Below are 72,089 nucleotides of genomic sequence, written 5' to 3'. Positions count from 1 at the left end.
ATTTACTTTGTGTATTTTGACATGTGATGTTGACAATTTGTGTTTTGACCGTTTATAAAGGTTTAACTTTTTGAATCTCAATATCTACTGTCATTAAGTAATTGTCCACCCTCCCCCACGTAACTTCCCATAACTGTGAAAACTTAAATAGCTAAAATCTAAAATAATGCTTAAAACTAAACATTGATACTTGTTGAAATTGTAAAAAAAATTCAAATTCTGCCAAACCGATAAATAAGTGACCTAATATTCAGAGGTGCTGAGCATCTTAATCTCCTATGAGCAGCTTCTAGATACCCTGAGTTATATGCACTTAGAAGCTTTGAAAATTGGATCACTTATTCAGTAACATAAGATAGGAGCCGCCTAAATTAGGCACCCCAATTTGAAAATTTTGGATTAGGCTTTTAAATCCAATTCAACATGGATCTTGGATTCAAAATCAGAGGCGAAAACATCACATTCTGACTGTTGGCTTTTTAAGTGTGAACAAGAAGAATTTCAGAGGCCACAGAATTATCCTTGTGTGTGACTGTATGGTGCCAAACTATAGTAGTCTCAGGTATGTATTGCAACTTAATTTTATTTTGTATACTGTCTTTCATACAAACTGTATCCCAGCATGATAGAGATTGTTCATTTTAAAAACTTACATTATAAATTAACAGGTGTCTTTCCATTATCAATAACAGTTGTATGTTAAAAACAAGAATTTCAAGTATCTGATTTACTGTTCACTATGCTTTTTTTTTTTTTTTTTTTACTTTTTACATTTGTTTCTGTAATATGGCCTAGTGGATAGTGCACTGAACTGGGACTCAGGAAACCTGGTTTATATTCCTGGCTCTGACGGTCCGGTGGGTGACCTTGAGCAAGTTTCTTCATCTCTCCATGCTTCATAGAATCATAGAATATCAGGGTTGGAAGGGACCTCAGGAGGTCATCTAGTCCAACCCCCTGCTCAAAGCAGGACCGATCCCCAACTAAATCATCCCAGCCAGGGCTTTGTCAAGCCTGACCTTAAAAACTTCTAAGGAAGGAGATTCCACCACCTCCCTAGGTAACGCATTCCAGTGTTTCACCACCCTCCTAGTGAAAAAGTTTTTCCTAATATCCAACCTAAACCTCCCCCACTGCAACTTGAGACCATTACTCCTTGTTCTGTCATCAGCTACCACTGAGAACAGTCTAGAGCCATCCTCTTTGGATCCACCTTTCAGGTAGTTGAAAGCAGCTATCAAATCCCCCCTCATTCTTCTCTTCCATAGACTAAACATCCCCAGTTCCCTCAGCTTCTCCTCATAAGTCATGTATTCCTGTCCCCTAATAATTTTTGTTGCCTTCCGCTGGACGTTTTCCAGTTTTTCCACATCCTTCTTGTAGTGTGGAGCCCCAAAGTGGACACAGTACTCCAGATGAGGCCTCACCAATGTCGAATAGAGGGGAACGATCACATCCCTCAGTCTGCTGGCAATGCTCCTACTTATACATCCCAAAATGCCATTGGCCTTCTTGGCAACAAGGGCACACTGTTGACTCATATCCAGCTTCTCGTCCACTGTAACCCCTAAGTCCTTTTCTGCAGAACTGCTGCCGAGCCATTCGGTCCCTAGTCTGTAGCGGTGCATGGGATTCTTCCGTCCTAAGTGCAGGACTCTGCACTTGTCCTTGTTCAACCTCATCAGATTTCTTTTGGCCCAATCCTCTAATTTGTCTAGGTCCCTCTGTATCCTATCCCTACCCTCCAGCGTATCCACCTCTCCTCCCAGTTTAGTGTCATCTGTAAATTTGCTGAGAGTGCAATCCACACCATCCTCAGATCATTTATGAAGATATTGAACAAAATCGGCCCCAGGACCAACCCTTGGGGCACTCCACTTGATACGGCTGCCAACTAGACATGGAGCCATTGATCACTACCCGTTGAGCCCGACAATGTAGCCAGCTTTCTATCCACCTTATAGTCCATTCATCCAGCCCATACTTCTTTATCTTGGTGGCAAGAATACTGTGGGAGACCATGTCAAAAACTTTGCTAAAGTCAAGGAACAACACGTCCACTGCTTTTCCCTCATCAACAGAGCCAGTTATCTCGTCATAGAAGGCAATTAGATTAATCAGGCATGACTTGCCCTTGGTGAATCCATGCTGACTGTTCCTGATCACTTTCCTCTCCTCTAAGTGCTTCAGAATTGATTCCTTGAGGACCTGCTCCATGATTTTTCCAGGGACTGAGGTGAGGCTGACTGGCCTGTAGTTCCCAGGATCCTCCTCCTTCCCTTTTTTAAAGATGGGCAGTACATTGGCCTTTTTCCAGTTGTCCAGGACTTCCCCCGATCGCCATGAGTTTTCAAAGATAATGGCCAATGGCTCTGCAGTCACATCCACCAACTCCTTTAGCACAGTTCCCCCATCTGTAAAATGTGCTTTTAAAAATGTTTTTAGATCTACAGATGAAAGTGTTATATAAAAATTAAATATTATTATTTAGTATGTTTATGGTTAGTTTGACTTTAAGGTTCTTAGTGCTGCAACGTTTGGGGGACAAACATGGAAGGGGAATGTGTATTTGTTAAGAAAACAGCTTTTTCTGTTGGAATCATGGAAAAAGTGTTATGGTCATAGGTTTTGTATATACTTGCTTTTAAAGAAGTCTAAACTGCAAATTTGGGCCCAAATTTAGTTGGCAGTGTCCCTTGAAATGCAATAGTTAGAGTTAAAAAAGCATAGCACAGCTTGAGAGAAAGGAGGTGGGGTGAACAACTTTGGGGGCCTGGTCCATGATCAGGGTTTCTAGGTGCTACTGTAATACAAATAATAAGTAACCATAATAACAGCATGTTAGATTAGATTTGAAAGATGCAGTGTTGAGGCAGAGAGCCACAAATGTTGTTTAGATGGCAAATGATGCAGAGAAGAATGCTTTCCAGCAGGGGCAAAATTGTCTGGAGGCCAGGCAAGTGTCAAGCATCTGGTGTGAGACTTATACATTTAGCAGTTCTGTCACAACTATCCGCATCTCAACTGCAAGCACTTGCATTCAGCAGTTGTGGGAAGGTAGCTGCCCCAGCTCCTCATGGCCACCAGATGCTATTGTGGTCCCAAATGTCAGGCAGCCAGGTGGCCTCTGGTTCCCTTGCTGGCTCAAGGACATGGCAGGGGGGAGGAAGGAGCAGTATGAGAGGCTATTGAGAAGGTGAAGGGAGAAATGAGGGAACTGGGAGGCGGGGTTGGTGACAGGGAGGAACAGAATGTGGGGGCAGCGACGGGGAAGCAAGGGGGAAATTTGGGAGGCTACTGGGAGACGGACAGATGAGAGGATGTCCGAGCCCCTCCCGCAGGTGCTCTCCTCCCTGCCTGCATGCACAACACCTCTTACAGAGTCTCCCATGCACCCTCACAGGTCTAGTTTAATGAGATTGGCGATCTAGGGCTAATGGTTTTTGGAGGCCCCCTTTTTATGAATGTGGTATTAATGAAGGCAAAAGAGTACCCAGCTTATGTCAATCAACAAATCATTTATAGTACTGGAAAAAACATGAAAAGAGAATTGAAGCTAATGAACAATTTATGTACTGCTTGAAGAGACCTAAAACATTGAGTCAAATGAAATGCTGCATGTTTAAACTGATATCTTGCCAGCTTTAAATGCCACAAATTCAATTATAGTTTCCTCAAATGACTGTGTCTACTGTAAATTCCATTCAACTGACATGGTAGCAAGAGCATTAAGCTTAGTTTCCATCGTAGTAGATTAAAGACTATTTAAGGCAAGCTTAGAGAAAGATTGCTCTGCTTCACAGTTGGCAATGGGTACACTCAAATACAGTCTCAACACATTGAATATATTCAAGAAGACATTACTCCAATCTTTGTCATGCAAAAACTTGATGATCCCAGTACCACTCTTGTCCTGCGTGTCCCAATACCTTATAAATAATGAAGATTGATAAATTTCAGCAAACAACTCAGGTTCTAGATCATTTGGGTAAACTTGAGTAATGCCTCAATGCATATTTTCATCTCCTGTTCACTTCATACTTGATGAAGAGACCTAAGGAAGCCAAACTTTGTGAGTAGTTAAACATATCAGTCACTTCTTTATAGTTTCAAACTTCACTTGTTGAGGATAACATAAAAACGCTCAACCTAGAATTTTTCTTCCCTGAAGTATAGTGTCACTTTTGCCACTTGGAAAGCTTTGCTTTGCAGTATGTTTGTAATGTTCACAGTAGGACTTACCAACAACAATTGCCAATTTTTTTGCTTGCACCTCAAAATCATCAAACTGAGACTGTAAACTTGTGACAAACTCTTGCAAGGAAGTCATGAAATTAACAGCAATGACGTGATCCAGATCCGGTTTTTGAAGCTTCACACTAATCTTGTCAAACTTTTCTATTATCAAATTCCATAAGATACTCATCCATATAGTTTCCAGTCAGATTTCAATAAAAATAGTTTCTTGAATGATTATGACCATCTGTGTGTGTGCCAACAAGAAAAGCTTACACACCATTTTTAATATAGTCAGTGTAGAGGATGACGGGGGAAAATAGTTCACTTTAACATAAGTATAGATTCCTCTTACCCAAAATTATTTAGCTAATACGTTTAACAAGTCATCATCAACAAAAGCACACTTTTTTCCTAAGTTACAATGGAGCCATGTATAGCCATCAGTAAGCACAGCATCTGAGTTTATAGCTAAACAAATGCTTCTAGCTCTGGACTAAATGAAATACAGTTGTTGACTTGTCGCCCAATAATGTGTGTGTAAGATCTATAATTGAAACACTGACCTCATGGCAACTGTAGGAAAAGGTACAGAGGTGCAAATTCAGAAGAATACTTTCCATACCAAATGTCTCAGAGTACTTTGCTATAATTTCTGCTGAGTAGCTATAAAAAAGACATGCACTTAAAGCCTATTCTATATGAAACAGAGGATATAGAAAATGCCCAATTAGAAGTGCCCAGATTAAAAATTAGTAATGAAGACAGCTATGCAAAATCAAAGGCAGAGACTGGCTCAGAAAGAGGTACCAGCATATCTTTCAGGTTGCTGTAACGTAAAATCTGCCTTTACGTACCACCCCAAACACTACCTGTAGAACATTGCACCACAAGAAAACAGTGAGCTATTGGAGAGCTATTTTTATTAGATTAACTTAATATCCTGAAATACGGTGTTCCGATACCAAATAATACTTATGTTACTTCAGTTATGTGTAAAGCAGTCTACAGATGTTATCTAATTTAGTTTTGACAATGATCCTGTAAAATAAAGTATTATTAATTTCCTTCTATTGCTAAAGGAACTAGGGATGAGACACAAGCCTTGCCCTGCCACTAGCTGCTTATAGACAACATCAGAACTATTTGAGGAAGATTGTGGAAACTCTCTCCAGATTCTCCTGGAAGATGTCCAAGATCCTGCCCATAAACTTCTGGATATCCTCCACACTATAGGCCCTAACAAGATAATGCTGCCTATTAACGAAACCATATTGGAGACTAGTAAAATGGCTTGGCACACCCCAGCTACCTGCACTTCCCTCCCAAAAAGGGTGGAGAAAAAGTACTTTGCTCCATACTAGGGGGCAGAACACTTGTTCTTTCATCTTAATCTGAATTCTCTATTGGACCAGATTGTCACAGAACATAACAGGCTGCATCAGCTTAGGCCTATCCTTCAGACAAAGATGCCAAGAGACTAGATCTTTGTCAGATTTTTTTCATCAGTTATGCTCTTTTCAAATATTGAATTACCATGCATTAATATCCATGTATGACTTTATTCATTACAACGAACTATTGGAATTCACTAATGAACTGCTGCAGGAGCTTAGGCCCAGTTCCACACCATCCTCGATGAAGGAAAATTGGTTACCAGATCATCCTTCAAGCATTACTTGATGTAGCAGATAGAAGTCACCATGAAGTGGGAAGCTCTGTCATCAGGAGACAGGCATCACTGTAATTCTTGGGAACTCCAAGGAGGTCCAGGCAATAGTAGAAGATCTCTTTTTCAGGTAACAGTCTATTTAGTGAGAAAACAGTCACTTCATTTCCTTAAGGACTTTCCTTAAAGACTCCTTGGGATATATACCCTGGCACCTTGGAGGAAATATTCCAAACTACCTCTCCATACATCCAGTGTAATACATCCTGCCTCTAAGCCCTTCTACCATCAAGGGGCCTATAAGCCCCCTAGGAAGTACCAGAGGGCACAATGAAGCAGGCAGAACACCCTGCCACCATCCTCTTTTTTTAGTCCCAGGCTCCCCCAAAAAGGCTTCTTGATGGGATGCCCAAGAGCCATCAACCAACCTCCACGCCTTTCGGTGGCCACCTGGCCTATTTCCTCCCAATGTGGCAGCATATCACATCGGACAAATGGGTCCTAGAGACCATCTCAACCAGTTATGCTGTAGAATTAATTTCCATCTCTTCCCCGTAACCTCCCTTACAGTCTGTCTTCAGGGACCCCTCTCTTGAGAGGACTCTCAAACAGGAGGTGGACTCCCTAATCCAGCTAGGGGCAATAGAGCTTGTGCCCCTCAGCATGAGGAAGGGGTTTTACTATAGATATTTCCTCATCCCCAAAAAGAAGGGGGGCTGGAGACTCATCCTGGACCTCAGACAAATGAATGTCTTCCTACTCCATTCCAGATTCAGGATGACCACTCTAGACTCTATAATCCCCTCCCTGAACAAAGGCAACAGGTTTGCAGCCTTCATAATACTTTTGTACAGACATTCATCCAGCACAAAGGAGATTCCTGTGCTTCTCAGTAGGCCTGCGTACTTTCAATACTGAGTTCTCTCCTTCAGCCTCTCCATGACACCGAGAGGTTTTTACAAAGGTACTCTCCATTGTAGCAGCCTATCAGAATCACCAAGGTAGCCTGGTATTTCCTTATCTCAAGGATTGGCTGCTTATGGGATGATTGTATCAGGAGGTATCAAGGTTCCTTTCCCACTCTGAACTCTAGGGTACAGATGTGAGGACCCTCATGAAAGACCCCCTAAGTTTATTTCTACCAGCTTAGGTTAAAACTTCCCCAAGCCACAAAGTCTTTGCCCTTGGGTTAGGTAAAATGCTGCCACCACCGAGTGTTTTAGACAAAGAACAGGGAAAGGACCACTTGAGTTCCTATTTCCCCAAAATATCCCCCCCAAACTCTTACACCCCCTTTCCTGGGGAGGCTTGAGAATAAACAAGATGAGCAGAAACTGCTTGGGTTTTTAAGACCCAAAAAACCCAATCAGATTCTTAAAAATCAGAGCTTTATTAGAAGAACGGGAAAAAAAAGATCAACTCTGTAAGATCAGAATGGAAGATAATCTTACAGGCAGTCAGATTCAAAACATAGAGAATCCCTCTAGGCATAACCTTAAGTTACAAAAAGACACAAACAGGGATACACATTTCCTCCAGCACAGCAAATTTACAAGCCAAAAGAAAGAAAACCTAACGCATTTTCTAGCTAGATTACTTACTAACTTTACAGGAGTTGGAGGCTTTCATCCTTGATCTGTTCTCGACAAAGGTATCCCACACACAGCCAAAAACCTTTCTCCCTTCCCCACCTCCAGATTTGAAAGTATCTTGTCCCCTCATTGGTAATTTTGGGTCAGGTGCCAGCGAGATTACCTTAGCTTCTTAACCCTTTACAGGTGAAAGGATTTTGCCTCTGGCCAGGAGGGATTTTATAGCACTGTATACAGAAAGGTGGTTACACTTCCCTTTATATTTATGACAGGAGGCATGGGCAACAGTCCTTACTAGACCTCTTTCATGATCTAGGACTTCAGGTAAATCTAGAAAAATCCAATTTGACCCCCACAAGTTACCAAATTTATCAGAGCAAACCTGAACTTGATCCCAGCCATCGCATTCTTACAACTAGACAGATTCCTCACAATGAAAAACCTCATCACCCAACTCGAACTCAGCCTCCTGATGACAGTCCAGTCCTTTCTGTTCCTGCTAGGCCATATGGCCCCCATGCTCCAAGAGATGACCCTTATCTGCTGATAGTGGGGAGCACAATTTAAAGGTTCAGCCGCACAGGGAACAGCTCAAGTCATGACCCCCACCCCCTGGCAGCCCTCCCACTCCTTAGTCTCCCTTCCCGGCACCTCCCAGCTGTTCGTTCTACCTCTCCCCATGGGATGCAGTTTGCCGGCTCTGGCAGCTGCAGGGCAGGGAGGGGACCCAGCCACACCATGTGACTGAATGTGCCTGGCAAACCCTGGGAGAAATCTGGGGGGGCATGTGACCCCCCCATGGTCACACCCTTTAAGAGACTCCACCACTGGTGCCTTCAGGCATAATTGTGGACTGACTGTGCTCCAAGAAGACACACATTAAGCAAGTGAGTCTCAATCCTTCAGAGAGACATCACATCCCTCACCCGGTGGGAAACCAAAGAGACTATGTAGTGGTTCCCTTCATTCTCCCATCACCCACAAATACACTCATTATTGATGCCTCCCTACTAGGTTGGGGAGTGCACCTGGATGACCATATAGCTCTGCATATCAACCTTCTTGAGCTTTGGCCAGTGCACAAAGCTTGCAAGAGGTTCCTGCTCTTCATCCACTCAACACATACCCAAGTTATGTTAGACAACATGGCCGCAGTATTTTATATAAACAAACAGAGGAGCAAAGTCTCACCGCCCTGTATGGAAGCAATCAAGCTCTGAAACTGGTGTCTCTGATGTCAGATCAAAGTTTCAGAAGTGCACCTACCAGGAGTAATAAACACATTAATAGACAGCCTAAGCAGGCATTTCCACCAAGATCACAAGTGGGAACTCCACACTTAATAGTGCAGAATGTATTCTGGCAGTGGGGTTTTCTATCCTGGTACCTTTTTGTGACCCAAACAAACAAGTACCCAGCCTACTGCTACTGAGCCACCCAGGACACAACTCCAGAGGTTAGAGGCCTTTCTGGTGCAGTGGTCAGATCTACTATGTTCCTCTATTACCTCATATCCCCAGGAATATCAAGCAGAACAAGGCAACAGTGATCCTGGTGGAAAGTTGGTGTCTGAGGAAATTCTAGTTCCTTACCATTCTGCAAAAGGCCTCTTGCCCATTCATGCACCTACAACTGTTCCTGAACCTACCGTCTCAGACTGAGGACAAGATTAACCATCCCAACCCAGCATCGCTCCATCTAGAGGCCTCAATTTTCGATGGACAGCAAGTTTAGAAAGATCATGTTCCAAACAGGTCTAATCCATTCTTAGAAACAGCAGAAAGCTTTCTACAGGGAAGTGCTTTGCCACCAAATAGAAATGGTTCTCCATATGGTGTCAACAGTGTAAATTGCCTCCAGTGAGTCTGAGATTCCTCTTACCTTCAACTGTTACCTGTCAGTTCACTATGTGTGCATCTGGCAGCTATCAAGCCTTCCATCTCCAGTGGAGAACTGCTTGTCTTTCACCGATCCCACAAACATGGAGTTCCTAAAAGGTATCATCAGAACCTTTCCAATAGTAGTATAGCCTGCATCTGCCTGGAACCTGAACTTGATACTTTTGGCATGAACCCACTATTAAAGCCTTTGGCGGCCTACTCTCTTTCACCTCTCTGTGAAAGTGGCCTTCCTAACAGCAATCACTTCTGCTAGAAGAGTGGGTGAGCTCTGGGCCCTCATGGCAGACCCTACCTACTGGGTGTTCCACAGGGACACAGTGTCCTTGATATTGTATCCCAGTTTCATCCTTAAGGTCACCTCTGAATTTCACCTGAATCAGACTCTTCACTTGCCCATCTTCTACCTGAAACCTCTCAATAACAGGGATGACAATCTTTGGATGTCTACAAAGCTCTAGCCTTCTACTTGCAAAAGACAAAGAAATCCCTTTAGGAAGTCTAAGACTATTTGTTTCATCACCAAGAGAATGAAAGAGAAGCAATCTTTTTGCAAAGTCTCCTGAAATGGATTTCAGGGGGCATTCTCTTCTGCTATGAGCATATGGAAATCCTTCCCCTCAGGCTGTCAGGGCAAACTCAACTAGACCACAAGCTGCCTCAGTGGCTTCCCTGCAGGGAATTGTCATCTCAGAAGCCTGTAGAGTGGTGACTTAGGGCTCCATTCATACCTTCACTAGGCATTATGCCCTTGTTGAAGCTTCATCTGCAAATGCCTCCTTCATCTGTGGAAGAGATCTGTGGTGCAGCATGCTTCCTTGCATCCTTCTCCTTAATGAGTTTGCTTCACCCAAAGCGAATACCCATAGGGACCAGTGCTCAAAGAAGAAATGGAGGTTACTTACCTTTAGTAACTGGAGTTCTTCCAGATGTGTCATCCCTATGGGTATCCCACGACCCCATCCTCCTTCCCCTCTGCTCAAATCCTCATTTGATTCATGGTTGAGAGGGAACTGGAGAGGCAGTTGTTCACATTGTCACACATACCCTTCATTCAGAGCACAAGAAGGCATAGCTCAGGCACAGACCAACGGACACAGGTACTGAAAAGTCATCCCGGGGAGCAGTGAGGCCAATAAACATAACTGGCTTAAAGACTGAGCTTGATGAGTTTATGGAGGGGATAGTATGATGAGACTGCCAACAATGGCTTTCAGCCAATCTCCAACTGCTAGCAGCAAATATCTCCCATGGCCAGTGATGGGACACTAGACAGGGAAGACTGAGTTACTACAGAGAATCCTTTCCGAGATGTCTGGCTGGTGGGTCTTGCCCACATGCTCAGGGTCTAACTGATCACCGTCTTTTGGGTCCAGAAGGAATTTCCCCCCAGGCCATATTAGCAGAAACCCTGGGGGGTTTCACCTTTCTCGGCAGCATGGAACATGGGTTTAAACTAGAGTAAATGGTGGATTCTCTGAAACTTGAAGTCTTTAAATCATGACTTGAGGACATCAGCCAAAGGTTAGGGGTCTATTACAGAAAGGAGTGGGTGAAGTTCTGTTACTTGCAAGGTGCAGGAGGTCAGGCTAGATTATGATGGTCCCTTCTGGCTTTGAAATCTGAGGTGCACGTGCACATGGACAATGAATACTCACAGGGACCTCACATCTTGAAGAACTCCAATTACTAAAGATAAGTAACTTTTTCCATTTCCATCTCTAGTGCAGATATGTCCTAAAATTCCCCTAATCCTGCTCTTGGTTACATTTTGGGAAGCCTACAGTAACTCCACTGACATCAGTACATGTACATCAGTATAAAGTCAGTGTAAATGAGAGGGGAATTGGCCCTAAGTATTTACCCCTTATGACTGTAGAGTTAATTTTCCACATATAAAATTATTACTTAGTATTTATTTGTACTACTATAGTGCCTAGGATCCCCAGTCCTGGATCCAGATCCCATCGTACTGGATGCTGAACAAACATAGAACAAAAAGATGGTACCTCCCCAAAAGCTCACAATCTAAGTGTAAGACAAGAGACAACAGATAGATACAGATAGATGGGGGAGTACAGGGAAACAAGATAATATTGGTCAGTATGACATAGCCAGTGGTATCAACATACCAGTAAACGTTGTCAAGTTTTTTTTGGAGACATCACAGCAAAGAAGAGTTTTAAGGAGCTTTGCGGGTTTACAGTGAGCTCCTCCCAACAATAAGAAAAGGAGTACTTGTGGCACCTTAGAGACTAACCAATTTATTTGAGCATAAGCTTTCGTGAGCTACAGATCACTTCATCAGATGCAGCATCCTTTTCTTTTTGCGAATACAGACTAACACGGCTGTTACTCTGAAACCTCCCAACAATTAGGAGCAACATAGGAAAAAGCAAAATGGTGCTGTTTTGAAAATTTAACAAGGGTACAATGGAGGCTGGCATTTTTGGCTGATTGGAGGTGGGAGCTGAAAGCTCAGTAATGCATGAAAGATGGTAGGTAGGGTGGGAATAGGCAATGAAGGGCCTTGAAGGTGAAGACGTGCAGCTTATGTTTAATATGATAGACAAGGAGAAGCCAGTGGAGGGATTTGAAGAGGAGGAACAAGAGCCCATGCAACAGATTAGCAGAATGTTTGTTTTTTTGCAACAGCATTCTGAATGGATATCAGTGGGGCAAAAGATGGAGAGGACTTTGCAGAAATTGAGACAGGAGATTAAAAGAGCTTGAACAAGAGTTTTAGCTGTGTGGATGGATAGGAAATGCCATATGGCAGAGATAGTATACAGAAAGAATCAACAAGTTTAGACGCATCCTGGCTGTGAGGACCTAAAGAGCAGTCTGAGTCAAAGAGGATGCCTAGGGTCCTGAGTGACTGGCAGGATGGTGGTGTTGTCCATAGTCAGCAAGAAAAGATGTGGCTGGAGGGTTTGTGGGGGAAGATTAAGAGCTCTGTTTTAGTTGTGTTGAGCTTAAGTTGACTGCTAGACATCCATGAAATGTCAGCAAGACAGGCTGGATTTTAGTTTGGACAGCAGGAGACAGGTCTGGAGTAGAAAGATGCATATGCAAGTCATCAGCACAGAGATAGTGGTTGAATTTGTATTTGCGGCTAAGATTACCCAGAGATAAAGTATAGAAGGAAACGAGAAGGGGAACAAGGACAGAGCCCTGTGGAACCCTCATAGAAAGTTGGAGGGGGGATGAGGAGCCTCTAAAGCAGTGTTTTTCAACAATTGGTCCGTGGACTGGTGCCGATCTCTGAGATCTCCCTTACACAGTTTAGGAAGGCAGCAAGCCGGTCTCTGGTATCAAAAAGGTTGTGAAACACTGGTCTAATGCAGTGGTTCTCAAAGCTGGTCCGCCGCTTGTTCAGGGAAAGCCCCTGGCGCGCCGGACTGGTTTGTTTACCTGCCAGGTCCTCACGATTGGCCGATCGTGGCTCCCACTGGCTGCGGTTCGCCACTTCAGGCCAATGGGGGCTGTGGGAAGGGCGGCCAGCACGTCCCTTGGCCTGTGCCATTTCCCGCAGCCCCCATTGGCCTGGAGCAGCAAACCGTGGCCAGTGGGAGCCGCGATCGGCCAAACCTGCGGATGTGGCAGGTAAACAAACCGGTCGGGTGCACCAGGAGCTTTCCCTGAACAGGCGGCGGATCGACTTTGAGAACCATTGGTCTAAAGGACATGCTGAAAGAGCAATTAGAGATGCATTGGTCTCCTGCTGAATCTGGAAATAGACACGTACAAGCTACATCTTAGGGGTCACTTGTGCAATATACTTTTTATTTGTTTGTTTTGGGGTTTGCAAAGAAATACATTTTGGTTTATGGTTATTTTCCTAAATCACACTCTGAGAAGAACACTTAGTTGTTTTTGCTTGAAGGCCTAATAGCCTGACATTTTACAATATCTAACAGTGCTTCATTAATGACACATCCAAATGATGCCTGTTTGCAAGCTAGACATAGTGAGAAAATGTGCTTAATATGAGCATAGGAAACCCTCAGTAATATTTGTTGTACAGGCTTTTGAACTACATATGCCTCATTTCTACTTAGGCAATGCAAAGTTTTCTACTGAATATTATAGAAGGAAAAGTGATTATTATTACAGCATCCATGTTCTCCAGGATAATAGCACTTTTGTCATTTAGCTTTATTTTCATCCAGTGTTCCAAGCTGGTTGATGAGGTTATACAGTTACTCAGTGTGAAGTGCTGAAGGCTGGAATGTCATTGCCTCGGTAACACCGGTCAGGCTGCTCAGTGCTTCTGTCCTTGGAGTTCCAGTGCTATCAGTACTAGCAAATAATGCAGTCTGCTAATTCAGCAGACCTTGATGTTACTCTTAAAGAAAGACCACACGCATGGTTCAGTGACAAAGGCACTCGGCCAGGTTTATTGTCCTCAAGGCACAGTAGTAGAATCCCAAAGGAGCTACAGGTATACTAACACATGAGTTCCCAGTGGCAAGGAATGGCTCCATCAGCAATGGGAGTTTCTGATGTCCGTTGGCCACACAAAGGAATAAGGGGAGGTATTCTGACATTTATAGACTGAAACACACAACTTATATATCACCTTATGTATTTCATCATATCTGTTTGTTACTTCCCCTTGTTCCTGATACCTCGGACACAACATTCCTATTCATGTTTCTGTCAAACCATTTTATCTTGGACTAGATAGAGGTGTACCTGTTCCAGCCTTCTGGAATGTATTTAAGTAAATATCTAGTGTGTTATTATTTTGCCAAGGCCAGGCTTACTCTGGTTCATAGCTATTGGTTCAGGCCTCAGGTCTTGCACGAGGCAGTGTTCTAGGCTCTCTCTCTACTACGCTCGTATATAGTGAGGTATAATGAATTGGGGTTATATCTGTACAATTTATGAATTCTGACTGATATTGTGAAGTTGGATTACGAACACTTGCTGTATCATTAGTGCCTATATGTATGTGGATCCACCATTGCTGACCAGTCCTGTAGGAGATGCACACAAGACAGGGACAGTGGGAAATACTTAAGGTTAGCGATGACACTTAAACCTCACAAAGTTATGCAAAACAACCAGCTACATCCTTAGAAAAAACAGTTTAGCTTTTTCCTCTGAAGAGAGGGGGGAAGGTAGGAACAGTGGAAAGTTACCAGGAGAACAAAGGAGGCCAGATAACCAGGAAGAGCTTAAATAAGGAAACCCATAGGAAGAACCAGCATGAGAAAAGAGAGTAAGGTCACAGAAGCTGGGAAAAGGGCTCTGCCATGGGGTACACTCATCACTAGGGCACCTCCTCCTGGTTGCTCTGGGGATTAGCTCCTCCCAGGTCCCATGCCCTTCTGTTGATCATTCTTGCACCTTCCCATCTCTCTCTCTCTCTCTCTCTCTCTCTCTGCAAGTCTTTCCATTCACTGCCCAGATTGTGCCACTTCCCCAGTGGCTGGTAGGGGACTCCAGGCCTGCCCTCTACTCCAGGTTCTAGTTCTGGGACCCTCTGATCAGCAGCCAAGATCTGTAATGTTCCACCTTGCTGCAATTTCCCTGCACCTTTTCCTATTGTGCCTTTCTCAGGCTTTCACTCCACCCCACCCTTCTGGATAAACCCTTCCTTCAGGGCCTGGATTTCCTGAGGTTTCTACTCTCCCTCTGGGTTTCCTTTCTTCCTTTCTAACATCCAGAAAGTGGCTTCAGGGTCCCTCATTCCAGCCCCCTTCTGCTGCTAGCTTCCTGGGTTTATACTAGCCCCATCTGTTCCTTCTCAGCAGGGCTCTATCATCACTTGGGGGTTATTTAGGCCACCTAATTCCCCTCAGCTGTGACCTATCAGGTTAATTGTCCCCTTCTCAACCTCATTAACCCCTTCTAGGTTAGTGTGGGGTGAACACCCCATCACAGGCTCCAGAAGGGATTGGTCACCCATGTAGCCCCCTTTCCTGAGCGCAGGTGACCTCAAGGATTGTGGACAACCCAAGGGAATCAAACCCCAGCCCATTGAATGCCCTGAAGTGGTGAGAAACTGAGACAGAAATATGCATGTAGTGTTTATTGTTTTATATGATCTGTAATCTCCTGTGCTTTCCATGACTAAATCGAAAAGATCATAAAGGTATTAGATTGTCCAAAGTGTTTGTGTTGACTGCTTTACAACTACTGTGTGCCCCTGAGAGGGTTAAACTGTAAACCAGAAGCTTCAGACCTTTTGGGTGGAGTTCTGGGAAAGGGGGCTGGAGTTAAACAACTGGGATAATCTCTGGGGTCAGCACTGGTCCTGGGACCGAGGGTAGTAGGCTCAGGAGCCCCATTTCCAAGAAGAGGTGTCAAGGTTCCTTCCCCACTCTGAACTCTAGGGTCCAGATGTGGGGACCTGCATGAAAACCCCCTAAGCTTATTTTTACCAGCTTAGGTTAAAACTTCCCCATGGTACAAACTATTTTACCTTTTGCCCTTGAACTTTATTGCTGCCACCACCAAGCATCTAACAAATATATAACAGGGAAAGAGCCCGCTTGGAAACGTCTTTCCCCCCCGCAAATCCTCCCAAACCCTACACGTCCTTTCCTGGGGAAGGCTTGATAAATATCCTCACCAATTTGCATAGGCGAACACAGACCCAAACCCTTGGATCTTAAGAACAATGAAAAAGCAATCAGGTTCTTAAAAGAAGAATTTTAATTGAAGAAAAAGTAAAAGAATCACCTCTGTAAAATCCGGATGGTAAATACCTTACAGGGTAATCAGATTCAAAACATAGAGAATCCCTCTAGGCAAAACCTTAAGTTACAAAAAGACACAAAAACAGGAATATCCATTCCATTCAGCACAGCTTATTTTATCAGCCATTTAAATAAAACAGAATCTAACGCATATCTAGCTAGATTACTTACTAAGTTCTAAGACTCCATTCCTTTTCTCAAAAAGAAAAGGAGTACTTATGGCACCTTAGAAACTAACATAAGTACTCCTTTTCTTTTTGCGAATACAGACTAACACGGCTGCTACTCTGAAACCTGTCATTCCTTTTCTGTTCCTGGCAAAAACAACACACAGACCAAGAGAACCTTTGTTTCTCCCCCCACCCCCCAGCTTTGAAAGTATCTTGTCTCCTCATTGGTCATTTTGGTCAGGTGCCAGCGAGGTTACCTAGCTTCTTAACCCTTTACAGGTGAAAGGGTTTTTCCTCTGGCCAGGAGGCATTTTAAAGGTGTTTACCCTTCCCTTTATATTTATGACAAGGGGTAACAGATTGAGAACCAATGCCCAAGAAATGTGCTAGAAAGACCAAGGGGAACGTGTGCTGCAACTGCTGAGGATGCAGAAATGTGGCACACCCCAGGCATCCAGAGACCTGGCTTCCCCTCCCAGCAGTCATAGTGGGAGGCCAGGACAGGGCGCTTGCTAGGTTCTGTGACACGAGGATTTAAAGATATTTTTTTCATTTAATTCATTTAATTTCTTCTCTCCTCATACTAATTCTTGGTATATTATGCACTGCTGATGGTTGTGCTTTTGAGAAGGCATGGGCTGTGCAGCCAATTTCCTTATACTGCTGACATTTGCTACCAAACTTAAAGTTATCTTTTTGGTACCAGAGACAATTATTTTCTCAGCTACAGTTTCATACTGGGTGTTATCCTAGCCTCATTAAAGTCAATGGCAAAACTTCCAGAGACTTCAGTGGAGCCAAGATTTTACCCTCTGACTCTTAGTACTCTCTGGGTGATCTTCCAGCCATTCTCAAGTAGTCTGCCTTTTAAAAAAAGAAGTGTCTGGTCACACTCTCTATCCTGAATGTTGAAAAAGGAAGCAGAACTAGCATGTTCTTACTATTCCCACCTAATTTAGGGTCCCCCTCCTTGTATTTACATTATTTCAGTTCAGTTTTACCTTCCTTTTGAGGGAACAAATGCCCATTTTACAGTGGAGGAAACCTAGGGGAGGTCTCTGGTTCCCTATGAAATAAACAGTAGAGAATTGAGAGATGAAGGCAGGTGATTCACAGTGGGAGCACATGGAAGGGCTAGATGTCCCAAAACGTTATGTTCTTGGAAAGGGGCTTAATTTTTCACATCATTAACTCATGATGGCATGTCTCAAAGGTGGCATGTTTATAGGGCATGGCTTTCTCAAAGCGAGAGTTAGGAGCTGTCTGGATAACTCAAAGGAGGAGGATTTCTGGAGATCAGTTAAGGGCAAATATCTCATGTGCATGCCTGAGGTGTCAGATGTTACGTGGGGGAGGGGTGTCTTATGAACTAGAGGAATGTATGGCATGAGGGACTCTTATAGGGTGCTCACTGAGGGGCACTCGCCTCAGAGGGAGAATGTACAGGGAGTGTGTCTCCTAGAAGGAGAGTTTAGGGGATCATCACTGACTTGTCTCTAGGGAGAGTGGGAAGAGCCAATCACGAGCAGCCTCCCCGTAAATATCTTAGGTAGAGCAGAACCTGGTGGTTTGCATCACTTTACATGTATCTTGTTTGATTTTTGTTGTGATACTGTCTGACCTACTTGGAGTTCATTTACCTTCCATTTACTAAAGTGTTTAGAAACTTTTACCTTTTCCAAACTCCCATATCAGTAAATATGCTGCAAAGTGAGACTTTTTCCATATTTCCACATGGATAATGTCATCCCTGGTGTGTGTTGATAGAAGCTCTGGTTCCATATCTTTAAATTAGTCTTTCGGGCCTTACCTAATGTTTCTACTGTTTGGTTTGAACTGTTCTCAGATATTAGTATATTCATGTCACACTGTAATATTCAAGGTCATTACATGACAAAGTTTTTCTTTAGTAGAAAAGAGATGCCAATGTGCTGAAATTTCAGAACAGACACATTAGGAGTTTATTAAAGCAAACAGCTTAAGTCAGATTTTCATTCTTGGATTATTTGGAATCAGGCTGTGCTAGAGTGCATAAGTAGATAGCTCATCTTGGATTTTCATTCTTGAATTGAGATTTGGATTTCAGCGTGCATATCATTCACACAAATTCCTATGCAAAAACTATAGTAACATACTAATGATTACGCAGTTCAATGCATCAAATCTGGAAGCTGTGCTTTAAATGGAGAGAGAGTTTTTACTGTAGAAGTCTCATATGTATTAATTGATTCAATATATGCATTGATACGGATCTTTTTATTATGTTCATCTTGTCAGGTTTCCACAGGGAAAACTCTTTTATTTTGCCTCTTAGGGTATGTCTACACTGCAGAATGTACCCATGTTCAGCTTCCATGCATGTGAATCTGTGTTTGTTATCCTACCTGAGAATGTCCATACAATAGAGCTACACATGTCCCACACCCGTGTAGCTGCATCCACAGTGGCACTATGTTGACACGTTTAATGCTAGGATTTCTGGGGGCATATCCCAAGGTTCATAGCACCTCACTTACTGAAGCTGCTTTAGGGCTGGGTTCGTGGTGCATTGTGGGAGAATGTGTTTGTAATTCCCAAGTCCTTGTGCAGCAGCATTCTTAGCCCACAAACACACGTACCGGAGTCTGTTCCAGCTAGATCCAAGCTATGTATTTAGCACCAGGGGAAGAGCTTTTCTAGCTTGCAGCTGCATTGATCTGTGTAAACAGGATCTGTGAAGTGGAGCTGTGTGAGGAGCTTGCCCCAACCCTCCAGTCCCAGGACACGCACATAAGAGATGCCAAACCGGTCCAGAAGCAGGTTGCTGTTGCCATGTGGAAGATGGCTACCCACAGCTACAGGTCTGTGGCTGACCAGTTTGGTGTTAGCAAGTCAACTGTCAGAGTTGTGGTAGTAGAGATTTGAAGCATGGGTTACCCCTGGGTGGTGGCTATCTGAAATAATAGCTGGCTTTGGGAGGATGGGCTTCCTAAACTACACTAGGGCCACTGATGGCATTCCTGTAAATAGTTTGCCCACCACGAAGAGCACGTGAGTATATCAATCACAGAGGGTACTACTACATCATTATGCAGGCCTAGGTCAACTGCTGAAGCCAGGTCATAAATACTAACATGGGATACAGAGAAAAGGTGCACAATACCAGGGTTCTGAGGAGATCTGGCACTTACCTTTTTGGACAAACATTTTCCCTCCAAATGACATGGTTATCAATGGGATATCAGAGCCCACTGCTATTTTAAAGAACCCTCCTTACCCTCTCCTGCTCTGGCTCATGAAACCATACCATGACCTCAGAGGGTCTAGCAAAAGAAGGTTTTATTACATGCTTAGCAGTTACAGGATGGCAGAGGAATGCATTTGGCATGCTTAAGGCAAGATGATGAAGCCTACAGAACCATTGTATGCCAGTGAGGCCATATGCGGTCCATATTATTGTGTGCCCTGTACAATGTCTGTGAGGCTAAAGACAAGTAATTTTGCATGGAGTGGTCTCAAGACACTGCTGGTTTGCAGGCTGGTATAGGCAACCAGAAAGTCCATCTGTTATCGCTGGGACTCAGTCCAGGCAGACAAGGGAAATCAGAGATGCCTTGTGTGCTCACAGCCTAGTTTTGAAGAGTGGTATAATGCTGTATATTCCTGTGGTATACACAGCCGATTATTTGCTCCTCGCTGCCTGGCCGTCCTGCAACCTGCTGTTCCTGGTTGCCTTGCCAGCCGCTGTTCCTTGCTGCCTCCTGCCAGCCGACTACTAGCCACTTTTGCTGGCCGCTCCCGCCAGCCACCCATCAGTCAGCTCCTGCTGCCACCTGCCTCTCTGCTGTGACCCCTGTAGCTCAGTATCTTAGTGATTTTTTTTTTTAAGCTCTCAGCAGGCTGGGCAGAAACACTGCCTCATCACAAGTGATTTCAGCTTTCATTGAGTACTTAACAAAACAAAAGACTTCTAATAAAGCCTATTTAGCTCTATCTTTTAACAGTGGGGAGGAACAGGTTAAACCAGAGTGGGAACCCTTAGGGAGAGTCCACACCTCCTGGCTGGGACACCTGTCCCACCCCTCTTACTTTCACAGAGGTCTGGCATTTGATCCCCTGGCTTAACAAGGTCCATTCAGCTGAGGGTGACACCCCTCCGTCACCATTTGGGACAGGTTATGCGCAGTTCTGCTCCCCTTTATTCATACAATAAAGATGACAACATTGATAACAGCATTTGACTACCTCTGCATTCAATACTAAAGTGACTTGTAACCCAACACCAGCCAAAGTTGATCACTTTGAGCAACACGGCTCTATCTGCTGGATATCTAAGCAGAGTAGATGTGTTCATGTAAATACAGTTTGCTCCTGAAGTCTCTCCACAACCCGGCTAGCTGTCAGGGGAGAGTTCATTCAGACCCTGCTTAAACAAGCAAAAAAAAAAAAAAGAGCATACTATTTTACAACATAGAAAAAAAGAAGAAAATTCCCCCTTTTATATTCTACATCATGGCAAGCTACCGGTTGATACTTTTATCCTCTTGGTAAGCTTTATTACATCTTTCTTCACCATCCTGTTCGAAGCTTCTGCTAACATTGCCAGCCCACAGACACACTGTGATAAGAATTATATATTGAATGAATTAAAAAAGTAATAAATAAACAACATTTTGGCCCTGACGAAGGGTGGGGGGTGGCACCTCATAAGGTTCCTGTTACAAGTACTGGTTTTAACATTATTTAAGACTGGGGAAGCCTTGGAGGATGTTAGCCTTTGGGGGTTTTCAGAGTGGAAAGAGCAGTTTCTTCTCCAGGCCAGTGGAGGAATTCCCTCTATCTGTGCAAAGGAGATTTTTCAGCATTTGCAAACTGAACAGTATATCAATGAGTGGAGATGACTAGTGAGCTACAGAGGCAGTATTGTAAGTTTGCCCTGCCCAGGAATCTGACCAACGGTTTAGAGTTTCTCCTTCATGAAAAGTTTTAAAGCATCACCACCCAGGAGGGGAAAATTTGAGGGAACATTAACAGGACGCTGAACTAGGATGCAGAGGCTTGTTAGAAATGGAACTGAGACCCTCCCCCACCATCACCTTCCTCCCCTCCAGACTGGATAGCATGTGAATAGATAGGGGGCCAGGACACTGCTGTCCCTAAGAAGCTTTTCCATTCTATTACAGCCACTGGCACTTATAATCCAGACTATCTTGGACACTGCTGCAATGCTAACAGTGACCTAACTCTATACCAGCACACTGGGAGGAGAATAAGATGAAAGATGCATTCATGCTTGCTAATCTTATAATTCTGGTTCATTTTTTCTACCAGTAAGAGTACAATTAGTAAAAATCACTAGTTTCTTTAAACCCCCCTCTATGCACACACCCCACACCTACAACCACACCCATGTTGGATCCCATGTGGTGGTGGTGAGGCAATGGCAGGGCTTCTGTCCTCAACCGAAGCTAAATCCAACCCCCTGCATATAATATCCTTCATAACAATAATAGCTGGAAATCCCTCCTACTTATGCTGCAATTTCCAACATAATAATAAAGATGGCAGATGCTATTTACCAGGCTCTAAGTTCCACTGTGATACTGCTTCCTTTTCTGGGTGCCCCAAGTGCCCATCCCTAAACAGATATTTGGATCCCCTAGCTGATCCAGCCACATGGCTTGGTGTGAGGCCAATTCCAGCACCATGCTCTATTCCAGCTTCTAGTCTTCCAACTCTGTCCCCTCTGCCTCCAGACTGTCCACTGGCACTGCCCCCATCCCCTCAGCCTCCTGTCTGAAAAATATACTGACCCCGCTCAAGAGATGGTTATGGAGAACTGTGGACTTTGTTTTGGGGGTAGTGGTGAGTGCCCCCCGGAATTCTTCATAGTACAGCCATATAGTGGGGAGTTGCCAGACTAGCCAGTCCCAACCTTTGCCTTGCAGTAGGCAGACTGGAGGTGAGACGCACTGCACAGTATCGGACTGATCTCCAGCACTATGAGTCTCTTGAAGATCTTTTCATATAAGTGCAGGTTTATGGTGCTTCTTCCAAAATCAGCCCCTGAAGTTCTCACTAGACTTCATGGTTCCTCAAAGCTTCTTCTGGGGCCAGAAACAGATGCATTTCCTAAAAGCCAGTTTCAGCTCTTCTGTGCAGCAGCTGGATTGTACTGCTAGCAGTTTTCTCAGCCCCTTGCCTTAAGACAATCAGTTCTCTCTCCTTGGAACAAGATCTCCCCTTCAGCCCTCTTTCTGGTATTGGGATTTTGTCTCAGGCCTGTTTTAGGTTAGTCAGCTGCAAGACTTTTGCCATCTCCCTTCAGCTGAACACTGTTCCCAGTTACCTTCCAGTCTGGAGGGTTCAGCAGACCAGGCCTGCCTGGCTGTGAGGGAGGATGCAGCTTTCCTGCAGTTTGTAGGAATTCTTAATGGAATAGATTGCTCAAACCTTCATTTAAAAAAATGTAATGAAAGAAAACAAATCAATAAAAGATTTTTTTTCCTTGTAGTAAAAGGTGTTTTTTTCCCATAAATGGCTTTAGTAAGTGTTCTTTTTCTGTATGAAGTAAATTATATGTATCTTTGAGCTTCTGCTAAGCAAGACTGCTAGAGCCGTCTGTTTGTAATGACTAAAAAACTGTGAGCTGCTCCAAATGGAATTTGATGATCTCATAAACATTGCTGGCTCTCAGTACATGAGGAAGAAACCATTTCTGAGAGATTAATGTCTGTGCTAAGATTTATGAATTAAAATGGCAATGGGTCAATTTTATATTCAAGGGCTAAAAAACAAAAGTGAGAATACATAAAATGATGGGATGTAATAAAGTAAGATGATACGAGTGGTTCCTCTTTGTACAGAAACAGAAAAGGTGTATTTCTCTGTTTTAGTGCTGAGTTTTCTAAATCATTGTCTAATTTTTTTCTTAATCTTATTCTGCTGAGGGAAAACAGAGGAACTGAGATTCTTTAGAAGACATTTGGACAGTGAATGGATCTTTCTAGCTTAGTGGTGCCAGGAGCTGAGGCTTCCTAATGTTCCTAAATCATAAGAAATTTTCATAACAGGAATCACCAAAGCAATATAAATTCTCAGCAAACAACCAAACCCCAGCAATGTGAAATGTACGAAGCCATGGTAATAATTCATTTATATTAGACACCTATCCCTTACTTTTCAATAAAAGATGATCTGAGGACCCCAATGTTTTTCTTGTGCATATTCTGAGTGAGATATTGGGATGAATGTATTCAGCCATACTATCTCATGTTAAAAATCTTTACAGGCTGCAATTTGACCCTCAAACCTGGCTGAACAATTGTTTTTATAGCCTCTTACTTACTCATGTTCTCAGTCAAACATTTGGTGTGGGAAGCTTCTCAGGCCAGAGATGAAAGGGTTTGAGCAACTGTTCTGCTAGGGCTCATTTCTGATCCCCATGAAGAGTGAGTAACTTGGATTATTAAATGGATCTTTGTGCTCTATAAGTTCAACATAACTTACATATAGTCCTTTGTTTGTTTTTGGCAGATGTGTGCACAGATCTGACTATGAATAGGGCTTCCATGTCTGTGCTACTGCCAAATACAATCATTGTTAAACCCATACTTGTGAACATACATGGGTTTCTAATTAGGCATTTTTATGTGTACCCTATATCTTGCTCTGGCTGGCAAATTCAGGATGAGCTTCCTGGCTCTTTTCTTCACTGGTTCTAGCATAGTCCTCAGACTAACAGTAATTAGCATTACATGAGAGAGAGATCTGTCCAAAACTGTAGAGTCTAAACAGCGTATGTGTGAGAAGGAAATACACCCTTCCAACGCTGATTTCCTAGCTGACAATATGCCTTGCCCTCTTGCATTGTAACTGTTATTGTACTTGTCCAAATTAGACTGTTGGCTCTTGGGTTATGGACCTTGTCTTTCATGTGTTGTAAACTGGGGTGTTTATGGTAATGATGTTAGGATATTTACATTATAAAAGAGAGAGAAAATATAGAAATGATAGTCTACTAATCAATCAATGACTTAGTGCTAATTCCTGGTCCCCAGAAGTCTGAGTTAAGGGATTTATCCAGAGGAGCTATGTAAGGGCTGATAGGAATGGAATCCTCCTCCGCTGTCTGGTTGTGGGCTGTGAAACATGAGCACACCCACTAGAGGCTGTATGGATTATAGCAGTCCCCAGACCCACTGACCATCACCAATAACAACACAGAAGTTCTGGCCAGTGGATCCTCATAGTTTCAGTTCCACTCTCCTGGATGTGGATTCCCTATGAGTAGCTTCTTCACAGCTTGTCCCTTCGCTCCCTATTCAGCAGAACTATGGCAGTTCTCATACTTTTTGGTCATTGTGCACCTGCAAAAGATAGGGAGGGAGCAGGATTTGGTCCACAGAACCAAAAGTACATGGATTAAAAATATATTTGCATATAAACATCTATTCCCACAATCCATTCTAATAAAGAGGTGCCATACCTAGGATGATCAGGCGCACTTACCATGACAAAAAAACATGAGTATTTTAAGAGAGAGCAGAATAGATTGTGAGTTGGGACCCTTATTAAGATTTATGAAGCGAGATTTTTTTCATTAGTTTCAGCTTTTGCATGTGTGTGTTTTGGTATTCAGCTTTACTACTTTTGCAAGTCCATTAGCGCTAATGAGTAGTAAAGAATATTGGTTTTTACTACATAATCTGAAGGTTTTTTCCTGCTCAGGTCCCCTGTACTTTTCTGTTCCCAAATGACTGAATATTCACCTTAAACTGTACAATTCAAGGTCAGCATGAGACTTAAAGCTGTACCTTCGTAGAGAAGAGGCGCCAATCTGTTGGAATTTCAGAGCAGACATGTCTGGAGTTTATAAAAGCAAACAGCTTAGGTCAGATTGTCATTCTTGGATTATGCTAAACCAGTTTGTGCCAAAGTGTATAAAAGCAGATAGCTCAGATTTTCATTCTTGAATTGAGACTTGGATTTCAGAGTGCGTGCCACGTGAGTGAATCCCAATGACAAAACTGTAACAGTCATCTAGTTAGTCAGATTAGGGAGTTCTCTGTGTTAAATTTCCATGTTGTTGTTTTTAAGGACAGAAATTGGTCTGTAATGTTTTTTAATTGCTCCTATGATTGCTTGAACTTTATACCTTAATTCTGCTAAGTGAAATACTTTAAATTAAACTTCAAATACCTAACCCAATGTTCTGTATTTGTCTCCCACCCCTCAATTTTTGCTACTACCTATAGTAGAAAGACAGAGCAGAGGGGAGTGTTTATAGCAAAGGGTTAGGAATCACCAAACAAGACTGGAACAAGTCTCTTAACCTGTCTATCCCCTCAGGAAATTGAGATAATAATACTTACCTGCTTTGTAATGCTCTTTGGAGAGGCAGTGTGGTCCAGTGGTACCAGGGTGTTAAACAGGAGACCTGGATTGCGTTCCCAGCTGTGTCAATGACTATCTAACCTTGGGCTAGTCTTGTGCCTTTGTTTCTCTTCCCATTCTTTGTCAATCTTGTCTATTTAGAATGTGAAGTCTTTGAGGAAGGGACTGTCTCTTAGTAAGTGTTTGTGTCTATCATAACAGGATCTGGTTTTATTTGGAGCCTTTAGGTCAGGGGTGGCTAAACTGTGGCTCTCTTACAGTTAAAGTGCGGCTCACAGAGGCCCCCCCCCCCCGCCCAATTCTCTACCAGATCAGGGAGGGGTAGTTCTGGGCTTCCACCCTGTGGCAGGGTGGTCAACTGGTGCCTGCTGAGAGTGGGTGGGCACAATTTAAAGGTCCACCTCCCCCCCACCGCAACAGTTTGAGTCACGCCCCCCCTCCCCACACCCCTTCCCGTTACCCACAGTGGCCACTCCCTGAAGCTCCCAGGCATTAGCTCTGCATGGAGAAATAGCAGCAAACAGCTGGGAGCTGCAGGGAGGGGCCGCTGCTTTAGCTCCATGGGGAGAGGCAGCAACAAAAGCCGCGTCTCTCCCTGTAGCTCCCAGCTGTTTGCCGCTGCCTCTCCCCAGGGCTTCAGCTCCCAGCTTGCTGGCTCCAGCAGCTGCTGTACAGGGACGGGGCCCAGCAGTACTGTGTAACAGCATGGCCAGCAAACCCTGGCAAAAATCTGGGCGGGACACATGACTCTAACTGCCCCACCATGCATTACCTCTGGTCTGTCCAGTGAGGAGGGAGGTCTTGGGGCTTCAGCCCCGCAGGATGCACCTGTTGGGGCTTGGGGCTTCAGCAGGAGTGGAGCTGAAGTCCCGAGCCCCAGCAGGCATGCCCCAGCTCTCAAACTTCTGTTAAAGTTAAATGGCAGCTGCTCCAGGTCAATTAAGACACCTGGGGCCAATTAAGAAGTTTCCAGAAGGCAGGGAGAATGCTAGATTGATTGGGACACCTGAAGCCAATCAGGACTGGCTGAAACTAGTTAAAAGCCTCCCAGTTAGTCAGGTGGGTGTGGAGGCCAGGAGCTGTGGGAGGAAGTTGTGCTGTTGGAGAGACTGAGCAATACATACCATATCAGGCACAAGGAAGGAGGCCCTGAGGTAAGGGTGAAGTGGAGCTTGAGGAAGTGGGGGCTGCTATGGGGAAGTAGCCCAGGGAATTGTATGTGTCATGTTTCTAAAAGGTCAGCTACCATAGCTGATACTATTAGGGTCCCTTGGCTGGAGCCTGGAATAGAGGGTGGGCCTGGGCTCCCCTTTTTGCCCCTCCTCCCCTGATTAATCACTGAGACTGTGAGACAACAGAGACTGTGCAAGGGAGGATGGATTCTCCTCACCTCCCTTGCTGGCTTATGATGAAAATGGCTCAGTAGACTCTGTAACCCTTGTCTCTAGAGAGAGAAGGGTTATGTGGAAGGTCACAGTGAGCCTCTGAGGCTAGCGAAATCTGCCAGGAAACGTGGGACCGATGGAGACAAGGACAGAGCTTTGTCACACATGGTTTGAACTAAGTGGTTTCCATTATATCCAGGGTTTGCAGTTTTGTTCAGTGGCTTTCAACACCCCACTATACAAATTGTTCCAGCACCACTGCCCCTCTGAGTCACCTGCAGAATGATGCAAGCTAACAAGTATGCTTTGAGTTTACATGCAATTTGGTGCATGACTCCCTGCTTATTAACTTAGAATTAGCAAAACAAAACCTGCACTTGAGTGTGGGATAAAAATCAATATTTTTGAAAAGATTAAGGGTGTTTTGTTTAATAAAAAATAAATATTGTAGGCTGTTTTATGTGTTTAATTGAATTCCACTTACCATCCTAATGAAACTTGATGCTAATCATGAGCAAAAAGTTAATTATCTAGTAAATAACAATATATCATTCCCCTTTTTCTAACATACTAAAATGTACAAGTAAGAAGAATCTAAAATTATTAAACTATATAATTGCTCAAATAAATGTATACAATTATAGTGTGCCCTGCCAGGTAGCAAAAAGATGTACCATATCTATTGTAAAGGCTCTCTATAGTTGTAAATCAACATGTTATAATGGTTCTATCCACTAATGTGCATGCATCTTGCTTTAGAAAATAACTGAAGTACAAATGGAAAAGCTGGTTAAAATCCACAGTTTCAGTTGAGGCTTTCTACTTGATGATTTAAATCAATCCAGCCTGGCTGAAAGCAAGGGTTTTCTTACTGGGAGCTGTCAGAGACTAGCTGTCTATATTCTATAATGATTTTGCAGTTTAATAAGAATGTCCTGAACAGTAAGTAGCATCTCTAAAAAGATCCAAGAATTTGGAAATTCACCGCCCTCTGCTGACTTTGTGCAATCACGCTCTTTGTGAAGCCAGTGGGACTGCACAGGCTGAAATTAAGCTGCACAAATGGGAATTTGATGTGATAGAGAACAATGTGAATTTATGATGTACAATTACATAACTAAAGTCGATGAGCCAAACCTATCCTTGACAGAACTCCAAACTCGAAGTTATACTGAACATAAGGTGGGAAAAGGTATTGCTGAATCCATGTCTCCTTGAGGTAACGCCTTCTAGGTGCAATGTTCTGTCCCCTCTAGTAGCACTGAGATCACTTACAGAATGAGCTTAATGAGTCTGTTCTATACCCAGCTAACAGGCAGTTGGCTTTTAGCTCATGCACTAAACTCCAGAGGTCCCAGGTTTGATCCCGCCCACCGCTGAGCAGGGTCTGTTGGTGTTATACTAACATACAGCAGCTTCTGTGGAGTAACTGCACCTTCAGCATAAGCTCAACAGACAGAGTCAGCCAGCTGCAGTTGGATGACAGGGTCAGCATAATATGATGAATTCAGATGCAGTGTGTTGGTTCAGGCTGGCCAAAGAATGTATTATTTTATTTACGAGTGGAAACCCGTCACCTTACGCTTCCCAGAACACGAAATTAAAAACAAATCCTTTAGTAATGAAAGATTTCAACCATATCGTCATTTTAGTGCAAAGGCTTTGAGGTGTCTGCACTGTCTTGCTGGTAATTCCTGGCTTTATGCACTCAGAAACAGGGGCAGAAGGAGGGGAGTCCAGGGGATCGCTCTCTCCGCCCCCTGCGCGCCGGCCAGGCGCCCCCGCCCCCTCTGTTCCTCTCCCCCCCCACCCCGACCGGCCTCAACGGGGGCTCGGAGTTGGAGGGAGCCTATAAAAGCCCCTGGCGGAGCCGGCGCCACCGTCCTGCAGGAGCCGGCCGGAGCAGCCCGGGCACAGAGTGCGGAGACCCCGCGCCGAGAGCATGGCCCAGCAATCCTGTCAGTGGGGCTATGACAGTGACAACGGTGAGTGGGGGCAGGGCGAGCCCCGCAGCCTCCCCTGGGGCGGGAGCCTGCAGCGCTCGCGGCCAGCCCGGGCTCCGCTGTCAGCGCATCTGTCCGGCCCCGCCGCTCTGGCAGACGCTGCAAGGGCTGAGACTGAGGCGGGCTGGGTGGGGGCTGGCTCCTGGCTCCTGCAACTTCTGCTGCCATGATAATAAATCTGGGCACAACTTTACCGCCAGGTCAACCCACGTTCCCCGTCCGATCTCCACCCTCACCCGGAAAGTGGATCTTGGACAGCTCCTGGAGCGCGGCGATCCAGGCGGCTGACTCCTGCTCCCCGGCTGGGCGGGGCCGGGCGGGCCTGTGGCTCGGCGGCATATTCACCTGCAAAAACAGTTTCTTAAAAGGAGTCACGCCCAATGGTTCAAATGCCTCTGTCTGAAAACCAAAAGGAGGGGAAAGATCCACAGTGAAGGGCACAGCTGTGAGGCGATGTATGAATAAAGTGTAACATTGATTGTATTTGTATTAAACAGATGTCAAGTTTATACCTAAATGGAAGAGATTTTCATGTCATTCCTTTGCATTTCTTCCTAGGACCTGAGCACTGGCACAAATATTACCCTATTGCCAAAGGAGACAATCAGTCACCTATTGAAATCCATTCCAAAGAGGTCCATTATGAGCCCTCTCTTCTGCCTTGGTGTGTTGGATATGATCCTGTCGGAGCTAGGACCATAGTGAACAATGGGAGAACCTGCAAAGTTGTGTTTGATGACACTTTCAATAGATCAGGTTAGTCTGGGTTTTACCTGAAGAAATTATAGAAATGAATGTTTGCGAAGTTCTTGGAAAACAACATCTGCTCTATATGCTAATATGCTATATGCAGAAGGGTCTTTGTATTGGTCCTATGCATACCAACACAGATGACCACGTTGGGGGTGGTCCAATATCTGCATTTTTGTGGATCCAGTGCCCCCAGTACTCAACACAGCTGGGGCAGGGAGGTTGTGATTGCTATAGCAGCCCCTAGGTACAGTTTCAGTTGGGGATGAGGGGAAAGGGAGGGGCTGCTCAGCAGCTACAGAATGTTCCCCTTGGCTGTAGGGTGGATTTCCCCTCCCCAGCCACACTTCACTCCACCTACATGGAGCCCAAATCCTCAGGATTTCTGTGAGAGGAGTGAATTTCTCCAGAAACGCTTTGAGGTCACCAGCTGGAATGCCCCTGTAAATGCAAAATATCATTTTTGAAAAGTGTGATCATACTATTTTGACAAAGAAAAATAGCTAACAATCGACCCTAAATCCTGCTGTGTTTACTCTGGCAAGAATCCCATTAAAGTCGGTGAGTTTTTTGCCTAAGGATTGCAGGATTAAGCCTGTAGTATTTCTGCTAAATGAGTCCCCAGATACAAAAGGAAAGGGCTTAGAAACTTCAGTTTAAAACGAACTCCTTAAAGCAAACATTAACACTCTCTAAAACAGTGGTTCCCAAACTTGTTCCGCCGCTTCTGCCCGGAAAGCCCATGGCGGGCCTGGCCGGTTTGTTTACCTGCCGTGTCTGCAGGTTCGGCCGATCGCGGCTCCCACTGGCCGCAGTTCGCTGCTCCAGGCCAATGGGAGCTGCTGGAAGCGGCGCAGGCCGAGGGACATACTGGCCGCCGCTTCCAGGAGCTCCCATTGGCCTGGAGCAGAGAACCGCGGCCACTGGGAGCCGCAATCGGCCGAACCTGCGGACAGGGCAGGTAAACAAACCGGCCCAGCCCGCCAGGGGCTTTCCCTGCACAAGCGGCGGAACAAGTTTGGGAACCACTGCTCTAAAAGTATCACCATTCTTATTAACCTGTTTACCCACCAATTCTTTACAACCACATGCAAAGTGCTGCACATATCAGATGTGGCTCTTTAGGCTTAGAGCAGCCATACATATCGAAGAGACACGCCAATACCTTTTAGCAAGTGCCAGCAGCATGTAGCATCTCTGTACAAATGGAATTGCATACTGATACCATTGGCTATACTTCATAGAAAAGTTGCTGTCAATAAGCTATGAAGTTGCTTCACTATTGAGTTAAAAAGGAAATCAAGTGACTAGTACTGCAGCTCTAATTCTTACGGCTCTAGAAATCAAAACTTGCTCTCATCTTTTCAGAGCTTTTCAGTGAATATTTCTGAATGCAGATTAGCAACAACAGCCATAATTTCTGTTCACAAAGTATCTTGCCCTCGTGAACACATCTCAAGAAGCTTCAGAAACTACATGTACTACCTGGAGTAGAGCGGATAGGAAAATTGTTGTCAAATGAGTTTGTTGTCAGAAAAGGCTGTTTTGTTGAAAAACTTTTTTTTTATGAAATAGCATCTGACATATTGTGAAATAAATGTAAAAATAATATTAAAATGAAAAACTCCATAAATTAAAATTTGAAAGAAAGCTACACAATTCCAACACAATGTTGATATTCTGAAATGACAAATTTTCAAAACTGATTTTTTTTTTCTAAGATTACGTCCACACTAGGAGCTAGGGGTGTGATTCCCCTTTTGGTGTACACGTACTCACACTAGCTCTGATCGAGCTAGCACACGCATAAATACCAGTGTAGCTGCAGTACCACGGGTAGCAGCAGAGGCAAGGCTTAGCCATGCCAAGTAAGGGCCCCGTGGTTTCAGGTGGGTTTGTATTTGTCATGGCTAGGTCATGCCTGTGCTACTGCTATCCACGCTACTGTGGCTTCATTGCTTTTTATACTCATGCTTGCTCAGTGAGAGTTAGCACAAGTATGTGTACCTGAGGAGGGGAATCACACCCCTAACTTGTAATAAAGATGTAGCCTAGGTAATCATTTCCTTCAATTTGGGAAGAAAACAACAACATTCCAAAAGGAAAACACATTTTAAAATGTTGAAATTTCCTGCAGATCTGATTTTCGGGCAGCTCCAATTTGGACCCCATGCAGCAGCCCTTATGCTTGAGTGTAAGATCTGCAGGATTGTGCCATTTATTTGTAATATGTGAAGTACCAATCTTAAAAAAAGGGAAAACAAATGGCTGTCCCTTTATATTGTAGAGTGAAAGACCAGCCCCTTTTGGCACAAAATATGACGTTGTTTTTAAACTGCATTGTAAGCTTCAACTACTATTGCTAGTAGTGACAATAATTAGTATGAGAGAATTTGCTAAAAGACTCAATGCTCTTAAATATTTAAGTGTGTATACATCAACTTTTTTTTTTTACTTTGATGGGTTCATGAAAACAAATCTATAGTCAAAATGAATACAAGATGAATTATCCAATAAAATGAAAAACGGAAGCACGCAACAGACTGGGAATAGTTATGGGATTTTGATTAGTTCTCTAGCAAAGACAAAACCACATCTCCTTAATGGAAATCACTTAGCATTTCTTCCTAATGTGTTTTTTTTTATTAGATTCATTTTCATGGTGTTTGCTTTGGAATTCTATCATTGATGAGCTACATCATTAACGAAATGTAGCTGCAGTATACTAAAGACCTCCATAATCACTGCTGATTATGCGCACTAGGACTGTCTCATTGTTTCCTTGTGCTCCCATCTGTTTGTTACATCCACCGTTGTCTCCCATCGTATATTTAGATTGTAAACTCTTTAGGGCAGCACAGTACTAAAGGTACCCAGAGCCTAACGTAATGGGGCCCTGATCATGACTGCAGCCCCTAGGGACTACTGTCAAGCAAATAAATAATAATCATAAATAATCTTAGGTAAATTATGAAATGCTTACACATAAGCAATATATGACATTGATTCCACTGCTGTCACAAAGTGCAGAAAAGTTTGTGCTTGTGTAAATTTATTTCAGGCTAGGTATTCTCATTAGGTGTTTGATTCTGAGAGAAAAGGTGACCAAGAATGATAGTGGTGGTTTTTTTTTAAAAAAAAATCTATCTGCAAAACCTATGTCTGTTTGCTTCAACTATCATGTGTCCCTGAAGTGTTAAACTGTAAACCAGAGTCCCCAAAATGTGGAGCTCTGCAAAAGGGAGTGCCTAAGGTATTGGGTGTGTTGAAGGGAGTTAGGACGGGTCCTGGGGGTCTAGGGCAGCTGGATCATGAGGTCCCACTTCTGTGAGCAACTGAGCAGACTGAGTAACTGTACTCAGAAAAAGTGAGAGGGAGGCTGGAGCCGGAGAGGCCTGCTGAGGCCCAGGGAAGTTTAAAGGCACGTAAATCCAGTGTTGGGATCCAACCACAGCACCTTGATGAGCGTCCAGCATGGGGAGCTTGACCAGGTTAGGCTCTTTCTTCCAGCTCTGTCACTCCACCAGATACCTCTGGCATCTCCCCTGATACTCCATGCACAAATTCTCTGGCCATCTGTACCCCCTCCCACCCCACCCTACTGATTTTTCTGATGGCTGCAGGACAGAGGCTGGAGATGCAGCGTTCAGACATGCTTTCCTGCAAGTCTCCCCCTTGTCTTCCTGCCAGATCTTCCACTGCCTCATTACAGCCTTTCATAGAAATGTTTCTCTTTGGACATAGCTCATTCATAAAACTTTTACCAACAGAATTTTAATGTGAAGAATTGTATATGCTAGCATTTCATAAATAATATTATATTTATCAACTTTCAATGAATATATGTTCATTTTTTGGCTTCCATAATCATAGAAATACTGAGGATAAATAACAGTAATAACTCTTTTTAGTTGGGAGAAATCTAACTGAGCTTGGACTTGTGTTTTGGTCTAATCTTACAGAAAGTTATGAGGTTGAAGTTGCTTCCTTATTCCCAGTTTCTTATTCACAGTACCAGCTCCTTGCCTTGTCATAAGGTTTTGAGTGTTAAAAGAAAGCCATTTGTAATGTAGAGAGCTCCAAAAACTATTAAAGAATAACCTTTTTAAGGTGCTGCTATCTCTTCTAGTCCCACAGTTCACACTGCAGGGAGTCAGTATTGTCTGGTCATTAGCCAGGAAACTCTGCTAACAGACTTTCCAACTCTGCCACTGATTTGCTGTGTGACTTTGGGTAAGTTACTTAGCCTCTGTCGCTCAGTTTCCACATATGTAAAAGGGAAATGAAGATAACAATGCTTGTCTACTTTTGAATGGCACTTTGAGATCCTTAGGTGAAAGACTTTATATAACTGCAAATTATTATGATGATTTATTTAAGTATTACTAAAGTCAGTAAGAGTTAGGTTTTAGCTGTGCAAATTCTTCTAACATAAAGCTTTGCTTATGTACTCCCAATGGATTGCACATATGCCAACTAAAGACAAACAACAAAGCTAAACCTTTTACTCTGTGCTTAGCACATCTTTTAACACTAAGCATTTCAGTATGATGACAGCTAGCATTAATTTGAGACCAGCAATGCTTAGGCCCAACAGGATTTAAGAATTGTATTGATGTTAACTTTGATCCTCCATGCTGTGGTTGGAGATCAAACCTTGAGTGCTCTTCAAAGTCTTCTGGGGCTGCAGTACTGGAGTGGGTTACATGTTTTCTGCCTCTGGAGACACAGGTTGCATTAGGTCAAAAAAGACAATGAATTTGGGAGCTAATTTTATAGCAGTCTTTACTCAAAAGCGGCCATGAGCTGAAAGAGCAGGATGTATTTTGTTGTAAGTCATCATGGATGTGTATTGTAAAACTGTGAGAAAACTCTACTTTTTTCCTTGTATATTAAGTGCTTCTCATCCTTCAAAAACACCAAATTTACATATAAATAACACCAAAAGAAATACTGGGTTTATCTTCCCTTTTTAACAGTTGCTTAGAGTGGAAAAGTCCATTTTAAAATATGAATGATGTAACTCTACTGAAGGCCTTTTGGAAACCTGCTTAACTGACTTTATTAGTCATAATGATCATGGGGGTACTGATAGTTTCTGCTCAGCACATGTTTATTTATGTATGGATTTTTCCTAATGCGCTGTTGACATAATGAACTGTAACATTGCTTAATGATATTGTTCCTTTGTTTCCTTGTAAAGCAACATTTTCTATCTTGGGGAATAATGCCTCATTATTTTCCCTTGTGGGTTACCACCTGGCCCTGTAGATCTGGCCACAGGTAAGGGTTTTAAGACTTGTTTGCAAGGACAAGAATTCCTCATGTCTATAAACAGGGCTAACCTTCTGTGCCAAACTGATTTTTGTCACTTGACCTCAGATGAGCCACATGGAAGAGTCTCTGCTCCCCTCAGCTGCATCCTCCTGTACAGCATTGACCCTCACTGGCTATGCCAGCCTCACTAAAAAACTGTACTGTTTTGATGCAAATGAAGTCTCTTGCTGGTCATAAAACAGTTCCATGATGGATAACCATGGGGCGCTGCAGGAAATGGAGAGGCCCCACTCCACCAGACCTCTGTCTCTGCACACCCAGTTACAGGCCCCACATTGTGACAGAGGCCTCTTTTAAATAGGTGCTGCGAACTCTACATTTCAGCAAGTACTTTAGACTGTCATCACTATAATAAATGTTCCATAAATAGGAGAGAAGGGCCCCATTCAAAACCAGTGTACAAACACGCATAGTAAGAATCAGTCACTGACCAAGAGCCCTCTGGGAACTAAAATGTTGTGAGTACTTTCCTAATACCACTCTCCTGGGCTATTCCACCTCTGGAGAGGTGCATCCTAATGGCTTAAGCCAAGTTACTTGAGTCCAACAACAGCAATCTTAAGGGAGTCACATCTGTATTCCCTACTGTGGCCGTGATATTTCTCCTTCAGAAATAAACTGTGGGAAATTCCCAGTTCCCAAAGCCCACACATAAAGCCAAGCACTCAGCTAAATGTCTAAAGAAGGTCAACACCATTTTGACGGGGCCACCTCCCACCCACCAGAAATGCTGCGTACACAAACATCATTAGAGAGAGCCTGTGAGCTCCACTAGGAGGCTCTTGTCTGCCCTCTTCTGCAATCCCACGCTTGGACACCATGAAAAGAAGCTGAGAGGGATTTCAGTGTAGGCTGTGATTGGGATTTCAGTGTAGGCTGTCCAGACCCCACTCTCAATGAAGAGGAAGCTTTTCTCCACTTTTAATTTTTCAGAAACGTGTTTCCAAATAGGATAGAAATAGCTGAGGGAGTAAGACATGATAAACATTATGTGCATTGGAACACTGTAAATTCTCAGGTGTTCTTGCTGTGTATGTGAGGTTGCCTAGAGCTAGAACAGAAGAAGGGAATGTGGGACATTCTCTTTGAAGAGGCTACAGAAATGTTTACCCTGCACACCAGACTCATGCTGGGTTACCAATGCCAGGGTGGACGCAGTATTGCAGATATCATGGATAGGAAAAGTTTTGCTTAAACCATTTGGGGTCCCTCATCCAAACAGTTCAGTTCTGCAGAGGCACAGTTATATTGATGAAGTTAAGGAAGAAGGAGGGCATCTCCAGTGCTGTGGCTTGTATAGTTATCCTCAAGCCAAGAAGGAAGGAGATCAAGAGGCTGCACTATCCAGCCTGTAAGAGAATTTTCAACCTTCACTTGTGTGCTGCATCTCAAGGCAGACCACCTCACCAACTGGGAGATGCAGGTTCTGGGATATGGAAGCAGAGTTTTCTTACTGACTTACAAGACAAGACATTCAAACGATCAGTCTTTTATGTGCAGCATTCTATATTCACGTGCAGAGATTCTTTTCCAATCCACAGCCAAAGCATTCATCAGCAAAGGCAGGAATGCTTTAGGCTCTGTAAAAGGTCCAATATCATCTTATCAGCCCTGTGATAGGAATCTGACAGGCTAAAATTACACCTTAGCACCAAACCAGTACAAGGGGTCCTCACTTTGTAAATCAATATAGACAGCTTTCTCACCCTAGACTTAGAGGAAAAGATCATAGAAAATCCAGAGTCTCAGGACCTAGAAGTACTGCCAAAGGAAAACTCTCATGGTGGCTGAATAAACTCTATTTTCATGATGCCTACGTCCATTACGGGATATAATCCAATCTTACATGCAAAGTCCATGCAGCTTTTTATGAGTGTCCACCCATTTCTCATGGTCAACCTTTAAACTCAAGGTTTAAAAAGGGGAAGTTCAATGAAAAACAGATTTACACTCAGCCATTTTCTTCATTCCTATGCATCCAAACTATGGGGAAATTTTCAGGCTCTCCTGGCAATTGTGTATCATTGAAAGGTAATTGTGTTTGTCCTGTGGAATGCGTTTTTATCCTGGGTACAGGATAAGTTATTCATCTTATCCTAAACACCTCTGCTCAATATGCAGCAGCATTCAAAAACAGCAAGCAAAAAGTTAGATTGCAAAAAGGAATGGGATGGAAAATAATACAGGAAATATTATGGTTGTTCTATTCCTTAGAACTAGTGGAAACCAGGTCAGCATAGATGACCACTGTCCATAACATCTGGAAACTTAAACTGCTCAGCATACCCCAGGGACAGAGAATTTGGTGGCAAATCCACGCTTTGGGAGGAAGCATCCCTGGACCCTGAAACATTTCTCATCTATGGGAGACTCTAGTGATGGGATTTTGCCAACCAAAAATGCCAGTAATTGAGATTCTGAAGGTTCCCAAGCAAAGCTGCAGGAAGGATGCATTCTCCATTCCTTGGACAGGACCACATCTTCTCCACCTACTGTAAAGAAAGCAGCAAGATAATTCTGCGGTTAAGGATTTATCATGGACAGATAGCAGTTGTCAGGGAATCTCACAGGATTTCAGGTACACTTTTGCTTTCAGGTTGGAAGAATGCAGCTGACACATCCTACAATAGGAATTTTGTTCTGTGGGAAAAATCAAACACAGAATATAAAAACACCCTTTTTAGATACTCTTTGTCTATAAAATGTCAGAGGAGAACTCTACATCCATTGTCGAATTATGTACTTGTGTCCTTACCTCTCTTTTTTCTGAGGTTACAGAGGAATTGGACATGCAAACCTCCCTACCCAAATCAATACAGTTCATAAAATAAATATTTTGGGGATGTGAATCTTTTACGCAATCCCTTAGCATCTACTGCTAATCTACTCCTGGAATATCAGAAACTCACCTTCAAAACTGGCATATCTCCTAGTGTTGTGTTTGTCCATCAGAGTGTTAAAATTGGATTTCCTGAAAATGAAGGAACAATGGAAGAAAAAATACCCCAAAAGATGTGAATTTCTTTTGTCTAGGAGAGCTACAACCCAAATAGCCCCTGGTGCGCCAGACCGGTTTGTTTACCTGCTGCGACATATTTCTAAAAGACAGTCTCCATTAAATTTTTTTGTGAAGTTCTATGGCCTGTGTTATACCATAGGGTCACACTAGATGATCACAGTGGTCCCTTTTGGCCTTGGAATCTATGAATTAAAGTTAAGCCGTAGTCTTTTGTCATTATGTCTGGATCAAAATCAGTTAGGCAGAAATTAAGCCCTGTTTATAGAAGAGAAAAGCTCTTTTTTTTTTTTTTGGCATGATGTCTTACAGCTTCACCTGGTGCCAGACTTAAAATGACTTGTGATAGTCCACAAGTGAAAATACTATGTCATTATTTCCCCTCAAACAGGATTACTAGATTTTACAAGTCTGTTTTAATGGACAATTGATGCCCCTGACAGCTGCTACTGATCCTGCTGACAAACTGCCTACAGTATTACATGTCTGAGAGACCACGTGAAAGGCCTCCTTTAGATGCTTTAGTTCTAGGACATTTCAGAAAGGAGCTGAACATGGACTTACTCCCAGTCTTTTCAGATCCAGGGATGTAATTGTCCTCACCTAATGTATATGGACTGAATCCTGTGAGGTGCTGGACCCCTTGTAGAAGTTGTTGAGCACCTTTAGCTTCCATAAAAGTAAATGGGTATTGAGGATGCTCAGAGCTTGACAGGGTCAGACCCTAACCTACTAGCTGGAAAGTGTGAGTAGTCAAGAAGCCACACACCATGATGATATTGTCAAAATGCACTTACCTTGTTCTTTGTGGTCTATAAATGAAACCTTCCCAGTGTTTGGAATAATGGCTCTTTAATGCATTATGGCCTCTTCGGTGAACACATTGCAATGGGAATTACACCTATGGAACTTCTGCAGGGAAAAAAGTTTGTCTGCGTGCTCAGTCGCCACTTCTCTAACTCATCTATTTTTACCTTTTTCTTCTGCCCTTTCTTCAAGAAATAGACTTCCCGTAGAGGCAACAGACTATGCTATAAATAAACATTGCTTGCAACAAATTAGTTTTAAAAGCTTTGGTAGGGCTTTAGTACTTCATGGCACCTCTACAACACCTGTAATACTGCATGGTCTCTCTAGGGCAAGTTTCACAAGAGAGATTCCCATCAAATGCTCCACATAGATTTGTTCATTCCACAGCAGGACATTTGCTCGAGGATAGTGGGCCATCCTTAGCATGCTTCATCCCCAAACTGCAGTACCTGCTGCTGTTAGAGGAAGGGGACCTGTTCGGTAACTGGCATCATATTCTGTGGTTTGACCCTGATTCATGGCAGTTTCTATAGCTATGTAATCAAATAGTGCTATGTACCCTAGTTATAGGAGGATATAGGCCCAATCCTGCAAGGTGCTGAATTTCCTCAACTCCCACTGAAATAATTTGAATTTGCAGTAGGTGCTCAACACTTTCAAGGTTTGGACTCTTCTCTGGTAAATATATGAACCTCTCTTGTGAAGCAAAGCTTTCTGAAAAAGTTCTGAGCCAAATATTGATGTAGGTTATCAATTGCAGTGCTGAGAAATGGGCCACTCCCAGGTATCTACAGACTGCGTCAACTTCACTTTCATTGGGGTTCTTCTAATGACCATGGCTCTGAGCACATTGTGGATGGAGTGAAATATGCGGGAGAGGTAGGACCCATTTTTTATATATATTTATATGGTGCAAACTGAAATTTGGAATTATTGTGCAGCTGGGCATCATGAACAATTTTCACTTTCAAGTATTTATTTGTATTTATTGGTTTGTGTATGAAACCTGTTATTTCAGTGAATATTCAAAAATGTGAACAAGGGTGAATCATTTCTGCCAACAAACACAGCTTTTTCACAACTAAAATACAAACGCCTCACCCTTGGCAAAATGTGTAATTTTTTGTAAATATGCCCCAGCCTGATATTCACCATTTTCAGTAAGATCTTTTGCTGTTTTTGTAGCAAACACAGTTTTTGTGGCAAAGTTTTGTTTTTGTTTTTCTCAAACTTGTGAAAATATCATGTTTTGCTAGTTTTACTTGTTTATTAACATTAATGCATCTTGGTATTTTCACAGATGAGGGAAATGGCTTGTTAAAGGGATATTTAAATTGTCTGAGGTCCAAAATTGGATGTACCTTAAAACCGATGCAGGGTGGCGGAGAATATCCTCCACATTCTAAATATCTGTGCTTTTAAATCATCACTCTATTGTCAAGAATTGTTTTAAACAAATATTTGCTGCTATTTTGGTGTAAAAGCACCAAACTACTATGTACTGAATTCACTGAAGTTAATGGGTGGATTTGACCCAGTATGTACTCACTGTGGGCCTAAATTCTCCCTAATACTCAAAGTCCAATTAATTAATAACAAATTCCAGTTTCTGTCCCCCTCCCACATGGGAGTTCAAGGCCCAAACTACCATGGAAATACCATGGTTTCTCTATATGAGAAGCCATGCTGCAGCCTCTTAGTGTTCCCACCCTGAAACCCACATACATGCCATGGTGCCGAGTTTTATGGTAGTTCTGAACAGCTTGCCATAAGGAGAAATGTTGGCAGCCCAGATGCATAGCATAGCTCCGCTGGCCCAAAACCTTGTGGTAGGGGCCATGGATGATTTTTTTCTATCATCTCTATTGCTACTAGCGTCAGCCATGGTCAAACTGAATGGCTATGCTACTTCCTAGTTGCAGGCTGAATAGGAGGACTCTGTCTCTCCAAACTCCTGCTTGGTTCCATCAAGCAAAGGGCTTTTACTTGGCCTTTAGTTTTCAGGACTAAGATTTGACCTCTAGGTCTGTGTATAGAGGAGAATGAATTTATGGAGTGAATTGGGCTTCACTAGAGTGTAATTGGAGGCCTTGGGCTATGCTGTTTTTATCCTTCATAATAAGATGTTGCATCAACAGAGAAATAAATTAAGTAGGGCTGTCAAGTGATTAAAATTAATTGTGATTAATCGTGCGATTAAAAAATTAATTGCAATTAATCACACTGTTAAACAATAGTAGAATACTATTTATATAAATATTTTGGATGTTTTCCACATTTTCAAAGACTGATTTTAATTACAACACAGAATACAAAGTGTACAGTGCTCACTTTATATTTTTGATTACAAATATTTGCACTGTAAAAATAAAAGAAATCATATGTTCAATTCACTTAATACAAGTACTGTAGTTCAATCTGTTTATCATGAAAAATTAAACTTACAAATGTAGAATTATGTACAAAAAATAACTTCATTCAAAAACAAAACAATGTAAAACTTTAGAACCTACAAGTCCACTCAGTCCTACTTCTTGTTCAGCCATTCTCTCAGACAAACAAATTTGTTTACATTTGCAGGAGATAATGCTGCCTGCTTCTTGTTTACAATGTCACCTGAAAGTTCTCATGGCACTGTTGTAGCCAGAATTGCAAGATATTTACGTGCCAGATGAGCTAAAGATTCATATGTCCCTTCATGCTTCAACCACCATTCCAGAGGACATGCATCCATGCTGATGATGGGTTCTGCTTGATAAAGATCCAAAGCAGTGCAGACCAATGCATGTTCATTTTCATCATCTGAGTCAGATGTCACCAGCAGAAGGTTGATTTTCTTTTTTTGGTGGTTTGGGTTCTGTAGTTTATCCATTGGAGTGTTGCTCTTTTAAGATTTCTGAAAGCACGCTCCACACCCTGTCCCGATCAGATTTTGGAAGGCACTTCAGATTCTTAAATCTTGGGTCCAGTGCTGTAGCTATCTTTAGAAATCTCACATTGGTACCTTCTTTGCGTTTTGTCAAATCTGCAATGAAAGTGTTCTTAAAAGAAACAACATGCTGGGTCATCATCTGAGACCACTATAACATCAAATATATGGCAGAATGTGGGTAAAACACAGAGCAGGAGACATACAATTCTCCCCCAAGGAGTTCAGTCACAAATTTAATTAACACATTATTTTTTTAACGAGCGTCATCAGCATGGAAGCATGTCCTCAGGAACTGTGGCCAAAGCATGAAGGAGCATACAAATGTTTAGCAGATCTAGCACGTAAATACCTTGGAATGCTGGCTACAAAAGTGCCATGCGAACGTCTGTTCTCACTTTCAGGTGACATTGTAAATAAGAAGTGGGCAGCATTATCTCCTGTAAATCTAAACAAATGTGTTTCTCATAGCACTTGGCTGCATAAGAAGTAGGACTGAGCGGATTGTAGGCTCTAAAGTTTTACATTGTTTTGTTTTGCAGTTATGTAACAAAAAAAATCTACATTTGTAAGTTGCACTTTCACGATAAAGAAATAGCACTACAGTACTTGTGTGTGGTGAATTGAAAAATACTGTTTCTTTTGTTTATCATTTTTACAGTGCAAATATTTGTAAATGTAAATTGAGCACTGTACACCTAGTATTGTGTTGTAACTGAAATCAATGTATTTTAAAATGTAGGAAAAACATCAAAAATATTTAATTTAAATGCGTGTTCTGTTTAACAGTGCAATTAAAACTGTGATTGATCGTGATTCATTTTTTAAATTGCGATTAATTTTTTTGAATTAATTGCATGAGTTAACTGTGATTAATCGACAGCCCTAAAATTGAGCAATCTCCTATATTCCACATTCAGGGACAGTGATTCATTGATTCATAGATTCCAAGGTCAGAAAGGATCATTGTGATCATTTAGTCTGACCTCCTGTATAATAGAAGCCATAGAATTTCCAAAAATAATGCCTGTGTGAACTGGAGCAGTGGTTCTCAAAGCCCGTCCGCCGCTTGTTCAGGAAAAGCCCCTGGCGCACCGGACCGGTTTGTTTACCTGCCGTGTCCGCAGGTTCAGCTGATCGCGGCTCCCACTGGCCATGGTTTGCTGCTCCAGGCCAATAGGGGCTGCGGGAAGGGTGGCCAGCACGTCCCTTGGCCCACGCCCCTTCCTGCAGCCCCCATTGGCCTGGAGTGACGAACCGCGGCCAGTGGGAGCCGCGATCGGCTGAACCTGCGGACACGGCAGGTAAACAAACCGGTCTGGTGCACCAGGGGTTTTCCTTGAACGAGCAGCGGACCGGCTTTGAGAACCACTGAACTAGAGCATATCTTTCAGAAAAAAAAAATCCAATCTTAATTTTAAAATTGCCAGTGACAGAGAATCCACCATGACCTGTGGTAAATTGAGTGGTGTTTTGTTGGTGTTTTTTTGTTAGTATAAGGGACACCTTGCTAAGTTTAATCAAATTATTGGATTGCAGTGATACCACATTTGTTTTATATAAAAGGTTAAAGCTGGGTGAATTTTTATTTATTTATTTTGGACGAATAATTTCATTTGACTAAAAATGAAGTTTCAGTTGACCTAAAATTTATTCACAAATTTAACATAAATACTTTTGACCAGTCACAGAATGGCAAGAAGAAAATGTGCAGGAAGGAGGTGCTCCTGTGGGTTTACTCCCCCTTTATAACCTTTAGCTCAGCAGTTAGGGTACTTTCTCGGGTTGTGGAAGACCTGGGAAGACCTGCTCTGGAAAAGACCTAAAACAGACCTCCCCATTTCACCTAAAATTCATATTTGATTTAGATCAAACCAATTTTTTAAAAATAGTATTTGCTACTGAACTGCAAAATCAGTTGTTTGTTCAACTCTCCTGAAAATATGTGTTCACATACCAAGTGGTATTAGAAGCTATATAAGTCCTCTGGAAGGGTAAATAAATGTTGAAAATTTTCCTGAAAACATAGTATTACAGAAAGTAGAAGTGGGAAAGGGCCACCTTGTCCATTCCCTAGCAGTGCAGGATTGGGAGTAGAGCAGACAACTACAGAGTAATAATTTATAAAGCATACATGAATTAGGATTTTTCTTTTAGAATTTCATTAACCTGAAAATCCAGTTGAGATTCAACACATCAATGGATAACTTATATATTGCACATGTGCCATTACATGCATGGGTAAGCATCTCCTCTATTATATGATCTGATTAATTTTAAGCAAGTTTTCCAATATTTTGTGCAGTCTCCCTATTCTAATTTTTACACTTTATTTAAAAGTAAAATAGCTGACAAGTGATTGCTACAAAAGCACAAGCACATGGAAGAGCTGTAGAAGGTATAGGGCATATTTATACATATTTTCTTTTTATGGAGTGATACATTTGATACAGTATTCCCTGTTCACCCTATTGAAAGAGATTTGGGTGCACAGTGAATGCAAGATTGGGCTCTTGCAGAATACTATTTATTAATGTTTAATTGTATTTGGTTACAGCTTCATTTGGTACACTGGTATTCAAAATACAGTAATTACGCTGAAGCTTTGAGAAACTATGATGGTGTGGCTATTTTGGGTATTTTTCTGCAAGTAAGTAGAAAGAGCTCATTCTTTCTTTGTAATATTGCATACATTTGTTCTTTGCAGGAGAAAGGTTCCTGCTCTGCTTTTCAGTATTGTATCACATTAGAGGACATGTTCAGAATGGTGGATTATGTTCTGATGTGAATAGAGGGACTGAGGAAGACGTCCTAACCACAGGGTGTACTCCTCCTGCTCGGGGGGTGCAGTGTCAATAGCGGGTGGCTGTCCAATAGCAATCAGGGGTGCACTGTATTATTCACTGACTGATTTCTATATCCGGGATCTCTCCAAAAGATTCCGCTTTAATCTTCCCATGAGAAAAACATGCCAAAAAACAGCATGTATCACTTGTACCAGTAAAAATCTGTAGTGATTTTTCTTTCACATTATGATTTCTGTGTCTGTTATGAGAATGAGGAATGAGAGCACCGGCTATTAGCAGATATAATAGGAGCCGGTAGTGAGTGAGCTTCTCCACACATCTCTGCAAATATACCCTGAGCCTTTTTAGTATATTAGAGTAAATTAGGTAAATTTTAATATTTACCAGTCAAATTATGTGGTGGTCTTGTGAGAAGAGACCGATTTCTCAAGTTTTCTCTGATGCCAAACTTCAGTGGGTGTTTGGTTTACATGGGACTCACAATGAGGCCCAAGAGAATAAGAACAAATTTGCGTTACTGGTGACATGAACCATGTTTTAAGACATTCTTTCAGTGATGAGAAGTTACATTACTTTTAGATTGTGCTACCCAGGGCCTTCCCATAAACTGTAATCCTATTCTGAAATATAGAGAGTCCTATTATAGTATTTCTTTGCTCTTCTCTTCTTTTCTTTACGTGAGATCAGATCCTTTGCAGAGATATCAGCTTTCTGCTCGTATTTTCCCTGGATCCTCAGCTTGGCCTATAGTTGTATTTTTAATAAAGTCAGGCTTCTGCATAAGGGCTAAAGCATGCATTTGGTAGGAGAATTACCATCAAATGGTACATATGCATGCTAAAGAAACTATACATTTTCTATTTGTTATAAGTCCAAAATTGTGTGAACTGTGAAACTAATTTGCTACTAATCCTCAGAAATTCTTCTTTTGCATCAAGTTTATATTCAATACTGGGAGCCCACCATGCTCTCACTTAAGTCAGTGGTAGTCGTACTAGTCACTTAAACTGGAGCATGATTGAGCCTGGTATGTTGTTTTAGCAAATACTACTATAATGAAAAATGAAGCAATTACTTGATTCTTATATTATTCAGGGTGTTTTCCCCCCTATCAGGTGCAACATTTTGTTATTGTTCCATACAAGATGAGAATGTTGCTAATTAAATGTTTTGAGAATGTTGCTAATTAAACTGACAGATGGGATGGGTCAAGTTCAGTTTTTCATGTAGTCGTGACCTATAAAGATGAAGGGGGAAAAAGCAGCTGGCATATCTACTTTTCAACTCTTGCTTCCTGCATTACAGGTAGGAAAAACTCCCAAACCAGAGATGAAGAGAATTCTTGAAGAAATAAATGGTATTAAAACAAAGGTAACAGAACAGTTTTTATTATATTAGGTTAACTGAGTAGCTGCAGTAGGGAAAATTAGAAAGCCAGATTCACTAGTCTGCTCTGGCTGCTTTGCACTGTTCTAGCAACACATAGCAGCCAGCGCATTCTGGTGGCTATGGCCCGGAATATCTTTTTTTCTTTAAGGAGAAATGTAATTCCTCCTCTCATTTCTCTAAGGTCCCACATTGACTTCAGTGGGCTTTGGATCAGTTGCCAGGCAGCTCTTGTTGATAATTAGCACAACTATCATTGCAAACTCTATCCTAAACTGCTTTTTAAATTAATTAATGATCTAAGGGCCTTGTCCCATACTTGTCCCATTATATAGGCAGAACTCCCACAGAAGGGAGCTCAGTTTGCATACGAATTATAGTATCAGGCCTACGTTTAACACCGGAAATAAATGCAACCACTGGGTGTTTCCTAAAAATATTAGTCTGTGACCAACATTGGTGGGGTTCATTCTAATTCTACTAAAATAAAATTCACTCTTCAGAATACATCTGACATTGATTATGTCGCTCACCTTTTTAAGCGTTTGCTTCTGCAAGGTGCTGAGTACTGTGTATCCAATCCAGCAAATCACTTAAGCCTGTGCTTAACTTTAAGCACATAAGTAGTGCCATTGATTTGCAGGGTCAAGTCCTGAACCTCTCCACCAGCTCCCCACTCTCCATCACCTCAGCTTTAAACTTCTTTGCCTTATCTTCAGTCCCTAAATAACTCCACCTCTCCCTGCTTAACCAACCGCGAATCATTTATTACTCTGTCCCTTGCCCTCTTTGCTCTGCCCATAATGCCAGAGCCACCATTTCTCTCTTTTTTTCTTAATGCCTTTTTTCATGCCATCATCTACATGTGGAACAGCCTCACCACTGTAATCAAAGGTTCCTGAATAAGTGAAGAGATCAAACACTGTCAGATACTATGTTAAAAAGACAACAGTGATACCAGCCCCATTACATGGCAACTGAGCCTGTCAGATTTTACACCATGTTTTAGTAACAATGGAAACCTAGCTGTTCAGTTTTGGATAGTGGAATCCACTTATGATGCATATATATCACAGAAATCCAAAACTGGGCTGTAGCTATTCTGAAAAAGAAACAGTTCAAGAAAAGCAGAGAAAGATAAGAGCATGAGCTAAGGAATTAAAATAAATGCACAGCATCTTGAATTTTATTTGTTATACTTTTTTTTCTTGGCAAAGTATAAATCTGAACAAGGCTACATATTTATGTATTTATAGGAAGGGTTAGTGAAAATATATCCTGGACATAAATATTTCATGCACAGTCACAATTGTTAGGTAACAGTACATTATGGTGACAAGAGTTTTAAGAAGTTCCTATACTTAATTACATCAGTGGACACTTTGATAAAGTGCATCTTATTTTATTTCTTTGGGAAATCTCAGCCTTGGACTAGTGGTCATTTCTAGAAAAGTAAGTTACAGGGCAAATGTTTGAAAGGAGGAGGTCAGCCTCTTACATGATATTGGACATTTCATTAATTCTTCCGTGGAAACTTGACTCTCTCTTTTTAAGCAAGCTCAGACTCTCCATTAGTGTTATTAAAGAGATTTCTGTTTTATTTATTTGAAGGGAAAAGAGGCTCCTTTTTCAAACTTTGATCCATCAATTCTTTTTCCTAAATCTTGGGACTATTGGACATACCATGGCTCCTTGACTGAACCTCCTTGTGATGAGTGTGTTACCTGGATTCTTTTGAGGGAACCCATTATTGTCAGCCCAGACCAGGTAAACTTCAGCTGGACATTAACCTCCCTATTGTCGTGGTTCTCTCACAGTTTTGGCTTATTTATTTATATGCCATATCCCAGCCCTACTCTTTCAATAAGAAAAACTCCCCTTGGAGTTAATGGGAAATTGTATGAGTAAAGACTGGGTTAAAATAGAGTAAAAACTGAACTTCAGGATTGGGCCCTTCTGTTAGTAACCTCCTCAGCTGACTTTAGTAGAAGCACCATTGGGACCCCTAAAAGAGCTGCACAGGGCTCCAGGCTGCTAGAGGTATGTCTACACTGCAGCGGGGAGTGAGTCTCCCAGGCCTGATAGATAGACTGTGCTAATGGGGCTCAGGCTAGCATGCTAGCAATAGCTGTGCAGATGCTGTGGCACTGGAGGAGCCTCAGGCTTGGACCCAGGGGTTAGGGTGGGTAGCTCAAGCCTCCGCCAGTGCCACACAGCTATGAGTCTACCTATTCAGGCTGGGAGGCACTGGATAGGTAGACATAGCTGCAATGTAGACATACCCTATGAGCCTATCCACCCACCCCAGTTCCTTGTCTGTCTCTCCACATTTGGAAAATTGTTGGTTCCAGCTCCTAAATTCCTAGACCATGTTGCTGGGAAGGGTCAGGTCAGAGGCCACAGAGCTTCACAAATCAGTGAGATTGTAATAGACTGGGGGAGAATAGGAGGGGTCACAAGGAAGCAGGAGGTGATCAGAGAGTGTTTGTGTGGGTTTTGTGGCTACCAATGTGGAGGGGACTGATTGTAATCAGGACTATTGTAGATTGAAACAGGAACAGTTTTTCTCATACATCAGCCAAAGAGGAGTGGCAGCTTTCCCTCTGCTTTCCTCTTTGTCTACTGTCCCCTTTACTCAAACTCCGGATTGTAGATGATGGAGCTGGATGTGGCTCACACATGTTATTTGCCATAGAGCCTTGCAAAACCGAAGCCTGCACTGTCCAAACACCAAGCAAATTAAATTTTAAGCCACTAACCTAGATACTTATGTGGCGTGATAAATCAGCAGAACATTTGGTGCATGTAGAAAAAGCTATAGTTATATTTGCTTAAACTATTTCAATTCCAAAGAGGTTTTTCAATTTATAACTTTCTGAAACTTTCATTTTTCAGGCAAAAAATGTCCCAGGTCTGGTGTCTGTTCAAGTTGATTTTTTTTGTTTTTCTTTTGCTCAAACTTTCAAAAGGCAAAAAACGACTTCAGACATTTTTGAATGAAAAGAGAGTGAAAGAGTACACTTTTTTTCATGGAGTGTAGTGATCGAGGCAAATAATAAATAGTCAACTATCTCATTCATTACACATTACATGTGCTCATCTAATTAAAAACTGTTTGTAATGCAACCTCAGTTTTGGCATTTCCAAATTTCTGAGGGATTCATTTTGCAGCCACAATGTTCTTTCAATATAGTCTTATTTAATATTTCAAAAGGTTCCTTCCTAAAATCCATAGGAATCACATTTTAACAGGTGAAATAATATTTTTTTTAACAAATGGTACCTATTTAAAATAACTTGCCCCACATTCTAAGTGGCAGCATGTAACAAATTAATGCAAATTTTGTAATTCTTTTAAATACATTTCTGGAAATGTTCATGGCCAAATTTGAATAAACAAAAGCAACAACTTCAGAGAACCTTCATTTCTCCAATCTGAAGGCCTCATGTTAAACATAACAGTCTCATAGCAGAAATAAATATTTTTTGTAAATTTCCACACACCCCGGTATACTCATAAAGGTGCTTAAATGATTGAAATTGGATGAAAATGACCAATGACCTCTTTGGTGATCTCAGATGTAAAGGTCAGTTTTCTAATCTAGGATTCAGAGTAGCAGCCGTGTTAGTCTGTATCCACAAAAAGAAATGGAGGACTTGTGGCATCTTAGAGACTAACAAATTTATTTGAGCATAAGCTTTCGTGAGCTACAGCTTACTTCATCGGATGCATTTAGTGGAAAATACAGTGGGGAGATTTATATACACAGAGAACATGAGTATAACATGTGTATAATGTTCTCTGTGTATATAAATCTCCCCACTGTATTTTCTACTAAATGCATCCTATGAGGTGAGCTGTAGCTCACGAAAGCTTATTCTCAAATAAATTTGTTAGTCTCTAAGGTGCCACAAGTCCTCCTTTTCTTTTTAACGTAGGATTGTTCCTGTGCTCAGCAGTCCACAATGAACGAGTCCCGAAGTTCAAGAGTCAATGGGAACATGAAAATTCTTTGAGTCAGACAGTGAGTGAGTGACATGTTACACATGCACGTAATAGATACATGTAGACATATGTTCTTATCCTAGGATCTCAAGGTGTTTTATGACTACAGTACACATAAGCCAGTGCAGGCATCTCTGACACTCCATATGGATCCTAGCAGGCATCAGTGTATCACACAGCACTTTATTTCCAAATTATTATGTCCTGATACATTTGTGGCTGCTTAGTTTAAAAAAAAACTGAATGAGTGGAGTACAGTGAAATCACCAGAACTCAGATCTGACTTGAACCTTAAGAGGAAAGCTAACACAAGCACCTATATGACTGCGTTTTACATAGCTCATTCAAATACAGAGCCAGTCTGGAGGTCACTTCCTTATTTTTCCTTGTTTGTACCAAAATATGAAGGTATTAGATATTTGGAAGCTTCTCCTTGTATGCAAAATGCAAATTGGCTCTGGTCAGTTTTCCTGGCACAACAACAGATCTGGTTAGAGCCTTATTACTGACTCAGCTGTTTACATCACAGAGGATCATGTACGGGTTTGTATGAAACTCCAGTGTAGGTATAGCTATTAGTGAACAGCTCTGTGTTGCATCAACAATAAAAATGTCAGCTTCCTCTCCTCCCCTACTTTAATGGGTTGATCTTAGTGTGAAATTCTTTTAGAATGCAACAGCTATGTGCCGAATCATTGATCCAACTTCATTTGATGTGTTTCTGATCTATATTCAGACTGCTCTTCTTTCTAAATACGGCTAGTAACAAGTTTGGGTAATTAATTGTTCTCCAGGCAGCCATCAGGACCTGTGTGTAATCTGCAGGGAAGCACCTTGATCTGCTCATCAGAAGATATTGATCATTTCTACAAAGTGGATAATTAGTACCTGTAGATGGTGCTTTGTCATTCTGCTTTACAGACAGAATTATTATTAGTAATATTTTTATTGCAATAATGCCAAAGAGCCACAGGCAAGGACAAGGGCCCCTCTGTGCTTGGCACTGTATAAACACAGAACAAATCAACAGTTCCTGCCCCAAAGAGTTGCAGTCTAAGGCCATGTCTACACTGCGGGCACTATAGCAGCGCAACTGTGGCCCAGTACTGATGCTGGCAATAACCCCAAAGTGGAAACACAGCCTAAAGTGATGGGAGGGTTTTTTTCTATCACTGTAGGAACTCCACCTCCCCAACCAGCAGTAGCTAGGTCAATGCATTGCGTTGACACCTGGCATTAAGTCAGCACCCCTGAGCACTGTAGCTATGTCTGCCTACATTTTAAATATAGACCAGGTTTAAGTAATCTTCACCTGAGAGAGGTTCACAGGCTCAGGCCTTAAAGATCTCTAATCCTCGAAGTGTGCTAACATTGCAGGCTTGCTGGCAATAATTGTTTTAAGTCCTAATCCCTTTGCCACAGAGACCAAGATGGTGTTCCTGTATGGCTGAGATACTGAGGGCAAATTTTCCAGTGTGTAATATGAGCACCTGGAAAGATGTGTTCATCCCATATGTGTTAAGCCATGCAAACAGGTAGATATGTACATCGTTACCCAATCCACATGCTATTACTATTTTATTTCTATAACATCCTTGGCATGCCTGGCACTTTTCAGCAAATGTATATACTAACCCTCCTAGGTGCACCCCAGTGTGGGGGTATGGGTCCAGCAGGAGTGGGTTGCATGGAAATAGGTATCGCTGGGTGCAAAAACAGGGAAGAACATTATCAAGTCTTGAGAAGTACCTGGAAAATGTTGCTTGTGGCATCACACAAAGAGAAGATAACCCTGGATTTTTAATGTTTTCACCAAAAAAGAAACAAACTGAAGGCCCAGCTTCTAATCCATCTAAAGCATTGCAGGGGGCAGCATCTTGCTATCTTAATATTGCTGACACTAGTATTGAGTCTTCCTACTGTTCCACAGCAGAATACAGTCTTGTGCCTCAGCTCACTACTGAAGCAAAGGATTTGTTGGAAAATCCAGCCCTAAGGCCTTCTCACAAAGGACCAAATCCTGACTCCTCCCCCACAACCCTGGAGGACTCTATTCCTACGACCAAATGGTGCAGTTCTTGTGCTGAAAGGGAGGGGATAGGATTTGGGGCCCCTGCATAGGTGGTGCACACCCCTTGCATGTCACAGAACTCTGCAAACCAGTGCTCCCTGCACCCCATCACATTGAGCCTGGGGGCAAGACTGAGCTGGAGAAAGCAGGGGTGGAACCAGTGGATCTCTGACTATGTGGATCTATCTATTGTAAATATTTATGTAGTGCCACTGTAGTATCTAGGCAATGGGTCCCCTGGCTATTCTAATCCTCCGAGGGTAGCATGCTGGCCATGAGGGTTACTGCAGCCAATGCAGCTCTATGGCCTTCGGGGAAAAATTTCTTCAAACTGGCAGTTCCAGTTTATAGCCCAGTCACTCTGATGATGTTCTGGTTAAAGCACTGGGCTCAAAGGTCAGAATTCTCAAGTCTGATTTCAAACTGAGCTTTTCATTTTGGTGCAATTACTCACTGTGTATTTTCCTTTCATACTGCACTGGCCAGATTTCTCATGGAACGGAAAACACATGCCTCTGTTCTGCAAAATAGGATTCTTCTTCGAGTGATTGCTCATGTCAATTCCAAGTAGGTGTGTGCGTGCCATGTGCACGATTGTTGGAAGGTTTTCCCCCTAGCGGTACCCTGGAATGGTGCCTTAATGGTGGTGTATATAGGTCCCTGCCGACCCGCTGCCTCTTCGGTTCCTTCTTACCGCCAGCGACGGTCATTGGAGCAGCTTCTCTCTCTCTTGTGTTTAGCATGTGATCCCCTGGTGGACTGTTCTCCATTGTTTTCCGTAAATAGTTCAAAAAATAATTTGTAGTTAGTATTAGTAGTTAGTTATCAGTTGGGGGTCCCCCCCATCTTGATTCCCCCCTGAGGAGTGGGGCATCCATTGGTCTCAGGGTTTCAAGCTGTGCAGGTCCTGCCTGAAGCCTGTGCTTAAGGGAGACCCACACGACTCCTGCCTGAAGTGCCCTGGAGAGGCACACCAGTCAGACAAATGTAAAATCTGCAGCAGTTTCAAGCCCAGAACAAAAAAGGAACGGAACTTTTGGCTAAAACTCCTCCCGATAGAGTCAGTCCTTCACCCCCAGCCGACCCAGGTGGAGTCCGACCCCAAGCCCAATGCTTCGGTGCGCAGCACGCCAGCCTTGGTGCAGGAAGCTTCGGTGCTGAGAAAAGACTTGGCTAAGGACTCTCAGCACTGCCATTCCCCGGTGCTGAAGATTGCCCCTAGTGCAAGCACCAAACACCTCCCATTCGCCAGTGCCTCACAAGAAAAAGAGAGCAGATAGGGGGTGCTCCCCCACTAAAGTAGTGGAGTGGGCAGGCACCAATGGGGAGCATTCCACGTCGGGACACCTGGCCTCGGCCCCACCTATACCGGCACTGTTGACTCCGGCCTCTCTGGGAAGTCCATCAAGTCCGGTCCTGGTGGACTCCCCAGTGCAGGAGGATGACATAGACCTCCCATCCATGCTGCACACATTTGAAGCAGCCAGGGACCTGATCATGATGACAGCGCAGTCCCCCCCATCCAGCATCAGCTCACACACCGGTGCCAGTTCTACAAAGAGGCACTGTGGCCTCCCGGGGCAAGCTTATGATGATGCAGTGCCAATCACCATCACCATGGCACCGTTCCCTGGCACCATCTCAGTCCACTCTGCCCTGGTCACTGGGATCAGACTACTCTTTGGAGTCAGAGGTGGACTCCTATGCCTCTAGGTGAAGCCAGTACTGTTCTCACCACCGCTCGAGGCCCAATGAAGGGCAACCCTTGCTCATGATGTCCTGGCCTCCACAGTGGCAGGGGCTGGCCCAGTGACCCTTTTGGACACCTTGGGCCCACTGCCAAGTCCAGGACATGGGCTTCAGATCCCTGTCAGTGGCTTCAGAGGTGCAGATCCCTCCCTCTGCCACCTCAGTGTCCCGGGAGCCTCCTCATGAACAAGAAACAGACGCCCAGGTCGGTGCCAACACCAGTGCAGGGCCCAGCACCAGCACTGGTACCAAGATTGGTGTGGTACCAGGAACCAGCACTGTCCCCAGCACCACCCAAGGGGTCACCATGCAGGGGGATTCCTGCAAGCCAGAGGGTCAAGAAGACCCAGTGTCCCTGTGGTCATCATCCTCATCCTTCCTGAATGAGGCTGTGGGTGGGTACCTCCACCATACTGCCTGCCATGGACACGAGGACGCATCAGGACGGGCTCAGGAGGGTAACCCAGAACCTGAATATGCAGGCGGAGGAGGTCTCGGAGGAGACTGATCCCATGATGGATATTCTGGCTCCTGAAGAGCCTTTGAGGGTGGCTCTGCCCCTCATTAAGACATCCAAAAGGTGTTGTGGCATACACCTGTCTCTATTCCCCACACAGCTAAAGGGGTAGAATGCAAATACTTTGTGCCATTTAAAGGGTATGAACACCTATATACTCACCCATAGCTGAACAGTTTGGTGATGGAGGCAGCCAACCACAAGGAATGGCAGGGACAGCCAGGGCCCACCCCCAAGTCCAAGGAAGCAAAAAAGCTGGATCTCTTTGGTCGGAAGGTATTCTCCACCAAGAGGGCTCCAGCTTCGCATATCAAACCAGCAGGCGGTTCTCAGCCATTATTGCTACAATTCCTGGAACACCTTCTCCAAGTTCCAGGAATTGCTTCCAGAGGACTCCCGCTCTGTGTTTGGGACAGTCCTGGAGGAGGGCAAGGTGGTCTCAGGAACCTCCCTACAGGTTGCCTTGGACTCAGCAGATTTGGCCACTCACAAGATGGCTACTGCTATAGCTGTGAGACGCAGCTCGTGGCTTCAGGTCTTGGGGCTCCCGCATGGGGTCCAGAATAGTATCCAGGACCTACCCTTTGACTCTTCGGGACTCTTTTCAGAGCAGACAGACTCAAGGCTCCATAGCCTTAAAGACTCGCGGGCAACCCTTAAATCCCTGGAGATTCACATGCTGGCCCCGCAAAGGAAGCTGTTCAAACCTCAGCCCATTTCATGCTTCTACTCTGCTCCTCCCAGGCAGGACTATAATAGGAAGTGGGGCAGGAGTAACAGGAGGCGCCCATCTCAGTACTCCTCAGGTCAGGGCCAGGGGGCAGCAAAACAGCGCTCAGCCTCAAAACCGAACTTTTGAAGGTACGCCCGAAGACGGAGCACCAGTTCAAACCCTGGATCCTTCCCCTCCTTTTGCAAATCATCTATCCAATTTCTACCATGCCTGGTCTCAAATAATCACAGACTGATGGGTCTTGAGCACAGTAGAATTGGGATGTTCTCTCCAGTTCTGTTCCCTCCTGTCTTCCGACCCACCATACCTGTTCCTCTTCAGGGACCCTTCTCATGAGCAACTTCTGGTGCAAGAGGTGCAAGTGCGCCTGCAACTCAGGGCAGTAGAGGAGGTTCCTCTGGAGTTCAGGGGTAGGGGGCTCTACTCCTGTTATTTCGTAATCCCCAAGGTCAAGGGTGGGCTAAGGCCTATTTTAGACCTGTGAAACCTCAACAGATTCATGAAGAAGTTGAAATTCCGCATGGTCTCCCTGGCTTCCATCGTTCCCTCTCTGCATCCAGGGGACTGGTACGTTGCCCTTGACTTGAAGGATGTGTACTTCCACGTGTCCATAATGTTGTCCCACAGATGGTTCCTACGATTCCTGGTCAACAGTACCCACTATCAGTTCATGGTCCTTCCCTTTGGCCTCTCGGTAGCCCGTCGGGTGTTCACCAAGTGCATGGCAGTTGTGGCAGCCTTCCTACAGAAGCAGCAGGTGCAGGTATTCCCATACCTGGATGGCTGGCTAATCAAGGGGCGCTCTCTGACCCAAGTGGAGGACGACGTGAGCCTGCTGCACACAACATTTCTCCAGCGTGGCCTCATCCTGAACATGGCGAAGTCAACCATAATTCTCACTCCAAGAAGGCACCAATGAATTTTATCCTTTGACTCCACTCAGGCCAGGGCCTTTCTTCCAGAATCTCGTTTCCTTGCCATGAGCGCCATCATAGAGGATCTCAAAAGGTTCCCTATGACGACCGCGAGAAATTGCCTAAAACTGCTAGGGCACATGATGGCTCCGTCCCCTTCAGGCGTGGCTAGCCCGAGTGTACAGGCCAAACCAAGACCACCTAGACAGACTGGTCACGATCACTCCTCAGGTCCTTGAGGCCCTCCGGTGGTGGCTCAATCCACAGACAGTCTGTGTGGGAATACCTTTTTCCAACCCTCAGCCCTCGCTCTCACTAGTCACAGATGCATTGGCAATGGGATAGGAAGCGCACCTAGGTGGACTCAGGACTCAAGGTCTATAGTCCCAGGCAGAAATTTCACTGCACATCAATGTGAGGGAGCTGCGTGCGGTGCGCCTCACTTGCCAGACATTTCAAACCCATCTCCGGGGCCGATGTACTGACAGACAGTACTGACAGACAATACCACTGCGATGTTCTATATAAACAAACAGGGTAGTGGAAGAAGCCTTCAGGCTGTGGGACTTCTTCATTGCCCATTTGATATATTTGGAGGCATTGTATCTTTCAGGCTCACAAAACGAACTGGCCGATCACCTCAACAGGTCTTTTCACAGCCACGAGTGGTCTCTCCTCCCGGACATGGCGATCAACATCTTCCAAAGGTTGGGATCTCCCCAGATAGACCTGTTTGTGACACAAAGCAACAGGAAGAGTCAGCAATTGTGCTCTTTCCTGAATCATGGCCTGGGCTTGCTCACAGATGGGCTCCTCTCATGGAAGGGGAGCCTGCTGTATGCATTCCTGCCTTTTCTGCTGGCACATAAGGTCCTCCTCAAGGTTCAATGGGAGAAAGCATCCTTGATCCTCATAGTACCAACGTGGCCCATCAGGACTGGTTCACCATGCTGTTAGACCTATTGGTGGACATGCCTGTAGCCATGACCATGGTTCTGGACTTGATCACACAGGACCACGGCCACCTTCAGCATCCCAACCTGGAGTCTCTCCACCTCACAGCATGGAAACTCCATGGCTGAACTCGTTAGAGCTCATGTGTTCGGTCCCGTTTAGGGAGGTCCTCCTTGGCAGTAGGAAACCCTCCACTCGTGCCACTTATCTGGCTAAGTGGAAGAGATTCTCTGTTTGGTCCCTACAAAAGGGCACTCCTCCATTACAGTCCTTGGTTCCCTTCATCCTAGACTATCAACTTCACCTGCAACAGCAAGGTCTGGCAGTGTCTTCAGTCAAGGTGCACCTGGCCACTATTTCATTTTTCCATCCGGGCTCAGCTGGGTGGTCAGTATTTGCTAACGCTATGGTTGGCCGCTTCCTCAAGGGGCTAGACAGGCTGTACCATCAGGTACGGCAGCCGATTCCCCCTTGGGATCTTAACCTGGTGCTCTCAAGGCTGATGGGCCCACCCTTCAAGCCCATAGCAATGTGCTCTCTACTTTACCTTTCTTGGAAGGTGGCATTTCTAGTGGCTATAACATTGTCCAGGAGGGTGTCTGAGCGCAAGATCCTGACGTCCGAGCCCCCTTACACTGTGTTTTATAAGGATAAGGTACAGTTGTGGCTGCACCCGGCGTTCCTCCAGAAGGTGGTTTCACAATTTCACACAAATCAGGACATCTTTCTTCCAGTGTTCAGCCCTAAGCTGCATGCTAATGGCAGGGAACGCATGCTCCATTCCCTGGATGTCAGACGGGCATTAGCTTTTTACGTTGAGCGGACAAAGCCATTTAGAAAGTCGACACAGCTCTTCATCGCCATTGCTGAGTGAATGAAAGGTCTTCCAGTTTCCCAAAGGATCTCTTCATGGATTACAACCTATATCAAGGTGTGCTACCACCTATGAAAGATACCAGCCCCAGCGTTAACAGCATACTCCACAATAGCACAAGCTTCATCTGCAGCATTCCTGGTGCAGGTCCCTATTCAGGACATCTGCAGGGCGTCGACGTGGTTGTCTATTCACACTTTTACATTGCACTATGCCATTACACCTCAGGCTAGAGACGATGCCACGTTTGGCAGAGTGGTCCTGCAGTCTGCAAATCTGTGAACTCCGACCCCTCCTCCAGGGGACTGCTTGGGAGTCACCTACTTGGAATCAACATGAGCAATCACTCGAAGAAGAAAAAACGGTTACCCAGCTTTCCTATCTGTTGTTCTTTGAGACATGTTGCTCATGTCCATTCCAAGACCGACCCGCCTTCCCTTCTGTCAGAATATCCAGCAAGAAGGAACTGAAGAGGCATCAGGTCATCAGGGACCTATATACATGGCCATGAAAGTGCCATTCTGGGAGCTCCACAGCTGATCCGATGGGTACCACTAGAGGAAAAAACCTTCCAACGACTGTGCATGTGGCGCGCACACACCTACTTGGAATGGACATGAGCAACACATCTTGAAGAACAACAGTTAGGAAAGGTAGGTAATCGGTTTTTACATTCCTTTACTAGAAGTTCTAGCAACAAAACCTTGCTAAACCACTCTTACTTCCTCTCCAGCCACATAAGCTGTTCTTACATTCTGATTGATCCTGGGGCTGGAAAAAAAGCCTTATGTTGTGAGGCTTAAGGAGCTGAAATTATTCAGCTTATTGAAGCTGTAAACATGGTGGACCAGTGATCTGAGATGGTACAGGGAGTCCTTTTTCTAGATGTCTGGCTGGTGTGCCTAGCTCACATGCCCAGGGTCATACTGAACACCACATTTGTGGCTGGGAAAGAATTTCCCCCCAGATCAGATTGGCAGGGACTTTGGGGAAGGGGGGGAAGAGTTTGCCTTCTTTTGAAGCACAGAATATGATTTTCCTGAAGGGATCATCTGTGCCTATCTCGCCTAATCAACTCCTTGCCATTGCAGCAGCACTGGTGACATCTTGATCTCTCCTGTTGTCTGCTGGTGGCACACAGTTTAGTCTCTAGAAGACTGAAATGCTTTAGTCTAATTAGAGTCTTTGGGTTTTTATAGTGGGATCTGGGTAAAATTTAATGGCCTGTGTGTACAGGAGGTGAGACAAGATGTTCTAGTGCTCTTCTGGCCTTAAACTCTATGAAACTGTGAATGCAATATACAGCGAGCCTTCAAGTTCATGATGGATTTGTTATTGTGTTTCAGATTCATAATACAGTTGATGCACTTTTCATTGCCCTTTGAAGATATAAGCTAACTATTCTGAAGACAAGGTGTCATCATGGCTCATGTTACCCTATATACTCTTTCCCTTGCCTTCTTGATCATGGAAAGTAATGTCACAGCAAAGAAATGTTATTGAAGTTCCACAGTGCAAGAGGCAGGCAAAGGCTGCTACCACTTGCACATGACAGAGCTCCCTAAGTTGAGGGTTTGTGGGGACAGGTCATGAGTAGGCCAGAGAAGAAGCCAGGCAGAGATGGAGAATCCACTGTTACACAGGTCTACTATGTAAGGATCCCCAAAGTCTATTCCAGCCATTAGGCTGCAGTAGACTCCATGCAGTGGCTCCTGTGACTTTGTAGGAAGATTCCTCTCCAACCCCCAATGCTTGACCCAGCCACAGTGGTTGGTCTAGACATTAGGCCCTGGATTTGCCCCAAGTGAATTCCATATTGACATTGTTATTTTACTTCTTTGCAGATGGCAAAGCTCCGTAGCCTTTCCATCAATGCTGAGACGGAACCTGCTCGCCCCCTGGTGGATAACTGGCGCCCTCCTCAGCCTCGGCATTTCAGGATGGTGAGAGCCTCGTTCCAATAAAATCTATGCTGAAACTGGGTGTCTTTGCATGAGGCAATGCCTGCATCCCAAAGCCTAGTTAGCTTTGTGCCCTCTATTGCTCTTCCTCTGGATGCAGCACTGCATTTCACAGTCCAAAACTCTGCATAATGAAATGTGATGGGTCCCCAACTCTAATTTTGAGATGTCAAAAATTACTCGAGGCAAATTCGAATCTTAACATGAAAATGTGGAATCTGTGTTTGGATCTCAATAACAACAGTGTTGGCTTTAATAGTAGCATTTATATGGCTATTTCTAAGGAAGAAAAATGGAATAGTTACTAATGGCTAGAAAAGGCATTTCTCCATTAACCTTATGGTCTTCAGCGCTTGCCTTTTTCCAGACCAAAGAGGTTTCCAATTAACAGAAACAGAGTCATTTGAATTTAAAATGGGTGACATGTGTCAAATTCTGCTGTCAATTGTACTAGCATAATCCAGTAGGGAATACCAGGTGTAACTGAGGGCAGAGTTTTCTCCTTTGTATTCATATAGAAATACGGAGAGTACAAAGACTCATTAAATTTCCATTGATAATTAAGCAAGTTAAGATTTTAATGAACTGAGAGACTAATATTGTACAATTTTATGTTGAAAGCTGAAATCAAGTTGTCAAATTCAGATTATTAAATGGGGGGGAGGAGAGAGTTCCTACTTTAATTATTGTAACAACGGACTTATTCTTGTTAGAATGTCAACATTCATTTTAATGTTAAAGCAACTGAAATGAAATGAATTTCAAGAAATCCCAGGATTTTCTTTAATTTCCTGCATTTGTAGGTCTTATCAGTGGATGAAAGTGAATAGATTCTGTAGAAAACCCTTTAGCATCCTAAGAGTTACTTAGTCCCCATTTTTTCTACTGTACCATTGTCCTTACATATCTGAAGGCCAAGTTCTGCCCTCGTATACCTATGCAATTGAGCCTGATGTCGGTGAGATTTGCGTGCCGGTATCTCTGTTGGACTTGTGGTAGCAAAAGCAATAAAAGAGTATTGTATGACTGCACTTGAAGTAATAGCATTTCTGCATTACGCGAACCAACACTAATGAAAGCTCTTTTGTAAGAAATGGTGTTTGGGGTTTTATTTCTGATTTTGGGTGACAGGAAAATGCAACAGACAAAAATACTTGTCAGTGTCCTCCTAATACATCTCTGTATACATTAGGGATGGATAAGATTGTAGTACCTAACCCTGGCTGTTTGTACTGCAAGGTACTGGCATGTTTTTTGTGTGTGTGTGACTCCAAGGAAATAGCATCTCTAAAATGAAAAGGAGTACTTGTGGCACCTTAGAGACTAACCAATTTATTTGAGCATAAGCTTTCGTGAGCTACAGCTCACTTCATCGGATGCATACTGTGGAAAGTACAGAAGACGTTTTTATACACACAAACCATGAAAAAATGGGTGATTATCACTACAAAAGGTTTTCTCTCCCCCCACCCCACTCTCCTGCTGGTAATAGCTTATGTAAAGTGATCACTCTCCTTACAATGTGTATGATAATCAAGGTGGGCCATTACCAGCACAAATCCAGGTTTTCTCCCCCCCGAACACCCTCCCCCCCAAAAAGACCACTCTCCTGTTGGTAATAGCTTATCTAATTGATAGAGCCAGAAGAGTTCCCAGAAGTCACCTACTACAGGACAGGCCTAACAAAGAAAATAACAGAACGCCACTAGCCGTCACCTTCAGCCCCCAACTAAAACCCCTCCAATGCATTATCAAGGATCTACAACCTATCCTGAAGGATGACCCAACACTCTCACAAATCTTGGGAGACAGGCCAGTCCTTGCCTACAGACAGCCCCCCAACCTGAAGCAAATACTCACCAGCAACCACATACCACACAACAGAACCACTAACCCAGGAACCTATCCTTGCAACAAAGCCCGTTGCCAACTGTGCCCACATATCTATTCAGGGGACACCATCACAGGGCCTAATAACCTCAGCCACACTATCAGAGGCTCGTTCACCTGCACATCTACCAATGTGATATATGCCATCATGTGCCAGCAATGCCCCTCTGCCATGTACATTGGTCAAACTGGACAGTCTCTATGTAAAAGAATAAATGGACACAAATCAGATGTCAAGAATTATAACATTCATAAACCAGTCGGAGAACACTTCAATCTCTCTGGTCACGCGATTACAGACATGAAAGTTGCGATATTACAACAGAAAAACTTCAAATCCAGACTCCAGCGAGAGACTGCTGAATTGGAATTCATTTGCAAATTGGATAGAATTAACTTAGGCTTGAATAGAGACTGGGAGTGGCTAAGTCATTATGCAAGGTAACCTATTTCCCCTTGTTTTTTCCTACCTCTCCCCCTTCCTCAGACGTTCTTGTTAAACCCTGGATTTGTGCTGGAAATGGCCCACCTTGATCATCATACACATTGTAAGGAGAGTCATCACTTCAGATAAGCTATTACCAACAGGAGAGTGGGTTTGTGTGTGTGTTGGGGGGGTGGGGTGGGGAGAAAACCTGGATTTGTGCTGGAAATGGCCCACCTTGATTATCATACACATTGTAGGGAGAGCGATCACTTTAGATAAGCTATTACCAACAGGAGAGTGGTTTTTGTCGGGGGGAGGGTGTTCGGGGGGGAGAAAACCTGGATTTGTGCTGGTAATGGCCCACCTTGATTATCATACACATTGTAAGGAGAGTGATCACTTTACATAAGCTATTACCAGCAGGAGAGTGGGGTGGGGGGAGAGAAAACCTTTTGTAGTGATAATCACCCATTTTTTCATGGTTTGTGTGTATAAAAACGTCTTCTGTACTTTCTACAGTATGCATCCGATGAAGTGAGCTGTAGCTCACGAAAGCTTATGCTCAAATAAATTGGTTAGTCTCTAAGGTGCCACAAGTACTCCTTTTCTTTTTGCAAATACAGACTAACACGGCTGTTACTCTGAAACCCTTCATCTCTAAAATATGGTACTTCACCACAGCAACTGCTAATTGGCACTTTCCCCCACTCTGATGTCACTTGTGTGTCTCTGCTTCAAGAAAATCCTCATTCCTAATAGCATTTACTTCTCGTTTGATCATATACCATCCTTGATCCTACCAAAACCCATATATTCAGAAGTATTCTGCTTGAACTTTTCTGAACTGATCTGGCTCATGTCTAATGACGACATTTCACTCTAAATTGCACATGAACTCTAGTTTCCTACAATGAAACTCATGATCGAACTAGATGAGCTGTTGGGTCACTCTGAATTTAACTTTTAACCTCTGCTTCACCTCCACATGTCACAGCCCACAAGCCTGACTGTTTAAGAATGGCATTAGTAGCTTCTTTTCCCTGAAGACATAGAATAGATATTCAGTCAGTCACAACGAGTCCTGTTGAGGTCTAAAAAATATCAGGTAATAAATTATAAGGAGGCAAAAGTAAAGTCACGTAACTGATTCCTGTAAGCCTGGAGAAAAGCCAGCTGGGCCAGTTCCAAGTAATTCCCCAACAGGAGCCAATGGGTCTGGAACTTCCCTCTTCAGTGCTAATGCAAAATTCATTTTTCTGTCCTTACACACACATCTGGAGAGGTAATAGATTAATGCAGGATATTTTGTCACATTATTAGCCCAGAATACATCTGTGTATGTGAACGATTCAATATAAAAGCAAGCATTTAACAATGTTGGGTGGGACACAAGAAAGTATTTTAAGAATAACATGAGTCTGTTCTTACTTCATTCATGATATTGGGGGGAAAAAAGCCCAGTTCTTTAACTCTGAATTTCCTAGTAGCTTGTACGACAACCTTAATAGTATATTTTAAATGTATTATTAAATTTGATACATCTCATTCTTTTCCTTTAGGAAGTAATGCTTAAGAAGGTTATGAAATGTGTACTATGCATATAGAGTGTGCATGTTTCCAAGTTTAATGTCCCAGGACCAGATCACTTCTTTCCTTATTAAAGTCAGTAAAAGAGGGAATCTTCCTTGTTATTTACCATGAGGTTGAGTGCAGTGTCTGTTCCTCCCATCCTCTCCTCTATTGCAAGATGATGGCAGAACAGAGATGAGACCTCCAATACCGTTGTAGTCATGGATCTGGTCCCAAACATGAATCATTTGCCATCACAAATCAAGTCTCTCTGTGCGTTTTGTGGTACTGCCAACTCAAAAACTATGAGTCAGACCCCCCAAAATCACAAGAATTGTTTTAAAAGATTATATTGGGGGCGAGGGTTGGCTTGTCTTTGATTTTTTGAACTCCCCCTGCCCGTCCCCAGTGAGTGTCAGCGGCAATTTGTGTTGCTCACTCCCCCATTTTTTGGGTAAGGTCATTTTGCTGCCTTCCAGTTCAAAGCCCTCCCACCCGACCCAGTTCAGCTTGTCCCTGAACCCCCATCAGTTCATCCCATTGCAGCAAGCCCCCCTCTGTTCAGCCTGTCACCTACCCCTCCAGTTCAGCCTGTCCCCACCCCTCAGTTTAGCCCATTTCCCCCTCTCCCTCAAAAGGTGGCTCCTATCTCCAGTCAAAACTGGCAACTTGCCCCATGCATCAAAAAGTGAGGCTTCAAATCTACAAATGCCCTTCCACCAAATCTTGTTTGGCTTCCCCTTGAAATATGTGTTAACTACTGATATTAAACAATCTGTTCCACCTTGTATTTAGCTGTGACACTCTCAGTACGTTTCCCGGACCTGAAGACGAGCTCTGTGTAGGCTCGAAAGCTTGTCTCTCTCACCAGCAGAAGTTGGTCCAATAAAAGATATTACCTCACAAACCTTGTCTCTCTAATATCCTGAGTCCAACGCAGCTACAACAACACTCGATTCTATACCTGTACATGTGAGAATTGTTTGACTTAGAACAAGTTTTAAAAGAGCACCCTTTTCAGTGTTGTTCAGCTGTGCAGTTTAATATATATGCAAAACACGTATGTAATAGAATCAAATAGGATAGAGCCCAAAGTCTGATGGCTGGTGCCAAAGTGGTTGCACTGGGGGAAAGAGAGAAATTATAAAATTGTGTCCCCACCCGTGATGTTTTCCCAGATTGGCCTGTAGATGGCAGCAAAAGTACAAGAACAAGAGCTAATGCACTGAACCTGCCTTCACTGAACTCTATAGGCAAACTCTCATTGACGTAAGGGATGCAGGATCAATCACTACATTATCCTGGCGGCAGACAGAACCCCTTGTTTAACAGCAGTGATATTTTATTTCAGCCTGGCATTGGGTTTCCATCTTAAAAAGGCAGGATAGACATTGCATTGGAATCCACAAAAGGGCGGTGAGGACCTGACTTTAGAAAATCAAATAGTTAATTTGACATTGACAATAGTATTCTCCTTCCATAATCTGCATAGTAGCACATGTTGGTTACTATAATGCATTTAAATTTAAGATACACTGTTATTCTTAGCAATGATGCTTGCAAATAGGAAATGTGGAAGTTTCATGTAGAAATATATTGTATATTCTACAGTTTGTTTGGTGTTTTTATTATTTATTATATTACCCAAACAGCACCATCCTGTCAGATGTGCATGATGCTGAACAAAACTCATAGCTCCTGAGTTTGAGATCAGTTACTCCAGTGTAAATCAGGAGTGATTCCACTGACATCAGAAGGTGAAATCCTGGACCCACTGAAGTTAATGGGAGTTTTGTCACTGACCTCATTACATGGGGCCATGATGTCACCCAGGAGCCATAAAACTTCTGTAAGTGAAATTGGAATCAGCTCCATAGTTTAGAGAAACGAAAATCTAAATTGCATTGGTAGAACTGAACAATGAAATGCTGTGAGATGAGGGATGTGGGGCAGCCGGAGATTTAACTTTGATGTCTCAACCCTGGTCAACAGAAAGAGTTAACCCATCACTGTACGAGGCCAGTATATTTTCTGTTGCAAAGGCTGAAAAGCCAAATAAAAATAACCATTCAGTGGTCTATAGAAGGGCTGTGCACACCCATCTATGCTGAGCTTCCACAGCTTGGTGGCTATATGGTACACAGTACATTTTGCTGTATTTTGATGCTTTAAAAAATGCAAAGGAATTGGGTCCACCTGTGTCAAAATAACCTGCATTCCTCTGAACCTGCTTAGGCCCAAATGTGGCATAAGGAATCAAGATGAAGCCTGAAATGGTGTAGGAATCACTTCTTTAAGACAAACAATATTTACTGTAACCTCGGTGTCCTGACTCAGTTTATCAGCTCTCAGTAATAAAAGTGAATCAACACCCAATTTGCACGTAATGGATTAACCTAAATTTGGTCTAAACTGAAGGAAGTCCCTGCTAACAAGGTGAGAAGTATATTCACCCCACATTGCTCATTGGGAACCGCTTCACTGATATTCAAAATAATCAGAGAGCTTGTCCTCGTGTTACCTCAGTGCAGCCAGTGGGAAAATGTTCCGCTGCTTGTTTCACTCAATAGTGCCTCTCAGGCAGAAAGAATCTGAGGGAAGGTTATATTGCAGCCTAAGCTTGTTTGAGTGGCTGTTGTTTTCATGTCATGAGAAAAATACTGCTGCATGACTATAAAACTTCAGGGTGGGGGCTGTGTACATATTCTCCTTCATTGTATTTAATGTCTATCTTTGTATAATATGATGATTTATTTGATCAGTTTTGCAGCCCCACTCTCTCTTACCCTCCCCACCATACATACATTCTTTCTGCTTCACTATGATGGGGTGATCTTCCTCTGTCGTTGATTTTTCCTGTCCTTGTCTAAGCAGGAGCCAAACTCTCCACTGATTTATACCAGTCACTTCTTTGGGCCAGATTCTGATCAGAACATTGTAAATCCAGGGTGACCCAGTTTAATTTAGAGCAACACAATTGATTTGATTGTGCTCTCCCTAGTAGTGGATTAAACCCATGGATTCAGGCCCTGACCTGGGAAGAGGCACATGGACCATGATGATTAGGTCCAAGGATAAATGGTGGGGTCAGTGTACATCAGAGGGGGGAGCAGGCGGTAGCATTGTCAGAGCAATGAGTCAGGAGTGCCAGGAGCATTTTAAGAAGGGGGATGGGGTTCTTTGGTTTGCTGAGGAGACAACTGACTGGATTAGATCCAAGGCCCATTTAGTTTTAATCCACCACAGCTCTCACTTACACTGGATTTACACCAGAGTATTTCCATTGGGTTTGAGTCCTTCTTCCTTACACTAGTTTTACACCAGTATAAGTTCACTGATTTTGTCAGTTACTCCAGATTTACACTGACATAAAGGAGAAAAGAATAAGGTGCAGTCTTTAAAAACTATAATTTTAAAGGGTTTGTTTACCTGACTGGGGATGTCTAAGCTTGGGCATAATGGAATTGAAAGCATGATTGGCTCTTGGAAAGAGTGAATTTGTTTGCTTTTCCTGCCTTATTGAAAGAGCATCTCACTTTAAAGGAGGGAGTTTAGAAGCCAGCAGTGTTTGTGCCTCATTTCTCCCTTTACATTTTAAAAATCCCTTCCCAGCTTCAAAAACGCTTCTATTAATGACGATGTAAAACAGCTGGGAAGCTATGATGAGAAGCAAAGCCAAGAGTGTTAAAAGAAAAAAAGCAAAAGCTGATGTTAATCAGGGGTTTATCAGATCCTAGGACAGAGCATCTGAGAAATCTTAAATAGAAAAAGTTTGTGATTAGAGGGAGAATATTGAGACAAAGTGGCAAAGAGTCCTGTGGCACCTTACAGATTAACAGATGTATTGGAGCATAAGCTTTCGTGGGTGAACACCTACTTTGTCAGATGCATCCGACGAAGTGGTATTCACCCATGAAAGCTCATGCTCCAATACATCTGTCAGTCTGTAAGGTGCCACAGGACTCTTTGCCACTTTTACAGATCCAGACTAACACAGCTAACCCTCTGAATATTAAGACAAAGGGGCTGTAGGAATTATCCACTCCTTGGGGTGGGGGGATTTCCTAAGGGAGGAAGACAATAATTGGCTTCAGGGAGAATTCAGAGAAGTGACTTGATTCCTGCAGGAAGAGCTATGTCTGCTAGATTGTAGCGTGAAGAGAGAACATAGGGCAGGAAATCCAAAAAGCCTGGGCTGATAAACTGATGGACCTGGAAATGACAATGGGACCTAGACAGAAACCAACAGGCTGCAGGAAAGTCTTTGTTACTTTGAGGAAACTGGGCTTCAGAAAGACTTGACTTTGGGTATCCAAAGCATAGGAGCAGGAGACCTACAGAGAGAGACATGATTTGGGAGAGCATGTGATTAGGAACTGTGAGAGAATTTGAAGCTAGTTTATGGTTAGTAGGATAAATCCTAGAAAGTGCTGGTCACTCAGAAATGAACAGGATTATAGTTTGGAGCTAGAAATAAGATGTAAAATCTAATGTGTGAATGTTGCTACCTTAATCATCTGTACCTATTTTGTTAATGATTATATCTAACTGACCTAGCTGAGTCCAACGGAATAGAAATAACACCACTTCTATACAAATAGTAATATAAAAAAAGTGTTGACAGATAGATACTCTGTCAACACCGTGATGTTCCAACCTCGGATGTTAAATCTGTCTCTGCTATTAGAAGTATTATAACCAATGTTTCGTTTGTTACAGAGCCAAATCCTACACACCCAATAAAGTTTATTTATAAAAGGATTAACAGTAAAAGATACTTTGTCTTCTTGTGTTTGCTTTCATTAAGGACTGTTGATCCCTCCTTAATTAGGTTAGTGAAATCATGTTCTACTTGTGCAATATAAACTCTTCTTCATATAATGCTGGAGCTTAGATAAAAGACAATTTAGTATTTATGTAGGATTGATGCTTGTGAGATAATGCACCCCTGTATTCACACCCTACACACCATTGTAATAATCTTTGTAGAAAATATGCCTTGTGAGGTAGCATTTGAAACTAATAACTCACTGATTAGTAATATCATGATGAAATGTGTGTAGCAACATTATATAAAGTTACGAGTTCCTTCTGAATGATGTTGATAGCACATGTTCAAACCCAAAGAGCCCGATTAGGTAGGATTGGTCAAAAAGGTTCTAAACAAAGCAATGTGTGTTTACTTTGATTTACATATAAATTGTAAACAGAGTTCTCAGATAGCGAGGGGAGAGGACAGGTGACAAGGAAAACCTACATTTCAGCAAACAGAGATGAGAAGAAAACGTGCATCCTCTTTCACCCCCAGACACCATGTCACCTTGTTTACTTTTTGAATGAACTTTAGCTAATAGTGACCCTGGTAAAATGCATTTCAAAGGGGAACTGAACTATAAAAGTGAGGGGCAAAAACATCCCAAGTTATCTCCCCCTATCCATCTCTCTCTTTTCCACCTAAGAAAACAAAAGAAAGCCTATTGACTTTGAGAACAGATCCTGACCTAAAACTTGGTCAGCAATGATATTGGGAACCTGTGGTAAATGACTTCACCTTGAACCAAGTCCACTTTGTTAAGTTTAGAAAGCTTTTTATCCTTATCTCTCTTGTAACCATTTCTGACTTTAGTGCCTTATATTTGTACTCACTTAAAACATATCTCCTTGTAGTTAAATCAACTTGTTTTATTCTTTAATTAAAACTAACCCAGTGTTGTAAATTGTTTGCATAACTCCATTTAAAGTAGCAGCCTGTTGTATATTGATCCCCTCAGAGGGGCAACAGACTTGATTTATCTGGGCTGCCCAGGAGAGGGCTGGACAATGAAGAACACACATTCTCGGGGGTGGGGGGAATCCAGGACTCGGAGTGTGTTGGGGTCACCCTGCAAGTAGTAACCAAGGCTGGTGGAAGCCAGAACATGGCAAGTGTTTGGTGACAGACAGCTGGGGTCAGAGCTGCAGGACCAGGGCTGTAACTATACACAGATACTCCAGGTGTGACCTGCATACTGTTTGGCTGCTTGTGAGGAGCCCAGGTTGGGAGTTACAGCAGCAAAGCACTGTGAGACTCCCCAGATTGCTTGGCAAGTGGTGACACAGCCACTCACTGGTCTGGATTGTACCCTGGGTTGTCATAATGCTATCACAGAAACAGTAAAATGCTGTATTTAGAACAGGTCTAGCACATAGGCAGTGATGAGGCAAGTGTCCCTGCAGTCTGCTGTCTCAGTCTTGACCAAGCACAATGCTGAGGTGGTAAATTAGGCTCCATGCACAGTTCAGTGATTGGCTCTCCTGCTAGCTAAGATGCCAGTTGTGCTTAGGTGAACATGTGATCACTAAGAACAGGACTAAGATCAACTCATCAAATGATAACATATTTCAGTCTCTACTCGTCTGAGCTAGATTTTTAACTAATGCCCTAAAGGGGTTGGGGAAAATATCTCATTACTGAGCTAACTGATCTCACTGCTTTAGCTCCTGCCAAGACACAGCTATAGTCCTGTGGTACAAAGGGGATTAAAGAAGATGCTACCTGATGTTGTCCTAAAAGAGGAGACAGATGATACTTTAAGAGAAGCTTTTGCTAAGGTAAGCAGAGAAGACCATTTCTCAAAGAGTTTGTTAGTAAAAAGCACAGAGAAATAATTAAAGTTACATGGTGATCTAACAGAAAGTTCAAAGTTTTAGTCTTGAATCTCATTTTAAATTTAGATCTACAACTTTACAGTTTTAGATCTCGATTTAAAATGTATACAGCACTATTCAGGTCTTGGAATGCGGCAATCTTAATGCATCTTTTCTCTTGCATAATATTAAACTTATGAACTCAACATATTGTAGATTCATTATTATTTATTTTTATTTGTTAAACACTGGTAATGTGTTCATTGTTGAACCAAAGTGAACATAATCTCTAGCTAGAGCAGCTTGGGATTTCAATAGTAACCTAGAAAGAAGTAGTTCTGAAGTAAGTCTTGGAATTGTACAGTGAGCCCTGGATGACATACAACTTATTCCCAAGAATAGTGTCAGTTACATTTCCTTGTTGATGCTATTGTTATTATTATTAATAATAATAATTACTAACAATAATGATGTTTATTATGGTAGTGCCTAAAGGTCAACTAACAATGTGTGCTAGTTATGGTACAAACATAGGGTAGCAGACAGTCCCTACCCAGAAGAGTTTACAGTCTTAATAGACAAAACAGACTGAGGATGGGGGAAGGGCAGAACATATAAGCAGCATGAACAAAGTCCTGGTGGCAAACATAATGTTACTGCTGTAATAGTTTGTTTATTTATTGTTGGGTTGGTTGGTCTACTTAGGTGGGGGTAAGCTAAATGGAAAGAGAAGGGAGACAGGGCAGGGGGAAAGAAAGTAACAGGGAGAGGTACAGAAGGAAGCTGAAGTGAGAAGACTGTAGTGAACCCACCTGTTTAAGTCGCGTACTAATATTATAGTGACTCAGTCTCCACAGAGGACCGCAGTTATCTGACATTCTGAATTCAATATGAGTTCCATTCACATAAGCAGTGCAGGTCTCAAGATCTGCTGTAGGAAGCAGTTTGTATCCTGAACTGTCCATTATAGAAGAAAGTTAAGAATGTAAAGAACAAAGTAATTTTCTGAATGCTCTGATCCAGAATGGGTGGCAGCTGTACATGATTTAGCTACGTTTGTTATCTGGCATTGCAAACAATTTGGTGCACAATGTACAGCTATTTCTACATTTTGCAGGACTTCTTGCAATGATCTGTGTTCTCAGATCAGTTACATTTATAAATCCTGAGATAATAGTAATCCTTTCAGAATCCTTAAGAGGATTGAGGGCTATTAATACTTACTAAATAGCCATTCTTTGAGCTCCACATGTGAGAAATGTCATAGAACACCACATAATAGATGAAAATAATAGATGTGTCTGAACCAAAAATCTGGATCAAAAAAGCTCTGGATGATATTGGGGGAATGCCAAAATCTGGCATCTAGATACTACAGTGATGGATGTATTAGAAGTATACAGATTAGATCAGGTTATCTTTAGATTCAGACTTAGATTTAGATTAAATTCAATTAGATCAAATCAGATCAACCCAGCTCTAGCACTGTCTATGAAGTGCCAAATCCTCAGCCCCACTCTGGTCATATTGCATAGGATTGTGTTTTCCAAAGAGTGGGGCATGCCCCCGTGGTGGGAGGATCACAGATAGATTTCTCACTTGTTCTTCAGAGTTCAAGCTTTCATTTTTTAAAAGTAAGTCTTTATCTGTTATTGTTGTAAAGAAAACCTTGAAAACATAGAACAAGTGTAACAAATGCTGTGTGATGTCTGCCTGAGTTTGCA

The 72,089-nt window shown here is 43.0% G+C and overlaps 1 protein-coding gene across 1 annotated transcript; it reads left to right on the top strand.

Moving 5' to 3' along the window:
• Window positions 1-28,770: 28,770 nt before the first annotated feature.
• LOC102930911 (carbonic anhydrase 3) lies at window positions 28,771-61,046 on the top strand. The gene is made up of 7 exons (XM_037892342.2): window positions 28,771-29,020; window positions 29,597-29,794; window positions 39,712-39,830; window positions 44,438-44,530; window positions 45,993-46,058; window positions 47,685-47,840; window positions 59,736-61,046. Exons 1-7 carry the CDS (start codon window positions 28,978-28,980, stop codon window positions 59,853-59,855), a joined length of 795 nt encoding a protein of 264 aa, XP_037748270.1. The 5' UTR covers window positions 28,771-28,977; the 3' UTR covers window positions 59,856-61,046.
• The last annotated feature ends 11,043 nt before the right edge of the window (window positions 61,047-72,089 follow it).

Source organism: Chelonia mydas, chromosome 2 (assembly GCF_015237465.2).
Source record: "Chelonia mydas isolate rCheMyd1 chromosome 2, rCheMyd1.pri.v2, whole genome shotgun sequence".
NCBI classification, from domain to species: domain Eukaryota; kingdom Metazoa; phylum Chordata; order Testudines; family Cheloniidae; genus Chelonia; species Chelonia mydas.
Note: the sequence above shows the minus strand (reverse complement) of the source record. Positions and strands in the feature narration are given on the sequence as shown.

What these genes read in the sequence shown, in the direction of transcription:
- LOC102930911 (XM_037892342.2), top strand. Translation starts at nt 28,978, where the DNA reads ATGGCCCAGCAATCCTGTCAGTGGGGCTATGACAGTGACAACG. An exon ending in TAAATGGTATTAAAACAAAG is followed by an intron (nt 46,059 to 47,684) that starts GTAACAGAACAG and finishes ATTTATTTGAAG; the next exon opens with GGAAAAGAGGCTCCTTTTTC. An exon ending in TTATTGTCAGCCCAGACCAG is followed by an intron (nt 47,841 to 59,735) that starts GTAAACTTCAGC and finishes ACTTCTTTGCAG; the next exon opens with ATGGCAAAGCTCCGTAGCCT.